Genomic DNA, 72,089 nt, shown 5'->3' with positions numbered 1-72,089 from the left:
GGGACCTCAGTCCCTTCTGCTGCTTCCCCAGAGCAAACTGGGCCCCTCTGGTGCCTGTTCCCATGTGGGTGGGCTTGTGCATGCCATGGGACCCTCCAAGGACCTCTACTGTGAGGCTGGGTGTCTCTCCGTGCACCTCAGCTCCCACAGGTGTCCTCAATCAGTGTCCCGAGGCTCTATTTCCCAGCGCTGGGATCCTGGGTTGTGCACAATGCCTTGCTTCACAATCGTCGCCTCACTGGGTCTACTGGTTGCCACCCCTCCCCCAGAGTCTGCCAGCTGCTGCTTGCTCACTCAGGGTCCACCTGCTGCGGTCTTGCACGCCCGGGATGCCTTACTCGCCCGGACCCAATGCTCTCTGCTCTCTGAGTACCTTGACCCGTGCCCAGGTGCCCGACTCCACCCCTCCTACCGGTCTGGATGAACAAGTCTATTTCAACTTCTTGGTTGTTCGACTTCCATTCAGATCAGTTTTCTATCAGTTCTGGTTGTTATTCTGTTTCTAAATTATTGTTGTCCCTATCTTGGTTGTGCGAGGAAGTGCAGTGCGTCCACCTATGCCTCCATTTTGGCTGGAAGTCCTGTATGTTGTAATTTTGTTTCTAGAATTTTAATTTCTTTGTACTAGTTTTCTAGTTTTGTCCAAATCTCATATTCTTAATTTTTTTATTCCATTGAATATATTTACCTTAGTTATTTTAAAAGTCTATGTCTGATATTGTCATTATCTTTATCTTTTATGTTCCTTTTGTTTTTTATCATTATTGTCTTATCTCTTTGTCTGTGTGTACTCATTTTTTTATTCAGTGCTGGAATATTGTACATAAAAATTACAGAATGAATTGAATCCCTAATATGACAGTATCTTCCTAAAGAAAGGTTTTCCCCTTTTCACATTATGTCTGACAAACAGATGGCTATGGGAATTTACAGTCCCAGATCATCTTAATCTAATTTGAGTGACTATAAAACATAGTCTCTGAGCAAGCTGTTCTATTTCCAGTTCATCCTTATTCCTAGGACATAAACCCCCGTGGCTTCAACCTACAGCATTTACCAGTGTGCACCTATTCCTCCCCAGGACTCTGGACTTCAATGTTTCTACCCTAACCTGATCAGATTTTCAAATTCATTGTTTAGTTTTTCAGCCTCTCAGCTACCTATTCCAGAGTGAAAGGTCTTGCTCACCCTTCTTTTTTTTTCTCCTTTTGTGCCTTTGCTCTATAAGTTTTGGCCACCTTATTAGTTCCCCAGTGCCTTCATGGAGATTGTAAAAATATTTTTGCAAGGTTTTCTAGATGTTCCATGGGGAAAGTTACTCAGTTCACCTTTACATAAAGTAGAAATCTGCTATTGTTTTTAAAATGGCTCTATTTGGCCAAATAAAAAATTTGCAACCTCTTATCAGATCCCCAGGGCCTTTCTGTGGAGATTTTACTTATGCATAATTTTCATAAGTTTAGAAGCCATTCATATAGGGGATACAAAATAAGTAAAAACTTTCATTCTTGTGGTCAAAGAGCTTTGTATATAATTAATAAATCATATGTATCATACATGAAGTAATTAGTGATTTATAGAATACTGTATTTGTGCAAGGCTTTCACTGAGTGGCATGACCTCCAAATAGCAGTTTGGAATTCACATTGAAGATAGGGCTGGACCTAAGGTTTGAAAGATGGAGATCACCGGGGGAGGGGGGCAGAAAGGCATAAAATAACATAAGCTAAGGCTCAGTAGCATTGAACTGATTTAGTTTATACTATGATGGCTGAATAATTTCTCCCTTAATCCTTTTTTCCCCTAGGTTTGTTGTTAATACTAATCAGGCTGTTCTGAAAGCTTGGGAATTCATTGGTGTACACTGTGATATGTTTGTTAATTTGATTACCTGTGATTTCTGTAGCTGACCCAGGAGTGCAGCAAACACACGGGTGATTGTATAAAGTCTGCATAGTTCCCAAGCTGGGTGTTTTACAAGTAGCTCCACCTCAGGAGTATATCAACTAACCTAGCTATTTTCCTCTAATGCTTATTTGGGGGAATCCCCTGCACTTACTCCCTTTAGTGAGACATTTGTTACTATGAGCCCAAAGCATAAAAGTAAAGATTAAGAAGCACCCACATTTCATCAGCCTATTCAGGATGCTGATTTCAACCAGCTGAAGTGACTCCCTTTTTGGAGCTCAGTAGTTTTTCTTATGAATCTCCTAAAGATGCATGGATCATCTTAGGCAACTTCTGAGGACCCTCTATCTTTTAGATACTCAGTTGGTCTGAATCTCCAGCAGGGGTGGAGGAAGTAGACAATGTAGTATAGTGAGCACAACTTTAACTTCATAGGTATACAAGAATTATTTTGTATGTTTTTTCTAAATTAAATTAAATTTATTCTGAGCCCCTAATTTATCAAGCTGGTTGGAGGTTTAGTCTTGGTTACTATTGGACTTTTCTCCTATCCTTCTGCCTCATACATTGGGCAATGGTCCTGGGGGTTCTATCTAGCACAAAAAACAGGGCTTGCAGTAAGGCCTCTTTTCTGGTTACTACTGGTCACTACTGGTCACTACTGCCATATTCTTCATCCAAGCCTGCACAACCCCTTGAAGGTAAGTTCCATCATGGCTTCCATGGATTTTTGCTATTTTAGAGTCCCAGTGCCCAGGATGTAGCCTCTTTGTATACTATTATGTATCCATTTTCCTCTGAGGTCCTGCCACTATCACAGGGTACTGTGAGAAAGAGAACATCCAAACATGCTTTCCTCCAGAGTCTTTTAGCTCTGAAGTTAGCTTGAAATTATGCTGGTAGTGGGCGTTCATTTTTTTCCACTGGATGGAAGGGGTTTCTGGGAGCCTGACAATTATGAGAAACAAGGGGAGAAAAGTTGGATTTTACAATTATCAGTTGCTTTACTGATTACCTATTTGGTGTCAGGTTCTATGCAATGAATAGGGTCTGGTCTGTGTCCTCAGGGAGATTCTGTTCTAGTGGAGGATGAACAATATAGGAGGGAAAGGGACCCCTATTGTTACTGATCTCAACTTCTGAGGGGAACATCTTAACTGATTGGTCTCAAATTACCTTTTTCAGTTTCACTGGTGATAATGAGTTAGTCATTCATTATGGATGTTTGGCTTGTAACTATGGGAATGGGTGAGTGTGTATTTTTGTTCAAGGTGCTCTTGGGCTGTAGCTGCAAAGAATGGAACTGTGTGGCTCAGGCACTTTTCTGAAATCTATGGCTTTACAAGACTTCCTGCTGCAGATAAGGACACTGACTTCTCCTATCTACTTGTTCCTAGGCGCCTCTCTCTGGTGAAATACTGATTTTACCTGCAGAGCTGGATTGTTTTTATCCTTGAACTATACATTGTAAACACTTGAGAATAGTGCCAGGAGAAGAAAAAGAGTAATTCTTGCTGGGGAAAAGAATTGTGTAGGTGGTAGTTGTTTTAAAAACTAGGGGCTGGAGTGGTGTTTAGTCAAACATGGCTACCACGCAGCAATGAAAGAGCCTTTTGGCATCTTTTTTCAAAGAGCTCTACACTGATATGCTTTGTACTCTGACAGATATTCTAGGGAAAAATGTTTAAAATGTCTCAGCCTTTTAAAAGAAATCCCTCACCTGTTTTAGTTGTGTATCACGTTTTCCTTGAGGCTTCTGGAGTACTAATATATCAGGTTTTTATTAATTCAGTGATGCTGCATTGTAAATCATATGGTTTTACACTCTTGGCCCATACCATTTTACCTTTCCAACCATCTGAGCAAATTGCAACTATTACTTGATAAGTATCTGAATACTCTTCTGTCAAGTATATATTTATCCTAAAAAACTTGGTGCTGGAGAGAGCTTTTTATGTGCAATTTTGACATTACATTTTGTAAACCTGTATTGATTTTTTTCTTCTCCACTTAAGCTGGATTTCTTTTCAGAGTTTTATACCCTTTAAAAAATGTAAGTAAATGTAAATGGAACTTCTAGAGAGAGCCCTTAAAATTGTTCTAATGACTTAGGTGTATCAAGGTTTTAGGCATACTTTTATATTTAGGCAGAAGGGAATTAATTGTGAGGAAAAAGTATGTTACACTACATTCTCCCTGCAGGATAAGTTAGTTTCTTAAATATCTGTCTTCCTATCACTTGGGCTCTATGTGAGAAGAAGGGTAGCATAACTGAGGAGTAGATACAGTACCTCACCTAATTTCTATGATGTTCCCCAGAGATTGGTCCCTCTCCTTAGCTTATTTGGAGAGCTCATATACTTTAAAAAATTTAAGTATATTTTATTGATTATGCCATTGCAGTTTTCCCAATTTTTCTCTCCACTTTACCCCCTGCCCTGCACCCCCCAACCCTCCAGTATTCCCCCCCAACTTAGTTCATATCCATGGCTTGTACATATAAGTTCTTTGACTTCTCTGTTTCCTTTACTATTCTTAACCTCCCCCTGTCTATTTTATGCCTACCAATTATGCTTCATATTCCCTGTACCTTTTCTTATTATATGAAATGTTAAAGGGATTTAGCCAAGAGATAGAAGATCAAAAACTATGAACAGTAAAATGATAACAAGCTCATAAGTATCAACCACTGAACCTAAAAAAAAAACAAAAAACCAAAAACCTAAGCAAACAACCAGTACAGGAACAGAACCAGAGAAATGGATATCACATGGAGGGTTTTCAGTATTGAAGGGGAGGGGAAACCTCATATGCTTTTTATACCCTGACAAAACTTGGTCTTATGAAGGAATTGGAAACATACCCATAGTAAAGTCTAAATAACTTAATGGCTTAACATGTCACTATCCTAATGCATTTGCATTTTAATAAGCTGACAAAGCCCCAAAGAAAGCCTTTCTTAGAAGATTATCAGGCTTCAGTCCTTCAGTGGAAAGGGCATATTGGCTGGTCATATCTCTCTGAATTTCCTTTCCCCACCAACTCCCAAAATAGTCATTTGAGGTTTCCCTAGTCTCTTTCTGTTAACTTATGCTACCTAGTATCCATGCTGAGTGGTAGTTGAGCTGTAGCTGACCAAGTCTCTGACATGATCTCTGACACTGTGTGGGATGGAGGAGAATAGAGACATAAAGAAGAAGAGTATAATAAGAGAGGAAACAAGTCAGCATCACATGTACATCCACTGTGGGCTGAATGGGGCTATATATGGTATGAGTAGATAGAAAAGCAATCATGATTCCTGGTTCTTATAATAAGAAACTTATGACTCAGATGATTAAGAAAGATATAGGTGTTATAATTTTGTAAAACCACATTTGGAGTCAGGCCTGTCTGGGCTTGCATATCATCCTAACTTCTTTTTAACTATATATTCTTGGATGAATCCTTTACTCTCTCTAGACTTTAATTCCTCAAATGTAAAATGAGGCTTATGCCTACTTACTGTTCAAGGATGCCACAGAGAACAAATAAGATAATAGATATAAAAGCACTTTGCAAACCCCAAAGCTATTAAAGGGCTGTATAGAGAGCTATGTTTGTAACTCAGGAGAATAGCTTAATAATATTCAGATGGTGTTTTTAAGCTCCATTCCCCCTCACCCCTACTTTCTCCTGAAATTGCATTGCCTTTCACTTCCTTGACTGAGAAAGGCCCCACCAGTATAAAACTGGGGGCACAGAACACTTAGGAGTAATTTAGGGCTTCTGGACAGTCACACAGTGCTCTGTGCTCAGAAGAGCCCTGCACTGGCTTAATGCTCTGCTTTCATTATCTTGAAATTCTTAATTTTTGAATAGGGAGTCCTACAGTTTATATTGTATTTATTCTCCCAAATTATGTAGCTGGCCTGCTCCTGGGCTGCTTTCTCTCTGTTCCTTTGTGGAGCTGGAACCAGAAGTTTCTTTATGACCCCACTGGGAAGAATATGAAAGTTAGTTGACAGTCTGCCTAGGGAGTTTGCCAGAAGGAGTTCAGTGGCTAGAGTTAAGTAGCTTTCTAGATGGGTATTGTGAGGTGGTTAGCCTGGGCTGAGGACCAAATGTTAAATCAGAGCCAAACATCTGGGTGTCCATTGTGCTAACAAGTGTGATGGTAGAACCTAATCAGCAGCAAGGACCATTAGGCCCTGACCATGCTAAAAGAAAACAACTTAAAGTTCACTGATCTCTGTCTTCAGCAGTGAATGCCAACAGAATGAGCAATTACCAGGAAGATGAGGCACATTGCACGGAGACCCAAGGAATCGAAGAGATAGAGGGCAGTTACAGGAATCTGTACACAGTTGTGAACTTACCTAACATTTCCTTCTGCTGCAAGGTTATGTAATGTTTACACTGAAAAACTGGAACTCCATAAAGTAAATTCATAAAGCAATTATATTCTTCCTATTTCCCTCACTTCCTGCTCAAACTTGTGTAGTTGTTTGGTATTTTCCTTGCTACTGGATGAAATCTTAGCAGGTCCTAAAACTTTGGGATAATTAAAGGTCCCCTGGTCACATTTGCCACAAGAATTGTCTCTTTTCAGTAATTATAATGTCAAGTCCTGTGTAATAGTCAATATTCTGAACTTTATTTAAAGTTTCGCATCTTCCTGAGAATGGTCTGTTTCAGACTTAACTATAGTGGAAAAGGGGGCATAGTTTTGCCTTTTTTTCTCATCTTTATTGTGCTTCACATTTCCCTCTTCATCTCAATTTGTTAGCCGCTCTTTGTGAATTCTTTGCATCATAGTGGGCAGAAGGATAAGAACTAAGGAATAAGAGAAATCTTTCTTAAAAGGTCTTATTGTGGTTTGACTTTGATGTACCTGTTTGGCAGTTATTTAATCCTTACTCTTGAGTTGGTTCTTTAGGTATTTGGTGATCTCTTAACTTTACATTCTTTAACAAACTCAGAGTCTCTTCTAGATGGCTATTAAGGTACTCTCTCCTACTCATAATTCTGATGATATATCTCTAGTTTCTTTCTGCTGACATCCCATTGCTTTAGGCTTAAAGCCCTCTTAGAATGGAGGATTTAAGAAAGCCTACTTCTGGTCTACAGTAGGCTTAATAATAGTCTCCCAAAGATGTCAATGTCTGCATTTCTGGAACCTGTGAATTTGTTAGTTTACATGATAAAAGGGACTTTGATGATGTGATTAAGGATTGTAGTGCAGGAGCTCCAAACTGGGGAGCTGCTTAAGTGTTCATGATATTCCTAAAAAGCCATTCAGAGGACTAGTAGATGTAGGCATGCTGTTTACTACTCATATTACAAGAGAGTGCACCAACAGCAGCAGGTCAGTGTGAGAGAGACGGCACCTCTTCCAATCAGAGGCTTATTATAAGGAGTCCCTGACAAAGGTGGCAGGGGTCCAGGTTGCACAAACCTACATGTGGCTCAGACCTATATTACATCAGTGTGCACATGCAGAAGAAAAAGTCAAGAAGCAGTCACAGGACAATAAACTGTTCCCAAAAGTAGATAAGGAGGGAGTTACAATCCATTCCCAAAACAATACACATTCTTTCTGGCCATCGGCAGCCTGGCCAGCTCTCATCACAGGTGCTGGGAAAGCCATCTATTGAGGTGAGGAGATTATCCTAGATTATCTGGGAGAGTCTATATAATCACAGTTGTCTTTCTAAAAGGGAAACTAGAGACAAGAGGAAGAGAAGACACTGTAACAATAAAAATAGAGATTAGAGTGATGTGGCCATAAGCCAAGGGATGCCAGCAGTCCGTAGAAGCAGGAAGGTATAAGAAAGGGATCCTTTTAAGCATCCCTCAGAAGGATCTAGTCCTGTCAATACCTTGTTTAGCCCTGTAAGACTCATGTTGGACTTTTGACCCCCAAAACTGTAAGATAATAAACTTGTGTTGTTTTGAGGCACTAAATTTGTGGTGATTTGTTACAGTAGCAATAGGAAAGAAATACAAGGTGCAAAAGGGATACTATCAAATCATTTATGTGGACAGATTATGAGACTGTAGGGGACTGTCAGTGTACTATCCTCTCTTCACTCTACTCTCAGAGCAGCTATCTAGCCAGTTACAACCTCTTGTTCTTTAGATTTCCCAGTATACACTAGGATCCTGTGACCCCTAAATGGCAGAGGACAAAAAGTAAGTTCTCTGAACATTCTTCTTGAGATCCCTCTCACTTGACTTGGGGTAAAAGAAAAACACCAATCTCTTCTTCTATGGGGAGAAGGAAGAGTAATATTACAAATCAACAACTGTTTCTGAAAGTTATTGCTTCTGTCCATTTTTCAATCTCTCTTCAACCTTAACTCACTTATACCAGAGGTAGATATTACACTAAGTGTTGCAAAACAGGGTTTGGACACATCCTTCAACATTCTTGCATTAGTGGTTTAAGAGCTTCCATTTGAAATGTAAGCATACTTGTGAACAATGATTTTTTATTCTTAACCTTTTGATATGTCAGGTTAAACAGATTCAGAGGGACCCATTTTAATATCTTCTTACATTTATAAAAGCCCTCCCATAGAGCTCAGGTGACATCTTGGGGATGAGGAGGAGGATGGAGAGCACATTATAAAGACAGAATTTGTGTAAAGAGACATGTAATTTAAAGAGTTTAAGTTATTAGATTGAGCTAAAATGAACAAATTGAGCTAGATAAATTTTTTCTCTTCTATCAAATGGGTGAGGGTTTATGGGAAATATCAGATTGGTTATAGAATAAATGTATAAGCTATACTTTCCTCATGCATCTGAGAGTGCTGTGTGAGTGGTTTTTTGGTTTTCTACATGTCTGATTTATGAGTACCTAATCATTGGCAAAGTCAGCAATGTTTCCTCCATGTCAGGACCATTTAAAAAAGTATACCACAGTGATAGCTATAGAGACTGGTCGCATAAACTTAATTAAAGACTATACTGAGTCCTATAAGTAGAGAATTCTTAAGGTAGTACCTAATCCCAGGTGGAGAAAGAAAGAAGACCTATCTATATCTGGTCTGTTCAGAAGAAGTCCAGCCATTGTTAATATAATGAGAACAGTTTGTGCAACATTGATGTAACTTGCCAACCAAGGACAGTGGACTGGAATGTGCATTCGGGAACAGAGACAACTTCACTGTACTGGTCAGTGGAGGCAGTAGACACCACTGAGCAGGCATGTGTATTGTGTGGGCATCACATTAAAAATGACTGAGCAAGTGTAGCAATGAATTTGCAACATATTTTTTGTTAAGCATCAACATTCCTCCACAGAAACTATTTGGATGACTCAGAAGGCTGCAGCTATGGGCAACTGGTGATTGGCAGCTTCATTACCACAACACGCCCATTCATGCATCACAACTAATGCAGAGTTTTTTGGTGAAATATCAAATCATGCAGATGACTTAGTCCCCCTACAGCTCAGATTTGGCATCCTGCAACTTCTGCCTTTCCCAAAACTAAAACCACCCTTTTTAAAGTAGATTTAAAGAATTCCTGAACCATCAGTGAGATTCAGGAAAATATTATGGGGCAGCTGATGGCAATTGGGAAAACTGCATGAGGTTTCAAAGTGCCTACTTTGAAGGGGACTGAGGCATCATTGTCCTATGTACAATGTTTCTTGTATCTTGTATCTTCTTCAATAAATGTCTCTATTTTTCATATTACATGGCTGTATACTTTCTGGACAGACCTCATATATTTTCAATATTCTTAGGATATAGGCAGCGATTTTGGTGTAAGGCAACTCCAAAGAATGGAAGAATATATTAAGAATATATCTTGGGGAGAATCACATGGCTTTGGCACAGTGGAGACTCCCGCGGCCCTGTGAGGGAGAACCATGTAGCTTTAGCAGAGAACCGCCACTCAGCTTTGGCACAGTGGCAACCCCCACTCCTTGCAGCCATTGAGGGGAGAACTATGCGGCTTTGCCAGAGTGGGGATTCCCGTGGCTTTAGAAGGGGAAACCACCACCCGGCTTTAGCAGAAATCCTGGCGACACAGCTGATGGTACCGGGAACCGAGGGAGGCCTACCAGCTGAGACTGATTACTGGGAAGAACCAGGGGCTGTTTGAGCTACGGACTTCTATTTCTTTTCCTGAGATACGGTGGATTGATTAATGACCTAAACATTGAAAATAGTGAGGAAAATGTGGACAAGAGTTTCACAACTTTTGAGAAAGGGGAGAGAAACTTCTGAGCAAGCCATTAAAATTTAAAGCCATTGAGAGAGTGGAACAGAGAAAGGAAGGGAGAGAGAGAAATATCGATGTGAGACAGAAACATCAGTCGGTTGCTTCCCATATGCACCTAGACCAGGAATCAACCTGCAACCTAGGTATGTGCCCTGATCAAGAATCAAACCTACAACTCTGAGACTTCCAGCCAAGATGGAGACACAGGTAGACACACTGTGCCTCCTCACACAACCAAAATAAGGACAACAATTTCAAAATTTAAAAAAACCAATACCAACAGAAAATTGAACTGTATGGAAGTCCAATAACCAAGGAGTTGAAGTGGACACATTCATCCAGACTGGTGGGAGAAGTGGAGTCAGGGAGCTGGGACAGATAGGGCTTGTAGCAGGTCAGTTGGGGGACCCTGGGCACGCAACATGGCAGCGGGCAGAAACAGCAAGGCAGTGGATTGGGAAGGGGTGCAGTGCACAAGGTGTCTGCCAGGCTGGGTGGTCCCGCATTCATGCACAGATAAACCAAGTGGAACTGCGGAACGAGACAGACCACACAACCCAGGGTTCCAGTTTGGGGAAATAAAGCCTCAAACACTGATTGAAAACACCTGTGGGGGTTGAAATGCTGGGAGAAACTCCCAGCCTCACAGGAGAGTTTGTTGGAGAGAGACCCACAGGGTCCCAGAATGTACAGAAACCCACCCACCTGGGAATCAGCACCAGAAGGGCCCAATTTGCTTGCTTGCTTGCAAGTAGGGGAAGTGACTGAAATCCAGCAGAGAGCAAAACAAGTGTCTTTGTTCTCTCTTGGACCCCTGCCCCACATACAGCCTCACAACCCAGCAACATGGGTTGCCCCACCCAGGTGAACACCTAAGACTGAACCCCTCACTACATAACAAATGTATGAAGACAAAAAAAATGGCCCAAATGAAAGAACAGTTCAAAGCTCCAGACAAAATACAACTAAGCGATGAAGAGATAGCCAACCTATCAGATGCACAGTTCAAAACACTGGTAATCAGGATGCTCACAGAATTGGTTGAATTTGGTCACAAATTAGATGAAAAAATGAAGGCTATGGTAAGTGAAATAAAGGAAAATGTAGAGGGAACCAATAGTGATCAGAAGGAAACTGGGACTCAAATTCATGGAGTGAACCAGAAGGAAGAAGGAAACATCTAATCAGAAAAGAATGAAGAAACAAGAATTCAAAAAAATGAGGAGAGGCTTAGGAACCTCCAGGACATCTTTAAATGTTCCAACATCCAAATCATAGGGATACCAGAAGGGGAAGAGGAAGAGCAACAAGTGGAAAAGTTATTTGGACAAATAATGAAGGAGAATGCCCCCATTCTGGCAAAGGAAATGGACTTCCAGGAAGTCCAGGAAGCTCAGAGAGTCCCAAAGAATTTGGACCCAAGGAAGAACACACCAAGGTACATCATAATTACATTACCCAAGATTAAAATGAAGGAGAGAATCCTAGAAGCAGCAAGAGAAAAGGAGACAGTTATCTACAAAGGGTTACCCATCAGACTGTCAGCTGATTTCTCAAAAGAGACTTTACAGGCAAGAAGGGCCTGGAAAGAAGTATTCCAACTCATGAAAGGCAAGGACCTACATCCCAGATTGCTCTATCCAGCAAAGCTTTCATTTAGAATGGAAGGGCAGATAAAGTGCTTCTCAGATGAGGTCAAGTTGAAGAAGTTCATCATCACCAAGCCATTATTATATGAAATGTTAAAGGGACTTATCTAAGAAAAAGAAGATAAAAAACATGTATGGTAAAATGACAGCAAGCTGACAATGATTAACAACCACACCTAAAACAAAAATAAAAACAAACTAAGCAAACAACTAGAGCAGGAACAGAATCACAGAAATGGAGATCACATGGAGGATTAGCAACAGGGGAATGGGAGAAGAGTGAGGGGAAAGGTACAGAGAATAAGTAGCATAGAAGGTAGGTAGAAAATAGACAGGGAGAGGGTAAGAATAGTATGGGAAATGTAGAAGCCAAGAACTTACAAGTATGACACATGGACATGAAGTAAAGCAGGGGAATGTGGGTGGGAGGGGGTGTGCAGGGTATAGGGGAGTGAAGAGGGAAAATGGGAAAACTGCAATAGTGTAATCAATAAAACACATTAAAAACATTAAAAAAGCATAAATAATAGGTACAAAATAGAGGGAGGGCATAAAAAACCCCCCTGCAACCATTTGGTTAAAGGGCAACACTCCCACCAACTGAGTTACACCAACTAGGGCTAACTGAAAAATTTGCTGAGAGTAGATCCTAAGAATTCTCATGAATTCAAAACTGGTTACTGTGTAAGATGATGATTATGATAATTATCTTGATTACGGGAATCTTTTCACAATGTATATATTGAGTGATCACATTGTAGACTTTAAATATGTTATAATTATATTTTTCAATTATGTATTATTTCAGTAAGCCTGGATAAAGAAAGAAAAATATGTTATATATGTACAATGGAAGATTATTCAGTTTTACAAAGGGAAATCAATTCTGCCACTTACAACACATGGATGGAGCTGGAGGACATTATGCTAAATTAAATAAGCCAGACACAGAAGGGCAAATACTTCCTGATACCACTTTTATGTTGAATCTGTAATAGTCAAATGAATAAAATCAAAGAGTAGATAGTTGTTTCTGGAACTGGGTAGAGGAGGAAATGTGGAGGTAATAGTTAAAGGGTTCAAAGTTTCAGTTAGGCAAGATAGGTAAGTTCTGAAGGTCTGTTGTGCAACATAAGGCCTATAGGTATCAATATCCTATCTTACAGTTAAAAATTTTCTTAGAAGGTAAATCTTACGTTAAGTGCTCTTATCATAAATACATAGAAAGAAAAAAAATAAAGGGCAGGAGGAAACTTCCAAAGATGATGGATAAGTTTACAGCCTTGATGGTTTCACAGGTGTAAACCATGCCTATTCCAAGTTCATCAAGTTGTATATTAAATATGTACAGCTTTTTGTATATTAATCAAAAGCTAATAAAACAGTTTAAACACACACACACACAGAAAGAATATATCTTAAGAATATAAGAATATATTAAGTATAAAGGAATATTAAGAATTATATGTATCAACTTTAGAGAGCCCCAGCTTGGAAGATTATAGGTTCTAGTCTTCATGTCCTGCTATGAGAGACTTGTCTGTCAGTATATGTAGTTCCTATTTACTCCATGTAATTCTCAAGTGAGAAAAAAATTATAAAAATTAACAACCAGAAACATCTTTATGGTTTGAAAAATCACAGTGCTAATTTACATCCAGAACCATCATCAGCTGAGAAATGAATTAATGGGATGGCATGTTTAATGCATAGCATACAGCATGTTAGTTGTAAGTGCTCAGATGGTAATTAAGCATACAGACCTTACTCTTAGATCATGAGTGATTCCAGGAAGCTAACAGTATCATTTCAGTTCTGGAAGAATGGTTTCTATGAAGTAAGTGACTCACTTGTTTTATAGAAATGCATGTAATATCCAAAAAGGATGGACAAAAAAGGGATTAAAAGACAGGTTCTAATCTCAGCTTTTTCATGGGTTAGCTACTTAATTTTAGGCAATTTACAACTTACCTGGGCCTATTATTTTTATCAATTAAATTTAGATAAAATTCTCTTCCCTGTCTGTCTCATAGGATAGTTGTGAGGCCAAATGAGGAAATACATAGGAAAGAGGTTCATGTAATTTAACGTGCTATACAGATGAGGATTATTGTCTTTAGCTTAACGACATGTACATGTCGTTATTGAATTCTCTTTCCCTCTCATTTTTTCTTTAAGGAATTCCCATCACTGTCTCAAGGATAGTCTATTTTTAGCAAGCCATCTTAGTGTGGCCTGCTATTTTAGTTTCTGAAGACATTTCCCTTTGCATTTAATGGATTTTCACTACAGGAAAAGGTGGCGGGAGTTTGTTCCTGCTACCTGAAATTGTTTCAAAATTTATCTCTTTACTTTTTATGTTGGAATTACTGTATTTGCTGGCATATATCCCCCCTTTGTTCTTTTTTCTGTATGCCTTATTTCAATGATTGAATGCAATATTGCTTTTCTCTATATTATTTCATCCTTGGATGGTTAATTGCTAGCAACATCAATTAGATTCTGATCTTTGAAGAATGGGTCAGAACAATTTAACAGATGTAAACTACATTGATTATAGTGAACCAATTGTATTCGTCAGGACAGGCTAGATTATGCTGAAGGAACAAAAAACCCTGAAATCTTAGTGGCTTCAAACATAAAAGTTCTATTTATTGTCTGTTCAAGCTCACATTCATCATAGGACCTTGGGGGCTTTGCTCTGTATTGCCATCACCCTCTAACTCAGGCTGATGGAGAAGCTACTGTAGGGAAAATAGCCAGTGATTTTTTAAATTTAAAATTCATTTTTCAATTACAGCTTACATTCAATCTTATTTTATATTAGTTTCAAATGTATAGCATAGGGCTTAGACAATCGCATCCTTTACAAAATGATCCCCTGATATTTCCAGTACCCACCTGGTACTACACATAGTTATTACAATATTAGTGACTATATTCCCTATGTCATACTTTACCTCCCCACGGCTGTTCTGTAACTACCAATTTGTACTTCTCAAACCCTTCACCTTTTCAGCCAGTGCCCCAACCCCTCCTCTCTGGCAACCATCAGTCTCTTCTCTGTACCAATGGGTCTTTTTTGTTCATTTATTTTGTTCCTTAGATTCCACATTTAAGTGAGATCATATGGTATTTGTCTTTCTCTGACTTATTTCACTGAGCATAATAGCTTCTAGGTTCATTTATGCTGTCACAAATGATGAAGTTCTATTCTTCTTAATAGCTGAGTAGTACCCTAGTGTTTATATGTACCATATCTTTATCCATTTGTCTATTGATGGGTACTTGGGTTGGTTCCATATCTCGGCTACTGTAAATAATGCTGCAATGAACATAGGGGTGTATATATTCTTTTTATATTAAGTATATTTTGATTTTGCCATCATAGTTATCCCATTTTTCTCCTTTGCCCTCCTCTGGCTGCTACCCCCCTTCCCTCTAGCAATATCCCCCTTAGTTCATGTCCATGGGTAGTACATATGAGTCATTTGACTTCTCCATTTCCTATACTATTTTTACCATCCCACTGTGTTTTTTGTACCTACCAGTTATGCTTCTTATTCCCTGTATCTTTCCCTCAATTCAATACTTTTCCCCTTAATTCTCCACTTTTCCCCTCCCTGCTGACAACCCTCCATGTGATCTCCATGTCTATGATTCTGTTCCTATTCTAGCTGTTTGCTGAGTTTGTTTTTTTTTTCAATCCCATTGTTGATAGTTGTGTGTTTATTGTCATTTTACTGTTTGTAGTCTTGATCTCCTTATTCTTAGATAAGTTCCTTTAACATTTTATGTAATAAGGGCTTGGTGATGTTCAATGCCTTTATTTTCACCTTGTCTTGGAAACACTTTATCTGCCCTTCCATTCTAAATGACAGCTTTGCTGGATAGAGTAATTTGGATGTAGGTCCTGGCTTTTCATCTCTTTGAATACTTCTTGTCAGTCCCTTCTTTCCTGCAAAGTTTCTTTTGGGAAATCAGCTGACATTCTTATGGGAACTCCTTTGTAGGTAACGCTCTTCTCTTGCTGCTCTTAAGATTCTCTGTTAATCTTTAACCTTTGTCATTTTAATTATGATATGTCCTTGGTGTGGCCCTCTTAGGGTCCAACTTGTCTGAAACTCTGTGTGCTTCCTGGACTTGTATGTCTATTTCCTTGGACAAATTGGGGAAGTTTTTTTTTTTCATTACATTTTCAAATAAGTTTTCAATTTTTTGCTTTTCCTCTTCTCCTGGCACCCCTATGATTCAGATGTTGGAACATTTTAAGTTGTTCCAGAAGTTCCTAAGCCTCTCATTTTCTTGAATTCTTGTTTTTTCTTTCTGTTCCAAGTGAATGTTTATTCCTTCTTTTTGTTTCAAATCTTTGATTTGGATCCTTGTTTCCTTCCCTTCACTGTTGATTCCCTGTATATTTTTCTTTCTTAAAAAATATATTTTATTGATTATGTGATTACAGTTGTCCCATTTTCACTGCCCTCTGCCCTGCACACACCCTCTCACCCACATTCCCCCTTTTAGTTCATGTCCATGTGTCATACATATAAGTTCTTTGGTTTCTACATTTCCTATACTATTCTTAACATGCCCCTGTCTATTTTGTACCTACCATTTATGTTACTTATTCTCTGTACCTTTTCCCCCTCTCTCCTCCTCCCACTCCCCTGTTGATAAGCCTCCATGTGATCTTCATTTCTGTGGTTCTATTGCTGTTTTAGTTGTTTGCTTAGTTTGCTTTTGTTTTTGTTTTAGGTTCAGTTTTTAATAACTGTGAATTTGCTGTCATTTTACTGTTCATATTTTTATCTTATTTTTCTTAGATAAATCCTTTTAACATTTCATAAAATAAGGGCTTGGTGATGATGAACTCCTTTAACTTGACTTATCTGAGAAGCACTTTATCTGCCCTTCCATTCTAAATGAAAGCTTTGCTGGATAGAGCAATCTTGGATGTAGGTCCTTGCCTTTCATGAATTGGAATACTTCTTTCCAGCCCCTTCTTGCCTGCAAGGTCTTTTTTGAGAAATCAGCTGACAGTCCTATGGGCACTCCTTTGTGGGTAACTGTCTCTTTTTCTCTTGCTGCTTTTAAGATTCTCTCTTTATCTTTAATCTTGGGTAATGTAATTATGATGTACCTTGGTGTGTTCCTCCTTGGGTCCAACTTCTTTGGGACTCTCTGAGCTTCCTGGACTTCCTGGAAGTCTGTTTCCTTTGCCAGAATGGGGGCATTCTCCTTTATTATTTGTCCAAATAACTTTTCCCCTTGTTGCTCTTCCTCTTCCCCTTCTGGCACCCCTATGATTTGGATGTTGGAACATTTAAAGATGTCCTGAAGGTTCCTAAGCCTCTCTTCACTTTTTTGAATTCATGTTTCTTCATTCTGTTCTGGTTGAATGTTTATTTCTTCCTTCTGCTCCAAACCGTTGATTTGAGTTCCAGTTTCCTTCCCTTCAGTGTTGGTTCTCTGTTCATTTTCTTTTATTTCACTTAGCATAGCCTTCATTTCTTCATCTAATTTGTGACAAAGTTCAACCAATTCTGTGAGCATCTTGATTACCAGTGTTTTGTACTGTGCATCTGATAGGTTGGCTATCTCTTCATTGCTTAGTTGTATTTTGTCTGGAGCTTTGAACTGTTCTTTCATTTGGGCCATTTTTTTTCCTTGATGCACCCATTATGTAGTAAGGGTCAGAGCCTTAGGTATTCACAGGGGTGGGGCAACCCACTTTGTTGGGTTGTGATGCTGTATGTGGGGAAGGGGTCTGAGAGGGGTCAGCAGTGCTTGCTCTGCTCTCTGCCGGATTTCAGTCACTTTTCCCACTACCCACAAGCAAATTGGGCCCATCTGGTGCTGATTCCCATGTGAGTGGGTTTGTGTACATTGTAGAACCCTGTGGGTCTCTCCTACAAACTCTCCTGTGAGGCTGAGAGTTTCTCCCAGCACGTCAACTCCCACAGGTGTTTTCATGCAGGGTTTTGAGGCTTTATTTCCCCATGCTGGGGACCTGGGTTATGCAGTCTGTTTCCCCAATTATTTCTCCTGGTGGATCTGCACAGGAATGTGAGACTTCCAGCTCCACCAGCCACCACCTCACCAGGTCTGCTAGCTGCTGCCTTGCTGGCCAGCTGCAACCTTTTCCACCCCACTCCACAATCCACTGCTTTGCTGGATCCACCAGCTGCCATTTTGCCTAGAGTCTTCTGCACCTGGCTGCTCGTCTCCACCCCTCCTACTTGTCTGGATGGATGTTTCTTTAACTTCTTGGTTGTCGGACTTCCATACAGTTTGGTTTTCTGTCAGTTCTGGTTGTTTTTTATTTTAATTGTCGTTGTCCTTCTTTTGATTGTGCAAAGAGGCACAGTGTGTCTACTTATGCCTCTATCTTATATATTTTCTTATTTCACTTTGTATAGCCTTTACTTTTTCCTTTGTTTTGTGGCCATACTCAATCATTTCTGTAAGCATCCTAATCACCAGTGTTTTGAACTCTGCATCTTATAAGTTAGCTATCTGGGTGTCACTTAGTTTTTTTTCTGGAGTTTTGGTCTCTTCTTTCATTTGGGCCATATTTCTTTGTCTCCTCAATTTGTCAGCTCCCTGCATTTCTGTGTATTAGGTAGAGCTGCTTGGACTCCCCATGATCGTGTACCTGTTATGGTATAAGGGGCAGAGCCTTAGGTATTTGCCGGGGCAGTGCAAACCTCTTTACTGCTTTGTGGTGCTGTATATGGGGGTGGGGTCAGAGAGGGAATGATGCCACTTGCTCAGCTCATCCCCATTTTCAGTCACTTCCCCCATTCCCCATAGCATCTGGCACCCTTCTAGCTGCTGCACTGGTGCTGTTTTCCAGAGTTGGTGGGTTTGCATATATTCTAGGACTCTGTGGGCCCATTAGATGGACTCTCCTGAGAGACCGACAGTTTCTCCTACTGTCCCAATACCCATTGGTTTTTATAGCCATTGGTTATGAGGCTTTATTTGACAGGTGCTAGAACCCTGGGCTGTGTGGTCTGGCCTAGGGCTGGGACCACTTGCTCCCCAGTTTTCCCTCCCAGTTTTTATCTACCTCAAGTGAATGTGGGACTGCCTATTCCTTTGACTGCCTCCCACTGTCTTGTTGCTGCCACTGCTGCTGCTGCCTTGCTGCACCACACCATTTCCTTTCCAGCACTCCTAACTATCTGGATAAATGTTTGTTCTTTAAATATTTGGTTGTAGGACTTCCATACAGTTCAATTTTCCAGCAATTATGATTGTTTTTTGTTTTTAGATTGGTTGATATCCTTCTTTTAGTTGTGTGAGGAGGGGAAGCGAGTCTACCTATGCCTCCATTTGGGGCAGAAGTAGCATATATTCTTTTTAATTAGTGTTTTGGGTCTCTTTGGATATGCGAGGTCTGTTCAGAAAGTAACAAGCCATGTAATATGAAAAATAGAGACATTTATTGAAGAAAATACAAGATACAAGAATCATTGTACATAGGACAGTGATGCCTTAGTCCCCTTCAAAGTAGGCAGCTTGGGACCTCACACAGTTCTCCCAATCACCATCACATGCCTTGTCATATTTTCCTGAATCTCTTTGATGGACTGAAATCTCTCCCCTTTCAAAGGTGATTTTCATTTTAGAAAAAGCCAGAGGTCACATGGCACCAAATCTAGGATGTAGGGGGGCTCAGTCACCTGGGTTCTTTGATGTTTCACCAAGAAAAAAAAAACTCTGCATGAGTCATGGTGCATGAGCAGGAACATTGTTGTGATGAAACTGCTAATCACCAGTTGCCCATAGTTGTGGCCTTCTGAATCATCCAAATAGTTTCCATGGAGGAATATTTAAGCTTAATACAAAATTTGATGAAGATCAGTTGCTGTACTTGCTCAGTCATTTTGAATGCAATGACCACATAGTACACATGTTCACTCAATGGCATCTAGTTTCCCCACTGACTAGTACAGTGAAGTTGTCATTGTTCATGGAAGCCCATTCCAGTCCACTCTCCTTGACTTCCAGATTATCTCGATGTTGCACAAACCATTCTCATTATATTAACAATGGCTGGGCTTTTCCTGGACAGACCTTGTATGCCTGGAAGAGGAATTGCTAGGTTATAAGGTAGTTCCATTTTTCCTTTTTTTTACACATTTTATTTTATTTTATTATTTTATTTTATTTCATTCATTTTATTTTAGTATTTTAAGTATATCTTATTGATTATGATATTACAGTTTTCTTAATATTTCCCCCTTTATCCCCCCTCCTCCCTACACCCCCCAACCTTCCAGCATTCCCCCTCTTAGTTCATGTCTATGGGTTGTACATATAAGTTCCTTGAATTCTCTGTTTCTTATACCAATTTTTACCTCTCCCAATCTACTTTATGCCTACTAATTATACTTCTTCCTAGTAATTTTTCCCCACTATCCCTCCCCTCCCCCTCTCCACTGAAAACCCTCCATGTGATGTCCATTTCTCTGATTCTGTTGCTGTTCTAGTTGTTTGCTTAGTTTTAGTTTTTGTTGTTTTTCTTTTTTTTAGGTTCATTTGTTATTAGTTGTAAGTTTGTTGTCCTTTTACTGTTCATAGTTTTTTTATCTTCTTCAACTTCTTAGATAAGTCCCTTTAACATTTCATATAATAAGAGCTTGATAATGATGAACTCCTTTAACTTGACCTTATCTGGGAAGCACTTTATCTGTTCTTCCATTCTAAATGATAGCTTTGCTGGATAGAGTAATCTTGGATGCAGGTCCTTGCCTTTCATGACTTGGGATACTTCTTTCCAGCCCCTTCCTGCTTGTAAAGTTTCTTTTGAGAAATCAGCTGATAGTCTTATGAGTACTCCTTTGTAGGTAACTCTCTCCTTTCTTCTTTTTGCTTTTAAGATTCTCTCTTTATCTTTAATCTTGGGTAACAATGATGTTGTGCCTTGGTGTGTTCCTCTTTGGGTCCAGCTTGTTTGGGACCAACTTCTTTGGGACTCTCTGGGCTTCCTGGACTTCCTGGAATTCTATTTACTTCGCCAGATTGGGGAAGTTTTCCTTCATTATTTGTTCAAATAACTTTTCAATTTCTTGCTGTTGTTCTTCTGGCAGCCCTATAATTTGGATACTGGAACATTTCAAGTTGTCCCAGAGGTTCCTAAGCTTCTTTTCATTTTTTTGAATTCTCGTTTCTTCATTCTGTTCCAGCTAGATGTTTGTTTCTTCCTTTTGTTCCAAATCATTGATTTGAGTCCTGGTTTCCTTCTTGTCACTGTTGGTTCCCTAAATATTTTGCTTTATTTCATTTTGGGTATCTTTCATTTGTTCTTTCATTTTTCAACCAAACTCAATCAGTTCTGTGAGCATTTTGATTACAAGAGCTTTACATTCTCCATCTGACAGGTTGGCTATCTCCTCATTGCTTAGCTCTCTTTCTGCAGTTTTGCTGTGTTCTTTCTTTTGGACCCTATTTCTTTGTCTTGGTGCACCTGTTATGTTGTAAGGGGGTGGAGCCTTAGGTAGTCATTGGGGCAGGGCAATCCTCCTTGCTGCGCTGCAGTGCTGTCTTTGGGGGAGGTGCCAGAGAGAGAACAATGCAGCTCGCCTGCTCAGCTAGCTCTAGCCCCACTTTCCAATGAACTCTTGTGTGAGACTGGGAGTTTCTGCCACCTTGGCAACCACCACCATAGTCCACAGTCAGCTCTGAGTCTCAGTTTCCTGTTCAGTCAGCTCCACCCACAAAGTCCTCCGCTTTGCTGGGGGTTCTCTCATCCAGCCCTGCCTGCACTGTCAAACATCTTGCCATGGGTTCTCTCTGTCCACCCATCTTACTGGTCTGGTTGGTCTGGTTGACTGTTTCTTTAATTCCTTGGTTGTCAGAGTTCCATGCAGTTTGATTTTCTGGTGCTTCTGGTTGTTTACTGATATTAGATTGGTTGTTATCCTCCTGTTGGTTGTGCAAGGAAGTGAAGAGTTTCTCCCTATGCCTCCATCTTGGCTGGAACTCTCCCATTTTTACTTTTTTGAAGTAACTCCATACTGTTTTCCATAGTGACTGCACTGGTCTTCAGTCCTTTCAACAGTGCCCTAGGGTTCCCTTCTCTCCACACCTTCTCCAACACTTGTTGATTTATTGATGAAAGCCATTTTGATAGGTGTGAGGTAGTAATATGACCAGTCTTTGTGGCGCAGGAAAAAGAGGCTTCTGAAGTTTCTTACAATGACAATTCTCTATTTCATAATCAGCATATATCACTTTCAATAACATCTTATTGACCAGATCTGTTTACCTAGAACCACCAATAACCATAAGGAGGCCAAGAAAAGCAATCCTACTTGTATGCCTAGTGAGGAGAAAAGCAAACATTTTGACAAGTTTAGCTAAATTACTCATACTTTTTTGAGGCCTCTGATATACTTTTATCAATTTTGCTTTGGACTGTCTTTTTGGTGTCTGGGCCATTGTAAATTTGCTTCTGAGACTTTGTTTATAGAGTTAAATTCCTTGATAAAGTCAATATAAGTGTTCTTTGTGAAGTCTTCTGGTTTCAGTGATGCCAATTGTTATTTGATTGTAGGATGTGGTAATCTCCAACAGTCTACATTTCCTTTTCTAAATCTTATTAGTGAAAAATGGCATGTCTTAGCAGTAGTAAGAAAACAGAAGGATTATAGTTTGACTGCTTTTGTTGATACTTTGTTTCCTATCACTCATTTATTCATATCCATGCATCCATCCATCCATCCATCCATCCAAAATACTTTTATTGAACATCTCCCGTGTTCCAGTTTCTTGGTAAGTGCCAGAGATGGGAAGTTGAATTTTTCCAAAGAAGTCCAACTAATTCTTATTTTATAGTCCATGCTCTTTTTGATTAACATGAAAATGTCATGCCTTATTGTATTTTTAATTTCAAAAAAGTTAGTGTGACAAAATACACATCAAGGAAATTATTATTTTAGGATTTCTTTTTAAAAACTATCTACCTATCTTTCCCCCCAGAAGATTTTATGCACCCTGGGAAGTTTTCTTTTTTTTTTTTTTCTGTTTAGCACTCTTTCACCATCCCTGGTTGAGAATCACTGTTCTAATTATATCATATACACTTATATCAATTATTAGAATTGGGGATTGGGTAGCTTTTGAGAATGTGTGTATAAGTCTATGATGTCCTTGAAGGATGAAAGGCTTTTTGTGGTCAAATTTATAAGGGAAGCGATTTTTAATAATTATAACATATTACATTATCATTCTTATTCCCATTCTATTCCTATTCTTAGTTTCCTTTATATTTCTTCACAGTACTATGAACATTGTAGATGTTTCATCTATACTTGCTTGTTCTGTGGATACTGAGTTTACCTGCCCTAAACTTCTTGTTTGGCAACCCAGATATTGACAGGCAGGTACCTTTAAAATTAATTAACTATAGCAGAAGCAAATTCTCAAATATTAAAGCCTTTTCTAACCTTTAATTAGGTATATTCTAAAAGACTATAATAGTCTGGATATGGAAAGAGGCTTTGGGGAAAAGAATCTCAAATTCATTAATAGGCTGATTTAGAGACAGAGATATATAGTCTGGGACTGCAGAATCTCCCACTGCTCCCCAGAAACAACCAGTTCCTTGGCTATAGTATGAGAACCTTATATTATGTTAATTTACTCTTAGTGCTTTAGGCCCTTATTACCTGGTTTGAAATCCCCACCAGTGATGTAAGTTTGCAAATAAAGATCAGAACATTGTCTCTGCAAGTGTATGTTCTTTTTAATTTGCCAGATTTTTTAAGGTGCCATCTCAGGCATCACAAAGTTTATGTCCCAGAAACATTAAAGGGAAGTAAGAAGGGGCAAAGGAATGGTGACTTCATGAGAATAACTAGGAAACTCCACCTATCACATTAATTCTGCTGATACCCCTCACCAGTTTGGACTTGTCTCCATTTCCCTTTATTCTCTTTGCTATGACCTTGTCTTTCCCGCAGTCTACTTGACTTTGATGTTATCTTGGCTTCCTCCCAAACCCTGTAGCCCTGCTGGGTGGTCTAAGGAATGGCCTTCCTCACCTACTTTACAGTTTCTCTTTGATTGTTACCAAAAGATAGCCTATCACCAGCCATTCTTGTCTTCACCTATAGATTTCACTTTGGGTAATTGTCCAAGTGAATTCTGGGAGGGTAATTGGTATGGAATATTGGTGGTTTTTTTGTTTGTTTATGGCAAAGAATGCTTTTGTAGATCTAATAATTGCTTCAAATGATCTTTTTTGTAAAGAAAAAAATATCAGGTTTCTTTAAAGCTAGATCTTCCAGTCAGCACAGACTTTCCTATTGTTCCTTTCTTTGCAAAACAATTCTTATGCTATTGCTATGGGACATTTCAGTGGGTTGTCTTTGGAAAATGAAAAAGGAGAACAACCTAATATCCTCAAAGCATAATGCCTTCTCTGGGACATGGCCACTTTCCTTTTGTAGTTCAGACACAGTCAGCAGCTCTGTGCTCTATAGAATAAGATATGTATAATCTGAAAATCATTTGCTGCCTCTTAACATCAGATTTTACCAGGAAAACAAAGTCCTATTTTTCTACTTTCTCCATTCTTTTGCTTCTCAAAGACAATATTCTTTTAGGTTAAATTAACCCAGACTTTTAATTTTTGCCCCCTTTCTCACCTCTCTCAGTTCTCCTGGGGGATCAGGATTAAGTGGATTATGTTACTGTTTAATTTTCTGCATTGTGTATTTCCATCCCCTGAATGAAAGGCTTCTCAGCCTGATCAGGTCATTACCTGATGATTCATTTCCCTGATCAGTCTTTGGCATTTAATAATTTCTAGTTTTGCCTTATGTATAAAAAAACTATGAAACTCAGAAAAATGTGGATTAAAGTCAGGCCCACATTCTATTTATGAAGTTTTCCTTCCTAGTGTGTTTTCTAGGTATTAGGAAGGTACCTTAATAAAACATTGTAAGATTGTAATTTGAGTTACTAAACTGCCCAGGAAGAGCCCTGTAGGGTGGAGTTGAGAAGGGAAGGCAAGTTTTATACTGACCATACTGAGAAAGTTCTAGAAATATTAGCTTGGAGAGGATTTTCATTCTGTAACTATATGGTAATCAATAGCCAGGCCAAACTTCTTTAGATAAATTTTCTGGTAAGTATTAGTAGTTTAGATTATCACAATTTTGTTCTAATTGCTTTGTTACTAACCTATGGCTAAAAATCCCAATTAAGGTTCATATCCTCGGGGAAGTATTCCTTGAGCACGCTAGACCAAATAAATTGTTCTCTTTGCTGAACTATTAAGCAGTTATCTGATACTTATTACTTACCTATATACTCACCTTAATACTTACCTATTACTCTGTGACAACTATTGTCTAAAGTTGCTAATTTACTCTGGTGTTATGATGTAAATGTTTGTAAATACATGTATTAATATATCCCTTATTCCTTCCTTGAGGAATGTCCTGTACACTTTATGGTATCTCCTAAAACAGTGTCATCCTTTGTAGACCCGAGGTAGATGCTTTTGAATAAATGAATGTCCTGAGGGATAATTCCATTGTAAATTACCAGTGAACCATAAATTATTCCAGGTAGATAACATATCCTTTTTAAAACCAGTCTAACCTTAGCTTGGGCTTCTCTGTTATGATTAATTTAAATTTATTTCATTGCACTCTAGTGTAATTATCTTTACAGAGAGGTATTGCTTATTCTCTCCCCCTATTTCTTAAGCTTTTTCTATATTTCTACTTAATTCCATAATTATGGTTGTTCCTCCAGGTTCTGTTATTCACCTTCTGTTCTCTTTCTGATATATTTATCCTCTTGGCAAGTTTATCTACTGTCTGGCTTCAATTATGATTTCCTTGTAGTTACTTCCCAAATCTACCTTTCTAGTCCTGTCCTGTGGACCTTAGTACAATGTTGTCAAAGTGGGTGGAATATTATCACTTGGGTATATTTCAATTACCTCAAAATAAATATTTTACAAAAGAAATTCATTATCATTTTATCATCCAAACAACTTCCTCTTTCTAGTTTCCTTCTCCATTCTTGCTGTTTGTGTATACTTGGATCTTCCAAGTGTCCTAGGTTTTAGAATCTTCTTTCTCACTCCTTTCTTCTTTACTGTTCATGTGCAGTCTATTCCCAAATCCTCCTTGGAATGTCTTTGGGAGACAATTTCTCCTCTTTATGATCTCAGGAAATAACCTAGTTTGGGGCTTTATCTAGGCCTAAATACTAGATTACTTTCAGATTACTGCCACAGCCTTCTAATTACTTTCCCTGGTATTGTTGTTGTTGCTGGTAATGATGATAATAACAACAAATATTAGCACTAATAGCTCCTATTTATTATCTAGTGTACGCTAGGCATTATACTAATGTACTTTATGAAGATTAACTTAATTGATTCTCATAACAACCAGATGAAGTATATATTTCTACCCACATTTTAGAGATTTAAAAACCTGTGGCTCAAAGAGGTTATATAACTTGCCTATGGCCTCATAGGTAATAAGTTGATTAAAGCTTGGGTTTTGCCCTGGCTGGTGTAGCTCAGTGGATTGAGCACAGGCTGCGAACCAAAGGGTCACCAGTTCCATTCCCAGTCAGGGCACATGCCTGGGTTGTGTGGTGGGTCCCTAATGGACCTGTGAGAGGCAACCACACATTGATGTTTCTCTCCCTCTCTTTGTACCCCACTTCCCCTCTCTCTAAAAACTAAATAAATAAAATCTTAAAAAAAAAGCTTGGGTTTTAACTTTGAAGGCCATGCATTAATAACAGTCTGTTTATTTCATTTTTCATTATGCCACCACCTGTATAGGTAAATGTGGAAATTCCCAGTACCTACAAAAAGAGTGGACTCTTTTATCTAGTTTCAAGGCCTCCTATGATCTTGTACTACCATATATCTCCAATCTCGTTTCTCATAGCTGTAAATACTTACCAACAGACTTAATCATTGTTTTCTATTCTCTCCACAATGTTCACTTCTGCTTAATGATTTTTTATAGACCTGGGATACCCTTCCCCCACGTCTTTAAATCCTGCCTACACTTTCAGGTCCAGTTCATACTTTACTTCTCTATGAAGTATTCTCAAAATAGTCAAAATAGAGAAATCTTGTTTCCCTTCTTGACTTCTCTGCCAGTTGGTTTATGTATCCTAACACTTGGCACTCCATGATGTACTCATGCAGTTTTAGTAAAATTTGCCTTTGATACCCTTTCTTTTCCCCTTACCTCCTCATCTATTCTCCTGTATCCATCGTCTTCATGATGTTATGAATTTCCAAGCTTCTATCCAACTGCTAGGATACCATGCCTAAACTCCTTTTAGTTCTCCTCAACTAGAAATAAACTGTCATTCATCCAGCTTTCATAATACCTTTTCTCCAAACTCAGCTAGGTAGGTATAAAGAACCTATGTAAAGTTACATGTGATTGTCCACCTTGATGAGTGGGTTGCATTTGTGCTGTGACTGCTTGTGAAACTGTGTCTGCTCTGGGTTTTGGAATTACAGAAAGTTGAAAGTACGGAGTATGGCAAAGGGATGTAAAATATCTCAAGGAGTGGGGAAGGGAATATACTGGGGCAGGTAGATATTCCTGGAACCCACTAAAACATGTTATGTAGGTCACCTCCAATTCTGTCAGAGCATAAAGTTGGATTTGGCTGCAGTGTCTTGAGGTTTTCCTCTACAGCAGTAGTTCCCTGCTTGTGGCCTGCAGCAACAAGGTATTGCATATGCACTTATGAAGAACTTTCTGGAGATTAAATAAATGCTTTCTCAAACATGACTATGTACCATTTCTTTTTCAGATTCATGTGCAGGCATTATTTAAATACAAATGTATTTAAGAGTGTGACTGAATTTTTTGCAGCTTTTGGTCATTACCAATTTTCGTGATCACTGAACACTAAAAGTGTAATTACTATCATGGGCAGATCCACAAAATATTGTGATGTTTTACAAGGATCCTTTTAAAAGGATCTACAACTAGAGCTCTACCAGAAACTCTTGGAAGGCAAATAGTGTGTCTTCCAATTTGTTTACCCATGTTTTTTGGAATATAAGATGCACTCCCCCCACCCAAATTTGGGAGGAAAAGGGGGGTTCATCTTAGAGTCTGAATGTAGCCTACTTGGCTCATTGTGGTAGTGGGGGGGGGTGGCAGTGGAGCAGGGTCACAGGTTATTAAATATTTTACCACATTTTTTGCTTCAAAATATTTTTTTCCTATTTTCCTTCTATAAAACCTAGGTGCATTTTATGGTTCAGTGTGTCCTATAGTCCTAAAAGTACAGTACATTTCCAGAACATACTATAACACTAGTACAATAGGGCTTTGAAACTCTTGAATACATGATAGAAGGGAAAAGTTCGATGAGGAATATTTTTTTTCTGTTCCAGTCCCTTCATTTGTCAAATAATGGTATTAGACTGGGTGACGTCTGAGTTCCTTCCTAGCTGTAGCATCCTAGGTTGGTGTGTACTTGAATATAATCAAAACGCTTAACTGGTTCCTTGGTACTAGGGCACTAGGGAAAGTTTGAGAGAAGCCAGCTCTTCCTAATATGATTCTTGATATCCACTTGAACTTGGATTATCCATTTCCCAAAATATAATGAATCATGAAAAATTCATGAAAGTTTTTAATAAGTTTTCTTAGTTTTACCACACAGCGCTAGTGTTTGGATGACAAGTTAAAGGTATAGCACAGATTCATTTGGATTATCCATTTATGTGGCATAAAACCTCAACCCCACTCCTGAAGCACAGATTCTCCAGAGTTGAAAGTATTATAATATTTCTGATAATGGAAAGTATTCATTTGGAGGAGTAGAAGAAAATGGCTCCTCACAGGTATGGTTTTGTCTTGCCTAGACACATCAATACCGCTTACACATCCAGCAAAATTGATTCTATTTTAATTGGCCAACCTGTCTGCCTAATTTTGGTATGGAAAATAGCTTCTTGTTCTTGTAATAATAGGAAGCCATGTCAACCAAGTTATTTCTTTCCTTTTTTCCCTTACTTTCTAATAGTTACAATGTACATTCTGTATCTCATTATCTATATGATCTTGGGCAAGTACTTTTAGTGTCTTGAATCTGTTTCCTCTTCTGTAAAACTAGTCATAGAGGATTAGAAATAGTGACATGTTAAAATGCCTAGAGAGTTATCAAGCACATAATATACATTCATTATGAGGTGTTGTCACTGTTACTCCCTCCTTTTTTCCTCCTTTCCTTTTATTCCTCCCCTTGTCTCTTGTCTCTGTCTTGAGAAGAGAAATTATCTTTTCTGACTAGAAAATACTTACCTAGAAAGTGAAAATATCAACCCTATAGCCTGGTTATCCAGCTTTCCCCTGAACTCTTTCTGCCTATAATTTTGGATGTCAGGCTTGAAACTGGGGCACTAACTGTGGGTGCTTGATGGCAAGTAACAGTTTGGGAAGCAGTTAATCCAAGGCCCACTGCTGCTTTTCAGTGGCCTCCATCCAGGGAATCTGGGCTAGGAATTGGATCTCATGTGGGTTGTTGCTGCAAAGTTATTTCTGAATCTTTTAGATTTACAAATCATTTGGTACCCAGCTGTCATGCTGTGTGATTCACGGTTAAAGGTGCCTTGCTTCAAATGCTTGTCAGCAGTTTCTTCCCTGTAGTTGCCTGGTGATTCAGTTGTTTTTGGTGTGACATGCATCTCCTCATATTCATTTGGATTCTGCCTCCCCCAACTTCTGTCATGGAACAGATGAGTCAGTGTCTACTGGTGCCAGTTTGTGATCCAATTTCTTCAAGTTTCCTCTGGTAAGTGGGCACCAAAGAAGATGGTGCTCTTGGCTGACAGAGGGGGCTGTCTGTCCTATTGTCAAACTGCCCTGAGAATATGGAAAATTATGGCCACATTTCCCAGAATGAATATTTAGGGAGCATTCAGGATAGACAAGGCCAAGAAAAAGGGTGTTCTTGTTCAGTAGGTGGCAGTGTGGTCTGACTTGAAGAAGCACTGGAAATTCATGCAAGAATTTACAATGCTTTATTCTGATGCCTTTGACAGCTTTGACTTGAGATTTTATTATGAGTATTTTAGTGCCTTTTGTCAAGTGATTTTTTTTAAAAAAATTAAAAATTAAAAACCCACTTCATTTATTTAGAAACTCCTCTTGGTAATGGGTGGCATATGTTTGTGGCAAGTACTGTGATCTGAAGCTTTCAGGAACTCAGTGGCTAATTGCTTTTAGTTGGATATTATGCCAGGTAGGGTGGACTTCTGTTTCCCAGATATGGGCTGTGTGGGAGGTTCTTTCCTAATGGATGTGGTGGTTGTTTCACTGACTTTATCAGTGGGGAGCACTTCTGCGGCCCCTAAATTTGACTAGTTTCTCTGTTGGAGAGGAAGCCTCCCAAGTTCCACTGTGTCACCTCTATCAGGACCCATTCAGTCTTCAGGGAATAGCATACTTTGTCTGACCAAGTTGGGACTGTAATAGCATAATATCCTCTGTTAAGCTGAATAGAGGAACAAACCCTACACTCTGTCTCCATATCTTGCCTCTCACAACAAAGCCCTTTACCATAATGGCTTATTTCTCAATACAAGTAGAAATCTTTGAAAACCATTACTTTTTACTAAGAAGCCTACTTTCCAGCATGAGGCCTGGGCAGGAAGAAGAAAGTATGCCTACCTAGGCCACAGGCATTGTCATCCTTGAGAAGATTGGTGACTGTTTGGCTGCAATTAATAAGCTTGAGCAAGGGATTGGATTTGCTGGTCTCCTTATTTCAGAAGCTTTTCAAAATTATAGACACTACATCTTGAGACTGAGTTCGAGACTTTGGAGTCTCTGTTTATATGGCTTCATTTCTTGTCATCTATGTTGTTGTCCAGATCCTTGTAGAAGGATCTGGAATATGTAGAAGTGTGAATATGAGCTCCAGGAAGCCAGGGTGAGATGGTAGGTATTAGCAAAAATCCCTTTCACCTCAGGCAAAAATAGGAGATTATTCAAGTATACATAGTTGATTCTTGTTATTCATGGTAGTTGTGTTCTATAAAGATGCCACAAACACTGAATTAGGTTTGATTAGGTTCCTGTGAGCCTATTTGTCAATTGATCAGTACATAACCTTGTTTTATATGCATTTATGTTTAATGACACCTTATGTAATGTACATTGTTGATTCATTAACATTGAACTCACAGCCAATGGCCCTATGTAAATAACTCATGCCTGAATGAAGCTTATCTAACATGTATTTTCTCCATAAGGCACATTGCAGTTTCTTGCTCTTCACACTACCCAACACTTCAGCACTATTTTTGGGGGGTCAATTTAAATAGGAAAATCACCAAGAAAAAAAGCAAAAATGTGGCACCAAATAGACTGTGGAAAGGACATTTGTTTATGGTATTTGAACTGAAACAAGAAGGCAGAGGATTTCCTTGTTCCATTTTAACTAAAAATATACGCATTGGGGAGACTCAGATTTTTCTCCACTCTGTACATGTGCATGCCTATGAATTACCATAAAACACAGGAGTATTGATCTAGGGGTTACAAATAAATTTCAGGAAGTAGGTAATTTTGAAAATATGGAATATATGTGTGTTGAGGATCAACTGTATCTGCCTGATGATGGGTCTATAACATTATTTTTTAGCTATTAGAATTCTTAGTCTTATCTGCATTCCTTAATTATGGTAAACCACAGGCTGATATGAATTGGAAAGTGATCAGTTAATCAGATCATAAGGGTTGGGTTCCACAGAACTGACTAGGGTAAGCAGACTTCCTCAAATAGCATTGCATTGATCTGTTGGTTTTTCATATGTATTAGTTAGCAATTTATTGATCAGCAATTTTATGGACTAGTTATGTAGGCTTAAAGATAGAGTTGGAGTAGAAAAATACAAATCACATTCAGAAACTCAAAGAAACTACCACTTTGCATACATACATGTGAGTTTCAGTATTTAAGTTCAAGGTTGTAGTTTCAATTCAAGATGTAAGGCAGTTATGTCACAGGAATGGTGCCATGAAAGGTCCACTTGGTGTTTCCCCTGGAAGATTCAACAATTTGAACAACTATAACTCACTTTCAGGTGTGCACAAACATACTTGAAATATCTGTGCATTGAAACATCTAAAGGTTCACAAGTGGGGTCAAACTGGGGAAGTGAGAAAGGAGAAAAGCTGAGACAAGCCATGGGTACAGCCCTGCAACCTGGAGCTCATGGAAGGGCTCAACATTGAGAGGGGAGGAATCAGACTGTGGCTTGTATTCCCTGTAGCTGAGAGGAGCAGAGATTCAGTGGGCATTGTTGCAGGAGTGAGTAGTGCAAGCTGCAGCTAAGCCCAGTGACCTGGGTAGGGACACAGAACAGAGTTGTGGCCATGGATGTCAGGTGGTCAGCATTTGAGACAGGAAACAAACTCACAAAGCCTGGCTGCCCTGTAATCTCCCAGAGCTTGCCTCCCTTTGCTCTTGGTGTCTGGTTGCAGGCTACATTATCTGCAAACCTGAGAACTGGTATCAGATTTTTTCCCCCTGAGCAAAGGGTGCACTCTGTGACTGGTTCTAAGGTCAGGGTGCAGGGAGGACCCTGTGGTGGCCCAAGGTCATAATTACCAGGAGGGCAAAACAACTCAGAAGCCTGCAGGTTCCCCAAACCTAACCCACCCCCATGAATTGTGGCTACACTGACAGCAGCATCTGGCTGCAGAGGACAGCACTGAGACTTCACAGACATAAAGCACCATTGCCCACCTCATTCCCCTGAGGGATTGGTCCTCTGGTACAGAGCTGACCAGACTATAGCGGAGGCACACACCTACCAGGGAAACTTGCAATTTAGTGCCACCTACTGGAAATAATAGGAAGACCTCTTCATATCAATCTTCTGGAGAAGTACTACCCATACATTGATGCCTAGACAGAGAAGGGATCCAAAAAATACCATAAATAACCAAGGTAGCACAACTCAGAAATAAAATAAAAAATCTTCGTAAAACAAATTTAAACACATAGAAATATGTGATATAAGTGACAGACAATTCAACATTGCAGTTGTGAAAAAACGAGATGCAAGAACATACAGACAGGCAGTTTAATGAGCTAAGAAAACAAATCAATGAACAGAATGAGTACTTTACCAGAGAGACTGAAACTAAAAAGGAACCAAACAGAAATTCTTGAGATGAAAGACTCAATAAAAGAGATTATCCAAGGACTTCTGGCCAAGATGGAGGCATAGGTAGGCACACTGTGCCTCCTCATACAACCAAAATGAGAACAACAATATTTTAGAAACAAAAAACAACCAGTACCAACAGAAAATTGAACTATATGGAAGTCCAACAACAAAGGAGATAAAGTAGACATATTCATTGAGACCAGTAGGAGTGGCAGAGTCAGGCCACCAGGCAGAGGGGTCGAAGCAAAGCAGTGGCTGGCAGACCCTGGGCAAGCAAGGCAGCAGCTAGTGGACCCAGTGAGGCAGCAGATTGTGGAAGGGTGTGGCACACAAGGTGGCTGGAAGACTGGGAGGTCCCACAGTCATGCACAGATAAGCCAGGCAAAAATGGGGAGCAAGACAGACCACACAATCCAGGGTCTCAGCGTGGGGAAATAAATCCTCAAAACCCTGATTGAAAACACCTGTGGGGGTTGAGGTGCTGGGAGAAACTCTCAGACTCACAGGAGAGTACGTTAGAGAGATCCACAGGGTCCTAGAATGTACACAAACCCACCCATGCAGGAATCAGCACCAGAAGGGCCCAATTTGCTTGTGGGAAGTGGAGGAAGTGATTGAAATCCGGCAGAGAGCAGAGCAAACACCACTGTTCCCTCTCAGACCCCTTCCCCACATAGAGTATCACAACCCAGCAACATGGGTTCCTCACCCTAGAGAACACCGAAGGCTCTGCCCCTCACTATGTAACAGGTGCATCAAGACAAAAAAAAATGACCCAAATGAAAGAACAGATCAAGCTTCCAGGAAAAATACAACTAAGTGATGAAGAGATAGCCAGCCTATCAGGCACACAATTCAAAACACTGGTGATCAGGATGCTCATAGAATTGGTTGAATTTGGTCACAAATTAGATGAAAAAATGAAGGCTATGCTAAGCAAAATAAAAGAAAATGTACAGGGAACCAATAGTGATGGGAAGGAAACGGGGATTCAAATCAACGGTGTGGACCAGAAGGAAGAAAGAAACATCCAACCAGAAAAGAATGAAGAAATAAGAATTCAAAAAAACGAGGAGAGGCGTAGGAACCTCCAGGACATCTTTAAATGTTCCAACATCCAAATCATAGGGATACCAGAAAGGGAAGAGGAAGAGCAACAAGTGGAAAAGTTATTTGGACAAATAATGAAGGAGAACTTCCCCATTTTGACAAAGGAAATAGACTTCCAGGAAGTCCAGGAAGCTCAGAGAGTCCCAAAGAAGTTGGACCCAAGGAGGAACATACAAAGGCACATCATAATTATATTACCCAAGATTAAAATGAAGGAGAGAATTCTAGAATCAGCAAGAGATAAGGGGATAGTCACCTACAAAGGAGTTCCCATCAGATTGTCAACTGATTTCTCAAAAGAAACCTTACAGGAAAGAAGGGCCTGGAAAGGAGTATTCCACCTCATGAAAGGCAAGGGCCTACATCCCAGATTGCTCTATCCAGCAAAGCTTTCATTTAGAATGGAAGGGCAGATAAAGCACTTCTCAGATAAGGTCAAGTTAAAGGAGTTCATCATCACCAAGCTGTTATTATATGAAATGTTAAAGGAACTTATCTAAGAAAAGAAGATAAAACATATGAACAGTAAAAAGACAGCGAACTCACAATTATTGACAACCACATCTAAAGCAAAAACAAACTAAGCAAACAAATAGAATAGGAACAGAATCACAGAAATGGGGATCACATGGAGGGATAGCAACAGGGGAGTGGGAGGAGGAGAGAGGGGGAAAAGGTACAGAGAATGGGTAGCATAGACAGTAGGGAGAAAATAGGGGGAGGGCAAGAATAGTATGAGAAATGTAGAAGCTAAAGAACTTATGACACATGGACATGAACTAAAAGGGTGGAATGTGGGTGGGAGGGGGTGCAGGGTGGAGAGGAATGAAGGGGGGACATGCGACAACTGTAATTAGCATAATCAATAAAATATATTTTAAAAAAGAACTAGTGATATTGAAGAGAGAAATCTAGAAATAATGCAGAGGGAAGAAGAGAGAGACTTGAGGTTTTAAAAATGAAAGAACTCTGTGAGAACTATCTCAAAGAACTATCTAACTCCATCTATGATAGGCATACTAGAAGAGAGGAAGAAGGGAACAGAGAGCCCATTCAAACAAACAGTGGATGAGAACTTTCAAACAATGGAAAGAGCTAGATCCTTGAATCTCAGAAGCAAACACACCTAATTAACTCAATACATAAAGGCTTTTCAAAGGCACATTTATTAAAACTGTCAAAAATTAATGACAAAGAATTCTCAAGGCAGCCAGGGAAAAGAAGAAACATATACTGGAAAGCCCATTAGATTATCATTGAACTTCTCAGGGGAAACTCTACAAGCTAGAAGAGTGGAATCAAAGATTCAAAGTACTGAAAAAGAGAAATTATCAGCCAAGGATAGTATATCTAGCAAAGGTATATTTTAGATATGAAGGAAAAATAAAAACTTTTTCAGATATAAGAAAGTGAGCAAATTTATCATCGGAGGACCTCCAATGCAGGAAATATGTAATGGGATTATTCTACCTGAAACAAAGAAGAAAAGGTCACAACACTATGAAAGATCACCAACAAACTTACAGCATAAACAGGAATAATTTGTGACAACATAAACCTTAAAGTGGTGGGGGCAAAGTGCTGAATTTGCAAAGGAGGATGGAAATCAGATGCATTCAAAAGAAAAAGGACTACTGTATATATGAAATTTTCTTTTTTATAAACCCAAAGGTAATCGCACACAAGAAAACTGAAACTGAGACACATAACTTAAAAAAGAGGAAACAGAGGAAAGAAGTATAGACTACCACCAAACAAAAAGAACAGACAGAAACACAAAGGAAAAAAAATATTGGAGGTACAGAGCAACCAGAAAACAAAAGACAAAATGACTAGCAAATAGTTATCCTAAATGTGAATGGACTGAATTCACCAATAAAGAGGCACAGAGTAGCAGGTTAGATAAAAAAACAAAACCCAACCATATGCTGCCTTCAGGAAACACATCTAAGCTGCAAAGACAAAGTTAGAGTCAAATTAAAAGGGTAGAAAATGATTCTCCAAGCAAAGAGCACCCATAGAATAGCAGGTATACCCTTACTTATATCTGACTAAATAAATTTCAAGATCACAAAGGTAACAAGAGACAAAAGTGGACATTTTATCATGATAAAGGGTATGCTACATCAAGAAGACATAACACTTCTTAAAATATATGTACCCAATCAGGGAGCACTGAAATATATAAAGAAACTACTAACAGAACTAAAGGGAGTATTAGACAAAAACACAATTATAGTTGGGGACCTTAATACTCCATTGGCAGCTCTGGACAGATGACTCAAACAGAAAATCAATAAGGAAATATTGGCCTTTTGTGACACAGTAGACAAAATGGACATAACTGACATTTATAGACTCTTTCATTCCAGAACATCAGATTATATATACTTTTCCTGTGAACATAAAATATTCTCAAGGATCAACCATTTGTTAGGTCACAAAACTAGCCTCAACAAAATCAAGACTATTGTAATCATACCAAGCATATTCTCTGACCAGAATGCTAAGATTAGAAATTAGAAATCAACTGAAAAAAGGAAGTAAAGAAACCCCAAAATATGTGGAATGAAACAACATACTACTAAAAAATGACTGTCAAAGAAGAAATAAAAGGTGAGATCAAAAGATATATAGAGACAAATGAGAATGACGATATGACATATCAAAACTTCTGGGATGAAGCAAAATCAGTAATAAGAGAGAAGTTTATATCATCATAGGCCTATCTCAGGAAACAAGAAATTTCAAGTAAACAGGCTAACATTTCATCTTAAACAACTAGGAAAAGAAGAACAAAAGCAACCCAAAGTAAGCAGAAAAAAATAAAATAAAAATTACAGCACAACTGAATGAAATAAAGAACAAAATGACTATACAATAATTAATACAACAAAGAGTTGGTTCTTTGAAAAGACTAATAAAGTCAATGAACCCCTGACTAGACTCACTAAAGAAAAAAGAGAAAAGACTCATACAAACAAAATCAGAAATGAAAGAGAAGTTGCCACAGATATTACAGATATATGAAGGAATATACTATAGTACTATGAAAGACTATATGCCACCAAATTCAGTAATCTGGAAGAAATGGGTAAGTTCCTAGAAATATATAACCTTCCTAGACTAAATCATAAAGAATTGGGAAATCTAAATAGACTGAAAAACTGTGAGGAAATTGAAACACTACTAAAAATTCCGGGACTGGATGGCTTCACTAGTGAATTCTCCCAAAACCTCTAAGATTTGATAGCTATCCTTCTCTAACTTTTCCAAAAAAATTGAAGAAGAGGCTATGCTTCTTGACACATTTTAACACATAACCCTGATACCAAAACTTGATGAGGATAACACACACACAAAAAGAAAACTACAGGCCAATATCTCTGATAAATACATATGCAAAGACCCTAAACAAAATGCTAGCAAATCAAATACAACAGTACATTTAAAAAATCGTACATCACGATCAATTGGGGTTCACTGCAGGGGCACAAGGATGGGTCAACATACACAAATTAATTAATATACTATACAACATTAACAAAAGAAAGGATAGAAATAGTATGATCTTATCAATAGATGCAGAAAAAGCATTTGATAAGATACCACATGCATTTATGATTAAAACACTAAATAAAATGGGTATAGAAGGAATATACCTTAACATAATAAAGGCCATATAGGACAAACCCTCAGCCAATATCATACTTAATGGTGAAAAGCCATTTAGAGAAAAGCTTTTCCTGTAAAATCAGGAATAAGACAAGAGTGCACATTCTCATCACTCTTATTCAACATACTTCTAGAAGTCCTAGCAGGAGCAATCAGGCAAGAGAAAGAAATAAAAGGCATCTAAATTGGGAAGGAAGAAGTAAAAGTGTTACTTTTTGCAGATGACATGATTCCATATTTGGAAAACCCTAAAGACTCCACCAAAATACTATTAGAAACAATAAACAAAGTTTCAGGATACAAAATTAATGTAAAAAAATCCACTGTTTTCCTGTATGCTAACAGTGAAACTTCAGAAAAAGAAATGAAAAAAAATTCATTTTACAATTGCAACCAAAAGAATAAAATACCTAAGAAAAAACTTAACAAAGAATGTGAAGGGCCTATATACTGAAAATTACAAAGCATTATTAAAAGAGATTAAAAAGACAAAATGAAATGGAAAGATAATCTGTGTTCATGGATTAGATGAATCAACAGAGTTAAAATGGCCACATTACTCAAAGCAATATACAGATTTAATGCAATCCCCATCAAAATCTCAATGTCATCTTTAAATAAATAGAACAAAAATTTCCAGGGGTTAATAACCAAAATATATAAAGAACTCATACAAGTTCACAACAAACAAACAAACAAACAAACAAAAAATCTAGTTAAAAATAGACACAGGACCTGAACAGATGCCTCTCCATACAGAAGACATACAAATGGCCAACAGATACATGAAAATATGTTAAACTTCACTAGCTTTAGAAAAATGCAAATTAAAATTACTATGAGATACTGCCTCCCACCTGTTATAATGGCTCAACAAGACAAGTAATAACAAGTGTTGGAGAGATTGTAGAGCAGGGGTGTCAAACTCATTTTCACTGGGGGCCACATCAGCCTCACAGTTGCCTTCAAAGGGACAAGTGTAATTTTAGACCTGTATAAATGTAACTACTCCTTAACAGTTAAGTGAGAGCTCGGTGATGCCGCTGAGTAGAAACAAGGTGTTGGACTGGATAAAAAAAGGTGGAGGGCTGGATTCCCTCCATGGGCACTGTTTGCCACCTGTGTTGTAGAGAAAAGGAACCTTTATTCACTGCTGGAGGGAATGTAAACTGGTACAGTCACTATGAAAAACAGTATGGCAGTTGCTCAAAAAATTAAGAATAAAGACACTTCTGGCCAAGATGGAGATTAGGTAGATACACTGTGCCTCCTCACACAATAAAAAGGAGAACAACAACAAATTTAAAAACAAAAACAAACAAAAAAACAACCAAAACTGCCAGAAAATCGAACTCTATGGAAGTCCAACAACCAAGGAGTTAAAGAAGAAACATTCATGCAGACCCATAGGAGGGATGAAGACAGGTAGCTGGGGTGGAAAAGACTTGTGGCAAGACAGCAGCTGGAGGGGACCGGGGTGAGCAAGGCAGCAGCTGGTGGAACAGGTGGTCCAAAATTGGCATATGAATAAATGAGGAGGAACAACTGGGGAGTCAGATAGACCACTCAACCCATGGTTCCAGTGCCAGAAATAAAGCCTCAAAACTTCTGACTGAAAAAAACCTGTGGGGGTTGAGGCAGTGGGAGAAACTCCCAGCCTCATAGGAGAGTTCATTGTGGAGACCCACAGGGTCCTAGAATGTACACAAACCCACCCATGCAGGAATCAATATCAGAAGGGCCCAATTTGCTTGTGGGTAGCAGAGGAAGTAACTGAAAATTGGCAGAGAGCTGATCAAGTGTCATTGTTCCCTCTCAGACCCCTCTCCCACATACAGCACCACACTGCAGCAAAGTAGGTTGCTCCACCCTGGGGAGTACCTAAGACTCTGCCCCTTACTATGTAACAGGTGCATCAGGACAAAAAAATATGGCCCAAATGAAAGAACAGTTCAAAACTCCAGGAAAAAAAATACAACTAAGTGATGAAGAGATAGCCAACCTATCAGATGTAGACTTCAACACACTGGTAATCAGGATACTCACAAAATTGGTTGAGCATGGTCAAAAAATAGAGGAAAAAGTGAAGGCTATGAAAAGTGAAATAAAGAAAAATATACAGGGAACCAACAGTGAAAGGATGGAAAGTGGGACTCAGATCAATGGTTTGGAGCAGAAGGAAAAAAATGAACACTCAAACAGAACAGAATGAAGAAATAAGAATTCAAACAAATTGAGGAGAGGCTTAGGAACCTCCAGGACAACTTAAATGTTCCAACATCTGAATCCTAGGGGGTGCCAGAAGGATAAAAAGAAGAGCAAGGAATTGAAAACTTACTTGAAAACATAATGGAGAACTCCCCCAATATGGCAAAGGAAATAGACTTCCAGGAAGTCCAGGAAGCCCAGAGAGTCCCAAAGAAGTTGGACCCAATGAGGAACACACCAAGGCACATCATAATTACATTACCCAAGATGAAAGATAAAGACAGAATCTTAAAAACAGCAAGAGAAAAGGAAACAGTTACCTACAAAGGAGTGCCCATAAGACTATCAACTGATTTCTGAAAAGAAACTTTTCAGGCAAGAAGGTGCTGGAAATAAGTATTCCAAGTCATGAAAGTCAAGGACCTACATCCAGCATTATTCTATCTAGCAAAGCTATCATTTAGAATGGAAGGGCAGATAAAGTGCTTTCCAGATAAGGTCAAGTTAGAGGAGTTCATCATCACCAAGCTCTTCTTATATGAAATGTTAAAGGGACTTATATAAAAAATGAAAATAAAAAATACAAACAGGAAAAGGACAACAAAATCACAACTATCAACAACCAAACCTCAAAAAACAAAACCAAAAACAAACTAAGTAAACCATTAGGATAGGAACAGATTCACAGAAATAGAGATCACATGGAGGGTTATCAGTGGGGAGGGCAAGGGGGGAGAATGGGGGAAAAGGTATAGGGAATAAGAAGCATAAATGGCAGGTACAAAATAGACAGGGGGTGGTTAAGAATAGTATAGGAAATGGAGAAGCCAAAGAACTCATATGTATGAGTCATGGACATGAGCTAAGGTGGGGGAATGATGGTGGGAGGTGGAGTACAGGGTGGAGGGGAATAAAGGGGAGAAAAAATGGGACAACTGTAATAGCATAATCAATAAAATATATTTAAAAAAGTAAGAATAGAGTTACAATATGACCCAGCAATTCCTTCTCTGGGTATCTATGTGAAAAACTCAAAAACATGTATTCACAAAGATGTATACACCCCTATGTTCATTGCAGCATTATTCACAGTGGCTAATACATGCAGACATCCAAAGTATCCTTCAACAGAGTATTGGATAGAGAAGATGTGGGACATATACATAATGAAATACTACTTAGCCATAAGTAAAGATGAAATACTGCCTTTTGCAACAACATTGGTGGACCTTTAGAATATTATGCTAAGCATAATAAGTCAGTCAGAAAAAGCTAAGAGCCATATGATTTCACTCCTATATAGGATATAAACTGAAACTCATAGACACAGACTATGGTCATAGTATGGTGGTTATCAGAGGGAAGGGAGTGGGAGTAATAAAGGGTAAGAGGGGCCAAATATATGGTGACACAAGATAATTTGCCTTTGGGTGGTGGGCACACAATGCAGTATACAGATCATGTATTATAGAAATGTACATGTGAAACCTATATGATCTTATTAACCAATGTCACACCAATAAATTCAATAATAACAGAAGGTAAGAATGATGGCCTGAACCTAAATGGTTAACCTGATGTCTTTTAGTAAGTCAGCAAGCCTTTCTGGTTTTTTTTTTTTTCGTCCTTTGTCTGTACAAGGAAAACAATAATACAATACTGTTTTATCTGTTGATTTTCAATAAAAGAAAATGTTTCATCTTGCAAGAGTTCAAAATATCTCCAGTATCCTGCTGGACTACCTTTTAATTTCTGCCCCTAGTACCAAATAGAGTATTAGAATAATATCTCATCTATGTGATTACCCTTTATATATATTAAAGTCATTCATTCATCTTTTCATCCATTAATTCATTCATCCATTTATTCAACAGATATTTATTGAGAAGCTACTATATTGCTAGGCATTGTGGTAGAAATTTGGGATATATTAGTGATTGAAAGACACATAATCCTTGACTTTATAGATCTCGTGTCTACCTGAGTCTTTCTTTTTCTTTTTTTTAATCCTTACCTGAGGACATTTTTTTTTCATTGCTTCTGTAGAGAGACTGGGGGAGAGAGGAAGAAAGAAAATGAGAGAAACATCAATGTATGAAAGAAGCATTGATTGGCTGCCTCCTGTAGGCACCTAGAGTGGGGATTGGACCTGTAACCTAGGTATGTTCCCTGACCAGGAATTGAAATTGCCATTCTTCAGTTATGGGATGATGCTCCTACCAAGTGACCCACATGAACCAGGATCTGAGTCTTTTTTTCTTCATGCTGAATATATTTAGTTCTTCACACTTTTCCACAGATGGCATGGTTTGTAGTCCCCTCACAACCTTGGTCATTTTCTTCTGGACATGTCATCAGTTTCCCTCTAAGGAGTGTGGGTCTCAAATCAGAAGTGATCTGACAAGTGGTTGACATAACTGGGTTCAAATAATAGCTTTGTGTCTTACTAATTGTGTTACATTGAGCAAGGTATTTAATCTCTGGGACTCAAATTCCTCTTCTGTAAAGTGGGAAGAATAATAGATTTGCTGGTCTGTTGTGAGGGTTAAAAAAGATAATATACATAAAAACAAGAGGGGATCCCTGGCTGGTGTGGCTCAGTTGGTTGGAGCCTCATCCTGTAAACCACCGTGGATTCAATTCTTGGGCAGGGCACAAGCCTGGGTTGCAGGTTCAGTCCCCTGTTAGGGTGCGTATGAGAGGCAACTGATTAATGTTTCTCTCTTGCATTGATGTTTTTCTCCCTCTCTGTCTCCCTCCCTTCTCTGTCTAAAATCAACGATCATGTCCTTAGGTGAGGATAAAAATAAAAAAGAAGGATATTTGAGTTCCGACTTATATATATTAAACAAATCAATATGAAAATATTGTATTAAATATTTAAAAAAGATAATATGAATAAAAAGCACTTAGCACAGTACCTGACATGTAAGTACCTAATAAAGGATAAAACATTATTTTCTTCATATTTGTTAAACAGCCTAACATGATACTATCATTTTTGGCAGATACATTCTTCTATTATTGTCTCCTGAGTTTTCAATTATTCTAAACCCCCAAGTCATTTTCTGTCTTCCTGGGAAATTACTTTTCTCTTCCAGAGCTGCAATCAGATGTCAAGCCTCTATCAACCTCTTTGAGACACATTTTGACCAACTCCATCTATTTCACTGGCTTCTATGTCAACTTCCTGAGAGATGGATGTAATTTCAGCGCCAGGATCGATGTCCTTGACTTGACTTTTCTTTATCTCTGGGTTTGCTATGAATATGGAAATGTGGCTTGTGGCCTTCCTCAGGTTTAGATTTTTTCTATAGGTGAGTACAGCATATATTACATTTCAAGCAATTGGGGGGAAATGTTGCCCATTCTATTTGTGCCTTGCTTCATTACATTTAGTCTTTGATAAATATGCCTTTACAAGATGATTGTTGAACCAAATTAATTCCATTGCTTAATGTGATACATTTAATGACAGCTTGGCTGTCTTTGCCTACTCCATCATTTTGTTTTAGGACTTTGCCTGGATTGTAATTTCTGGTTTTATTTTTTAGATGCACACACAAGTACACATATAATTTTTGGCTTCTACTTACTGCTGTCCAGAAATTTTTGGCAACAATTCAGAGGGCGATGAATCATGAGTGGGAATGGGGGTAGAGAAGAAGAGGGGAGATTTGAGCTCTGATTTATATACATTACACAAATAAATATAATCTTATGGACAAGGCTTTTGTCAGTGTTTCTGGGCCAAACTTAAATCAGGAGAATAGGAGCTAGGGAACTGGAAAGTTAGAAGCTGTTTGAAGGCCCTGGTGAGAGAAAGCAATACAGAAGAAGGGAAAAGTGGAGACTAGAAAGGAGACCCAAAATCAAAACTCATTTAATCACTTAGGGAGTGTCTAATTTTAGAATTGAACAAAGGATGCATCTGCCCTGGGCTCCATGCTCTAAAAGTGCCCTACTTTGGCTACTTCTCTCCACAGAGAGAAGACTTAGTGCTGCCAGTGTGTGCACTCTTAGGCCTGGGTGAAATTCTGTATGGAATAGAGTACAGTCTAGGGTTGCTCCAGATATAATGTATGATACTCTGTATTTTTATGTACTGAATCTGGCAAAGCATGTGTGCTAAGCCCTTCACTCTGTAGGATAGAGCCTAGAGTTGGAAGGGAAGAGGGCACACTAGGGACATAGGGTTGCCTGTCTCTATACTGACATATTCTGGGGCAGAACTCTGAGGAATCTAAGGATGCAAAACTGAACCTGGCCTTCAAAATTGTTATAAAGTTTGTTTTTCAAGGAAGGAAAAGCAAATATTTTATTTAACTATTTTAAAATTTTGTTTTTTAAATATATTTTATTGATTATGCTATTGCAGTTGTCACATTTCCCTCATTTATTCCCCTCCTCCCTGCACACTTCCCCCCCCACCCCGCACGCCACCCTTTAGTTCATGTCCATGGGTCATATATATGTTCTTTGGATTCTACATTTCCTATATTATTATTAACCTCCCCCTGTCTATCTTTACCTACTATTTATGCCACTTATTTTCTGTACCTTTTTTCTCTCTCTCCCTACCCACTCCACTGCTGATAACCCTCCATGTGATCTCCATTTCTGTGATTCTGTTCCTGTTCTAGTTGTTTGCTTTATTTGTTTTTGTTTTTGTTTTAGGTTTGGTTGTTAATAACTGTGAGTTTGTTGTCATTTTACTGTTGATATTTTTTATTTTCTTTTCCTTAGATAACTCCCTTTAACATCTCATATAAGAAGGGCTTGGTGATGATGAACTCCTTTAACTTGACCTTATCTGAGAAGCACTTTATCTGCCCTTCCATTCTAAATGATAGATTTGCTGGATAGAGTAATCTTGGGTGTAGGTCCTTGCCTTTCATGACTTGGAATACTTCTTTCCAGCCCCTTCTTGCCTGCAAGATCTCTTTTGAGAAATCAGCTGATAGTCTTATGGGAACTCCTTTGTAGGTAATTCTGCCCTTTTCTCTTGCTGCTTTTAAGATTATCTCCTTATCTTTAATCTTGGGTAATATAATCATGATGTGCCTTGGTGTGTGCTTCCTTGGGTCTAAATTCTTTGGGACTCTCTGAGCTTCCTGAAAATTTTGTAAACATCTGGTGTATGCATCTTCATTTGTGCTCTCCTCCCAGGCTCCACAAATACTAATGGAGAGACTTTAATAATGGCAAAAGGTTACCAACTGTGGTTCTGTTCCATGTGCTTTAGATCCAAAATTTTATTTAATGCTCATGACAACTGTCTATAAGTGCCCCCATTTAACAGATAAGGAAACTGATGTTCAACAAATTGAGATAACTTACCCAAGGTCAAAGAAAGAGTTAGTGGCAGAAATGAGATTGAAATTCAAAACTTAGTCAATTTGAGTGTATGTGATAGGCTTTGGGTTCACACTACTTGAGTCAGAATCCTGCCTCTGCTTCTTGCAGGCTCTTTGATTTGTATAAGTTATTAACCTCTCAGTTTTAGTGCCTGAGTTTCTTAAACTGAAATATGTAGGACTGTATGTGATAATAACAATACCTACCTCATATGATTTCTGGAAGGGTTCATAAAGGTCTTATGTGTAAATTGCTTAGCAAAGTGTCTGGAAAATTCAAGGACTACCAAATGTTATCAATTATTAATAGTAGAACTAGTAATAGTGGTAGCAACAGTAGCATTAAATTGAGATATAGGTATGGTATGGGTATAATATTATATTAATTATCTATTGTTGCATAACAAATCATCTCTAAACTTAGTGGCTTAAAGCAATACACATTAATATTCTCACTTTTACTATGGATAGAGAATCTGGGCATAGTTTAACTGGATCTTGCAGCCCAGAGTCTCTAACAGGCTGTAGTCAGGCTCTACTGGGGGCAAAGATCTGCTTCCAAGATCACTCAAGTGGCTGTTAACAGGTCTGAGCTCCTTGCTGACTATTGGCTGGAGGTGTCTGTCCATTCCCTGACTTATGGGCCTCACCACAGGACAATCACAACATGGCTAGCAAAGTTACAATTCTCAGTCTTCTGTAGCCTAATTATGGAAGTGACATCCCTTCACTTTTGCTACATTCTGTTCATCAGAAGATAGGTTTTTAGGGGAGGAGATAATAAAAGGGTAGAAATACTGGGAAGCAGGGATTATGGGGGCATCTTTGAAAGTTGCCTGCCATAAGTAGGTGGCATTGTGTTGAGATGTATGAAAAGGTTCCATGGGATAAACATCATACATCTTGAAGAGGCAATTTCACTATACACCAAATGTAATCTCAAGTCAAAATGGAGCCATATAACAATAGAAGGCAAAATTAACACAGATTGGAAAAAATAAAAGCATGAAATTCTAAAGATGTCTTATGTTTGTGGCTGCTTCTTTGAGTGTACTGCCTCTCAAAATTCTGTTGACTTTACTGCAAATCAAAGTGATTTGCAAATCAAAGACAGAAAGATTCATTTTGAAAAGACTTGTTAAGGTGTATGCATTTTCTCTGTGTTCCCCAGCATTCTGCTCCTTCTGGAATAAGCCAAACTGGTCATCTCTCTTGTCTTACCTCTCTATATCTTCATTCAAGTTATTGATTACTGTGTTGCACAGGATTAGGCAAAGGGCAAGAGTCCTGGGTATTACTGTAGACCTTCTACCACTGACATTAAGCCATTAGTCAACATCAATCAGTTAAGATTGTACCTCACTGTATTGTTATTTAGACATTCTATATTTCTTCATGTTTCCCAAAAGGATATCATGAAATTCTTTTCTCAAAATGCCTTGGTATTGACCTATATGTCTCTTGTTAATACAGTACCACATTGTTTTAATTACTGTAACTTTTGTAATAAGTTTTGAAATTAAAAAGTCTAAGTCACTTTTAATTGGGTTCTCATTTTATTACTGAGTTGTAATAACTCTTTATATCTTGGATATAATTTCCTTCTAATATATATAATACTTTCAAAAATAAAGTAAAATGCTTTGATACAATCAGGAATCACTCTGGCAACAGATTTTCTCTGATCTACTACTTCAAAATACTTTGCATATAACTATCAATTATAAGGATTGTTATTTTATAGACTAGTTCTATTTGTGGGTAGAAATTATATGGAAATAAGAATTTTAATAATTGGCTTAGGGTTTAGCAATTTTATTGCTTCCAACTTTCATGAGTAATATCAAGATGAACCTTACATGCCATGTCTGTACTAGAAATCAGTCATAGTATTGGATGGTGTCATTGACTTCAAGTCACCTGAGAGAGATTGTAATCTGCCTTACCCCACACACATTGATCACTAAATCCAGAAATCCCTTCAATAGAGATGACAAAGCCTGTCATTCTACAAGGAGAGCTAGGCCTTGAAATTCCCCTACCACCGGGAAAATACCCTAATGGAGGTATTAATGACATTGCAGATTCTTTTATAAAAGCAGGTTTTGATAAAAGGAAGTGAGAGAGAATAAAGACATTGGTTCCCTCTTCAGAGACAAAATTGATTTTAGAGGGTAGGTAAGTAGGAAGAACAAAAGTACAGAAAATGGACACCAAGACCATAGAACATTTCTCTATTTGTCAGTCAGGCTTTGGATCAACTCTGTCCTCTATGAATGTGTACAGAGCCTGAAATTTCTACTTATTAGATCTACTTTTTGAAGGTGATTTTAAAATAAGTGAATTTTCAGTGGTTAGGGATGTCTGTTTATCTGATTCTGACGTACAATCACCTAGCAGCAAGTAGGTGTTGAAGCTAGAGGGCTCCTTGGGAAGTCAGGACATGGACAGCAGAAGGACAGTATACTTGGGGAGTGTCTGTTGCTGGGTGGGAGCCTAAAGGGGCTACAGGGATCCACAAAAAGGAGAAACTGGGTTGCTGAAGGCCTGCATTATCTAATTAGCAATTTCAGGCTTTTGTCCAGAGCACGACTGTCTGTATGGCTAGAACCTATACCCCCTTTGCCCATTTTGACATAGGTTTTGTTCTGGAAGTATCCCCACACTCCCGTACCCAGGGGTGGCTCTGCTTCTCCAGTTTTTCTCTAGTTTGCATTTCTGCTTTTACAGGCTTCTGTACAATGCTTTATTGGCAATGTGAGTTTTTTTCATACTTCTCTCTAAAGGCTGGATGTTGAGAAATTTGGCTGCACTTCTTGTGGTACATGTAGCATTAAATAATCTGCCTGTGTGTCTACATGTTTTCTTTTCCATTTGAAGTTTGAAATTGAAGTTGGTCAGTTGGCAGTATGGCAGAGAGTTCTGTTCATGAACAACACTTGAAGGAATATGATATGACCCCCATCACTTTAGCCTTCCTCTTCCTTGCTTTTGTATTTGGCTTTCTCCACTTCCCTGCCTGTTGGGACTGAGTCATGGATTCTAGCTAAAGGTGCTACAAATGAGTCTGAGAGAGGTGAAATGAAATTAGTGCTGAACCTGGTTTGGAGCCCAGGTTTCTTGACCCCAGTTTATGGCTCTTTCTGTGGCACCATTCTGCTGGCAACATTCATTGAAATTTTCTGATGGTGCTATTGTTGTCTTGTGTATCTTTTGGCTATTGGTGCTTCCAACCCCAGCACTTAGCAGGAAATCAAGAGAAATGGCAGCAGAGATGAAGGCAGGAATGATTTATTGACTGGATAGCCATAATCCCTTGACACCTTTTTCTATTGTGGGGTATGCTTGATGCAAAGGAAGTTAAGCTCAATTTCAGTTCTCTATCATTTTCTCCCATTTCATTTGACTTCACCATAACTGCCTTCATTTTATGCTATATGTAATTACCTCAGGCTCTCCCTGGGCTGACCAAGGTCCCCCAATTGTTATTCTCCTACCCCAGAAGAACTCCAAGTTCCAGTCTCTGTCCTCCCTCCATTATAAGTAGAATGGTTCATGAGAGTCAACTTATCTAGTAAGTCCACCTTTGTTAAAAAGCTAGTAGGAGCTCATGGGTAAATATGAGGTGGGGAAGCCAACAAACCTGGAATTTGTTTATAAAGATTTGTGTATTTATTCTTTCATGTTTAAACCTCAGTCATCCTCCAAGTACTCTCCATTTGATGCGATATACCTATCAAGATGTTTTTCCCATTGCTCAAAAGTTTTTGACATTGTTGATTTTGATGCCTTTTGGTGCTTCTGCTGTGTTTGTTTGTTTGTTTGTTTGTTTGTTTCACTTCTACTATGTCAGCAAAACAGTTCTCTTTGAGGATTTTTTTTCATCCAGGGAAACAAACAAACAAACAAAAAATATTCCTGAGGGGTGAGATTGGGTGAATATAGAGGGTGGGGCATGAGGGTGATGCCATTTTTGGTAAAAAAAAAAATGCTGAACACTCAGCACAGTTTGGGCAGGTGTGCTTGTGAATCACCCATCATGAAATGGGCTAAAATATTGAAAGAGTGTTCCAAAAAAATTCACTGAAGCTGGATGCAACCTCTCACAACACCACCAGCTGGTACACTGATACAGATAGGTTCCTAGAACACTCACCTAGCAGGGGAAGCCTGTACTATAAGGGGCCTGCCCTCCAGAAGATAATTCTGGGTTGTTGTTTTTTTGGATCCTCCCTCATATATTCATAGGATGTGATTCTAACAATGGTCAATAGTGAAAGCATCCACACTATTCAGAGTGCTTGATAAAAATATGTGCATTACTAGGACCTACCACAGATTTTCTAAATTAGAAACTCAAGAAGTTTGGACCCTAGAATCTGCATTTTAATGAAATTCTTAGGTGATTCCAAAATATGCTAACAGTCAAGAATTACTACCTTATGTTGTGTTTAGAGTTAAATCATTTGCTGCAGATGTGGAAACATGTTAGTTAGTGATGATCATTATTGGATGGGTGATGATATTTTGCCTTTTAAAATCACATTTAATGTGTCATTGTTACCTACTTCTCACCCCATCCATATCCCAAATACATATAGTGAACTGTTTGAGTCTGGATTTGTCTTCCCAAGAATCTTGGACTTCTTCTCTTATATGCTGAAGGTATATGCATAACCTTTGACCTCTCTATTGCCTTTTTCTGCAAAAACATTCTAATTTTCATGTCTAGCTACACTTGATACCATACACTATGTTTGATAACTATCTATTGAACATGCAAATGTGTTTTCCATTTGGCAAAAGGCACTCTCTTTCACCATAACAAGTGAACCCAACTTATCTTTTATGACTTGAAAGCAGCTACAACATGGAAGAGGAAAGTTGGTAGGTAAATAGGGAAGTCTTCAAAACATGACTGTATTTTATTTCCCATCTTTCAGTCTTGTTCTCCTCTCTGGGGAGATTCATGCTTTATGGGTGCCCTGGAAAGTGAGATAAGAAAAAGAAGAAAATAAGAATAGATTATAAAGCTAGTTCTCCCTTGGGCTTCAGTGTAATCTTTTCACATGGGCAGATGTTTTAAAACTGAGGTATCTGGATTCACTGAAGAGATACATAATAAATAAAAATATGATTCAAATGCCACCTTGATGCCAGGGGGCTATTTCCTGCCTGTTCTTAGAGTTGGTGCCAAAGCTTACCTATTGACTTTCATGTTCATGCAGTGGATGGATAGACTGTCTGATTGCGGAGAAACCAGGCTCACATAAGTGAGGAATCTGTACTCTGAATATAAACTGTAGAGCTGCTCTGCAGCCATGTTGTTGCTTGTGCAAGGGTCCGTTCCATGTCATTTATAGGACATGTTTTTCACCCTTCTAGTCATTATATTTCAAATAAGATAATTGATTTTGAATTTGTGAGAAATATTTCTCTAAACCCCTTGTTCCAAAAAAATCTGTGCTTGAAAGATTTACTGGGATCCTAGATTTGCTCACACCATATTGCTGATTTTAAACAAGGGAATAAAACTGGTGATTGTTCTGGCTGATGTAGAAAAGGAGGTGGTAATATGTGCTTATCAGACCTCAGCTGGAGAGATGGACACATTTTTTGATAAGGGGCCTGAAACCATCTTTTATTGTGAATTTTAACCAGCAAGAGACCAGGGAGTGGTGTGGTGGGCAACCCCCTAGGCATAGTACTGCAAGTTGACTTTCTTTTTGGCTTGCACCTCCAGGATGCTGTTCATTTAGTCTTTGTGGGTCAGTTCCATGGCATCATTGTATAGTGTGATCATGCCCATCTCCACACACGTGGCCTTGCACTGGGCCCTGTTGAAAGTCATCTATATAGTGGGCCAACTCCTGAGTTCACATCAGGGCTACTATTCATCATTTGGGACTGCATCAGCCTGATTTTGGCCCAGGCCTCCTTGTTGGGCATTGGAAACTCATTTTTTTTCTGTCCAGCCAGCCTGAACACAGCAGGGCAGGGTCCAGGATGTCCAGTCTGTTGCTGGCTGTGATTAACTTTACTTAGGTGTTGGGCAAGAACTCATCCAACTTATTCAGAACCTTCATCATCGTCCTCTGCACCTCTTGGTGCCCAGCCTTCTCACTGTCAAAGCACTTGGTGCTGATGGCATCCAGCTCATTAATGAAGATGATGGATGGAGCTTTCTCCTTGACTAGGTCAAAGGCATTGCAGACCAGTTTGGAATCATCCCTGATGAAGATCTGCACCAGTTTGGGACCAGCCAGTTTCAGGAAAGTTGCTTTGGTCTGTGCAGCACATGCCTGGGCCAGCAGGGTCTACACTGTACCCAGGGGCCTAAACATCAGCACCCCCTTTGGAAGTTGGATCCCCAAGTTCTCAGACTTCTCCTTGTGGTTCATTGGCAGAATAATGGCCTGCACCAGCTCCTGAATCTGTTTGTCCAAGCCCCCAATGTCACTGTATTGTTCTGTGAAGCTCTCGTCCACCTCAACTCAACTCACCACTACAACTCACAGGTGTAGTCCATGGATAGAGTCTCCAGCATTAGCTAAGAGTCTTTGTTCACACCCACCAACTCTCTGGGCTTCAGTTTTTCAGCATCCACTAACCCAATCACAGGCACAAAATATGTCTGTCATGTAGAGGTTTTGATCACTGCATGCTTTCTCTAGGAGTCCAGGTCAATATCATCACCACCCTCCTCTTGGTCATTGGGATCAACATCCAAAAGCTCAAAGACATTGGAGACAAGATATAGCATGGTCTTGTTCACTTTGATTTTCTCATTGTTCTCTTTGATCTTGTCCTTCATGGTTTGGAGCTTGTGGGTAACTCAACAATTCACTCTTCATAATGTTTATTTCACTGTCCAGCAGTCATATGCACTGGATAATCTCTTCTGTGGACATCTTGAGCACCTCCTCCCTGATTCCATGTTGCTTAGCCTCATCCCACAAGGTCACCATCTTCTTTTGCTGAGTGCAACACTGACCCATTTTCAAACAGATCAGTCCTTTAGCAAATTTAGTAACCTACTTATACATAAAACATCTTCATTTAAGGCTTAAAAATGTCACCAATCACCTACTTATACATAGAAAATCTTCATTTAAGGCTTAAAAATGTCACATTAAAAATCAAGTTAAAATATTTTATTCACTTAACTCATTGATTTAAAAAAATGTAAATTCTCAATTATTTTTCAAACATCTGAAAGCATCATCTTTCATAACTTTATCAGTTTTTTAGTGGCCAGTGGTGACAGGTAAGGTAAATGGATCATAGAGGATTAAAAAAATTCTGAATCATGCAACCCAGAGAAATATAAAGATATTAATAATCAAATTTTTCCCTGTAGCACTAGTTATAGATAAGGAACGATGCCTGTCCTCTCCTTGTAATGCAGAGGCTTCTCTCTGCTTGTTACAAGTAGATATCCTCATCTGAGCTTTTGGGAAGAGTAATATTCTGTTTTTAATGAGACTCTAATGAGGTGGTAGGTTATTTATGTAATTTTATGCTCATCCCACTTCTGTACTAAGGTGCCAACCATTTTCTTCATAATCACAATCACCATCTGAGTGAATCTGATTTGTTCACATCTGTGAAGGAGCATCCTTCCCTGCTTTCATGAGGTCCTGCCCTCTGCGTTATGGCTGATGATATTTGGATGAACATCAGATTTTTAAGGAACTATGGAGTTGGGATTACAAGGTTTGAGTCAGTTAGACTGTTGAGTTATGAACATGCAGAAATTGGTAAACAGGAAAATAATAAGACAAATATAGAGAGCAATGGAGATGAGACCACATATCTGAGAGACAGAGAAAGAGAAAGAGAGGGAGAAGCTGCCTTTTGACTTTCTAGTACCTATGAGTTCCAATACTTCTTACAATGGGATTTTATAAGAATGTCCTGTATTTATAACATCTGTAAAATAAATTTTCTTTTCTTTCTTTCTAAAATAAATCTGCTTTCAGCCAGTTTCTGATCCTTACAACTTACAATCTATGAGTAGGAAGAATTTGAATTTACTATGTGTAGCATGTTTATAGTGGATTTTCAAAGGGCTTTCATAGCTATTATGTACTTTGTTCCCTATAACAATCTCATGTCAGAAATAAGGGTGGGTGGTGGTGATAATTACTTTGAAAGCTAAAGAAACCAAGCTCTCACTTGGAAAAGGGGCTTGTCTTAAGCTGCACAGCTAGGTAGAGGTAGAGTCGCCTAAAATGCAGGTCTTCCAGCTCCTATGCTAGTATTTGGCTTTTACTAGGCACCCAACAACTATTTGTAGGTTGATAGGTCTATCCAAAGGGGATTGGGTAATTCCAGTCAGAAACAATGAAAAAGGAGCTGATCTGAGACATGAACACTCTGAGGGAACCCAACAAAAGAAAGCCCTAGCAAGGGTGTCCAACCTGTGGTCTGTGGGCTGTATGCAGCTCAGGATGGCTATGAATGTGGCCCAATATGACATTGTAAATTTACTTAAAACATTATGAGATTATTTGTGATTAGGTGTTATGGTGTATTTAATGTGTGGCCCAAGATAACTGTTCTTCCAGTGTGGTGCAGAGATGCCAAAAGGTTGGACACCCCTGCCTAGAGTCTGCAGCAAATCTCATTTGAACCTCTTCACTTAAGGAATGGCAGTGTATTGTTCCCTTTATTGTCCCCTTGTTCCTCTACAATAGAGTGCAAATCAGATTTTGTGTTTGAGAATGCTTACCCTATCTCACCTCTCTGCAGCTACTGCCAGTGGACGTGTCAATTATGTGGCTCAGTTTGCTGATTTCTACCTCAACTTTTAAAAAATAAAATCACCTCTGGGATAAAACCTTGAATGACAACTCATCTGGAAACAAAATTCCCAGGCAAATTAGAAGGCTCTGAAGATCATCTTTAAGAACCTGTCAGGATTTAGTTTCTAATGGAATATTTAGAGCTGCAAACTGGTGATTTTTGACTTATAACTGTTAAGCAGTTGCTATCTCTTCAAGCAATCTCTGATAGGACCTGGTGTTAAAGTCTTACATATGTTTCAGTGCCATTGTCCTATTTTATTTTCTAAGTAATGACTGATTTAATTTGTCTTTTGAAAACAAATAATGACATGTGCATGTGGGAGAGTTGTGGAGGATGGTTTTCAGTGCTATTTTATGATACATTAAATAGGTGTTAAACAGACCAGAAAATACATCCTGTTTTAAGAGCACACTGTTTCATGCAGTATTTCACGTGGTCTCTGAAAGTTTATGTTGCCCAATTAAATAAAAGAAAGCCAATCAGAGCATGGAACATAAGGTTGTTATTCTGTATCTTTTATTTATAAACAAAGTGCAACTGAAAAGTGATGCTAAGGAAAGAACCATTTTAGAAACATGGTCCAGTGAAAAAAAATCTGGATTATAAAGCAGTGGTTGACAAATAGAGTTATTAAAAGATTCTGAGGAACCCTGAAGTAAAAAAGCCTGTTTTAACTTTTTTTCAATCAGTGTTTCTAAACTTGTTTCACCATGGGTCCGCTTTCTTCTTATAACACCTATGAATACACCATTTCCATTTGGGGAGTACTGTGTTAGGCTATGGCTTGCATGAGGAGGTAGGGTGGACAGATTAGAGTAGGAATAAAGATTGAGAACATATTATGGGCAGTCTTGAATAGTATGCTCAGAAGATTCCACTTCATTATATAAGCAATTGAGTAATTATTCAGTTTTTTTCTTTAATAGCTTCCTTACCTGTCTCTATGCTTCCATTCATACTCCTTTTCAGCCCATCCTGAATAGCACTGCTAGACTAATTTTCATAAAACTGTTTCCATAATTTTTCTACTGACTTAAGGACTCACATGTTGCTTTTTAGAAACCTATATCCTGGTATCTTTTTATCTTCAAACAGATGTTTCTATTAACTGTCTTGCATTACTCTTCACTCTTACTCATGTATGTGCTGTTCCATCAAATAGGTTTTATTCATTTCTTGAAAAAGTCTCTTATAAAGTGTTTTTCAATCTTGGATGTACATTAGACTGACCTAAGGAGCTTCTAATATCCCTGTGCATAGGCCATACCATGACTAATTACATCAGAATCTCTAGGGGTAGGGCTCAGGCATCACGCATGTTTAAAACTTCCTAGGTGATTCCAATGTGCAGCCATATTTTGAGAACCAGTGCCCTGAAATCTGGCCTGATGTGAGTTCATAGCATACTACAGATTTCCTGCAGTCACACTGATACCATATTGATCAATTTCTATGGAGATGATACTTACTTATCAAGAGGAGTCTCTAACTTGCCTGTGAAAAATCAAAGTTGTCAGTTTTGTTTGCAAAGAGGAAATGACTTTATAATGGATATTCTCATTTTTAAATCAAATCAGAAGTACAAAAGGAACTCCCAAGACCAAAGGACTATTGAAGTTTTTCCCTGATAAACTGATTGCAAATATCTTTTTCAGTCAATTTGATTGATTACAGCATACACACATTGAAGTACACCTCAAGCAGCCAGTTTGTCTGAAGCCTTGCTGTTAAATCTCTTGTGAAATAATTTAAGATTTAACCCTCAGAGAATTCTGAACTTCTCTTTTAAAGCAGCAAGATCTAGTAAATATGCCATCATCACATACTATTGGAGAAATCAGATAAGCATTCACTTATGGCATTTAACAATAATAACAGCGGTAATATGTTTACAAAGCTTGCCCTTTCCCATTCTCTAAGCTTGCTTTTTATTTGGAAAATAGGATGCCAGTAGGACTGCACAACACAGGCTATTTGGGTATATGGTACTGACAACTTATGGGGAGGAAGGGTTAAGTCCCAGTGTATTTGCACAAGTACATAAAGAGGGTTTAATCTAAGCTTTCTTTGAACAGGATTTTTATTATTGTACCCTGGCAAGGTACGCTATTTGACTGCTCCCTTATCCATCTTTGTCCATGTGCAGAACAGGAATAGTACCCTTTTACCTTATAAGCATGGGAAGAGACTTTAGGTAAATTGGTTCTAGATTAATTCTACTTTTCTTCCCAAGAGTGTCTTAATTCTGATCTTTCATGGGACCCATCTTACCTTGTTTCTTACCCTGAATAATAATTCCTCCATCTGACAGATGATCATACTAAAAGCTGTAAAACCTGGGCATCATTTTGACTACCTATAACTCACTTCCTAACCCCACCAATAAACCCACAATTCCTACATTTCCTATATGTCAATGTTCTGAAACTTTAGAAAGCACCAGAATCACCTGCAGGTTTAATTAAAACACAAAATGCTGGTACCTAGTTCCAGATTTTCTAATTCAGTAGGTCTGGAGCTGGGCCTAAGAATTTGAATTTTTGACAAGCTCTCAGGTGATGCTGATAATCTGGGGACCACACGTTGATTTTAACCAGAATCTTCGGTCTAGTGCAGTGGCTGTTCTCAGTCTTAGCTGTACATTGGAATCATCTGAAAAGGTTTCAGTCTTATTACCTAAATGTTCTGATTTATTTGACATGGGGTAGGACCCAGGTATGGTTGTAATTAAAAAAAAAATCTAGTGTGTAGTCAGGATTGTAAGTCATTGTTATTAATTTTGTCTCCCAAATACTTTTTGATTCATTTTTCCTCTTTTATGCCCATCATCTTTAAAAATTTTTACTTGCCTACAGAATATAGGCCATACTCCTTAGCATGGCTTATGAGGTCCTTTACAATCTTGTTATATTCATTCATTCTTTCCAAAAAAGTTGTTGGTGATGATGTTTGTACAACAATGTGAATGTACATAACACTATTGAAGTGTCCAGTTGAACATGATTTAAATGATAAATGCAATGTTTTTCATATTTACCACAATAAAAAAATTATTGAGCACTTTTTAAGTGTTAGACATCCTCCCAAATAATGAAACTTCTTGCTTTTTTTTCTGTGCACACCAGGGAAATTCATATTCAGCCCCAATGGTTTGGAATGTCCTTCTCTTCCCTGACTGGCAAAATCCCTTTTGGCATTGAAGATCCAATAAGTGTCTTTTCCTACATAAGGCTTCTGAAATTGCCAGCTACAATGGAACTTATTACATTAAGATAATAATTAAGCACATTCTAAGCTTCTGGATAAAACAGAGGAATAGGTAGACACAGTTCACTTCCTTGCACAACCAAAAGAAGAATAATAACCAATTTAAAAACACAAACAACCAGAACTACCAGAAAATTGAACTGTATGGAAGTCTGACAACCAAGGAGTTAAAGAAGAAACATGCATCCAGACTTGTAGGAGGAGCATAGATGGGAAGTGAGGGTGGCAAGAAGGTGGCTGGCAGAACAGATGGTCTCACATTCACATACAGATAAACTGGGAGGAATGGATGAGGAGCAAGACAGACTGCACAACCCAAGGTTCCAGTGCCAGAAATAAAGCCTTAAAAAACTCTGGCTATAAAAACCTGTGGGGATTGTGGTGATGGGAGAAACTACCAGTCTCAAAGGACAGTACATTGGAGGAGCCCACAGGATCCTAGAATGTACACAAGCTGACCCACCCAAGAATCAGGACCAGAGCAACATCTCAAAGGGCACAATGGGTAGTGTGGGAAGTGGCTGAGAGTGGGACAAGGGTTGAGCAAGTGGTATTGTTCCCTGTTTGACCTCTCCCCCACATAGAGTGAAGTGGATTGCTCTGCCCTGGAGAATACATAAAGCTCTGCCCCTTACAATGTAATAAGTGTGCCAAGACAAAGAAATATGGCCTAAATGAAAGAACAGTTCAAAGCTCCATAAAAAGTACATTTAAACAATGAAGAGATAGCCAACCTATCAGATGCAGAGTTCAAACACTGGTAATCAGGATACTCACAGAAATGACTGAGTAATGACTCAAAATAGAGGAAGAAGTGAAATCTGTACAAAGTGAAATAAAAGTATACAGGGAACCAACAGTGAAGGGAAGGAAGCCAGGATTCAAATCAAAATTTGGAGCAGAAGGAAGAAATAAACATTTAACCAGAACAAAATGAAGAAACAAGAATTCAAACAAATGAGAAGAGGCTTAGAAACCTCCAGGACAACTATAAATGTTCCAACATCTGAATCATAGGGGTGCCAGAAGGACAAGAGGAAGAGCAAGAAATTGAAAACTTATTTGAAAACATAATGAAGGAGAATTTCTCCAGTCTGGGGGGGGGGGCGGGGGGGAAATAGATATGCAAGTCCAAAAGATCAGAGAATCCCAAAGAGGTTGGACCCAAAAAGGAACACACCAACACACATCATAAGTAAATTACTCAAAATTAAAGATAAGGAGAGAATCTTAAAAGTAGCAAGAGAAAAGCAGACAGTTACCTATAAAGGAGTTCCCATAAAACTATCAGCTGATTTCTCCAAAGAAACCTTACAGGCCAGAAGGGGCTGGACAGAAGTAGTTCAGTCATGAAAGGCAAGGACCTACATCCAAGATTACTCTATCCAGCTAAGCTATCACTTAGAATGGAAGGGCAGATAAAGTGCTTCCCAGATAAGGTGAAGTTAAAGGAGTTCATCATCACCAAGCCCTTATTATATGAAATGTTAAAGGGATTTATCTAATAAAAATAAGATAAAATATATGAACAATAAAAGGACAACAAACTTACAACTATCAACAAGTAAACCTAAAACAAAACCAAACTAAACAAACAACTAGAACAGGAACAGAATCACAGAAATAGAGATCACATGGAGGGTTATCCATGGGAAAGGGGAGTGGGGAGAATGGGGGAAAAGGTACAAGGAATAAGAAGCATAAATGGTAGGTACAAAATTGACGGGGAGAGGTTAAGAATAGTATAGGAAATGGAGAAGCCAAACAACTTATATGTATGACCATGGACATGAACTAAGCAGGGGGCAATGCTGGAGGCAATGTGGGGGGTTCAGGATGGAAGGAAATAAAGGGAAGAAGAATGGGACAAATGTAATAGCATAACCAATAAAATATACTTAAAATAACTTATATTGCATGTAATAAAAAGATTATAATTAAGAGTATATCTATTCCCCTCCTCTCAACCTATTTTCCTCAGAAAGTAATCTTTTTCTTCTCTCTATTAGCTTTTTGTTTCTGTCTTGTTCCCACATTGAGGTGGGTGAGGTAGGCAGACTTCATCTAGTGCTGTGTGTGGAGTGTGAATTCTAAGGGGCTAGTGTTGGGGCAGGCACCAGGAAATAATTAGGTATGAGAGGAATAGGTCAAACTAAAGTCTGTAGGAGAAAACTAGGGCCAAGTTACAAGGGGTAGAGAGTTCAGAGTTGGGTACAGATATGATCCAAAATCTTTCTCCCACTGACCTGCTCAAGCAGCTAAAATCCTATTATTAGAGGTCATTAGTTCTCAAGGTACAGTGCCTACTGGAAATAAACTCTTGTGAAAAATATCAGTAACCATAGGATATGTATCACAGTGACTCTCCTTTGACACCTCAGCACAAATGAGTTATTTCGGTTTTCAGTTATCAGTTTGGAAAGAACCTGAACATTTCAGTAAGGAAAGTGAAGATTTTTTCATATTTTAGTAGCATTAGTAGCAGGTCTAGGTGGCTGGGGCAGCAGGAAAGCAGTGGGATCCTAGAATGGTTGTTGACAGAATAGAGATACACTTTATGTTTGTCTAGGTGCTGTTCAGAACTGAGTCTGTATTCAAAGGAAGTGTGGACTAGTCTCTGGTCACTGGGAATTTGATAGCTATGTACATGAAATGTGGATATTTTAAAGGAAGTGAGAACCATAGAAAAGTTTGAATCTGAATGTTTTCTCACAGCAGCAAAAACTGGAAGAAGAGAAGGATGACTGGGATGGATTTAGTGTTTTGCATTAAGTAGTTGGTGAAGTGAGGAGAGAAGCTGCATACTTTTCTCCCGAGCTGATATCTTCTCTTGAGTGTCCTGAGAACCTAATTTTTCAGTTGCTTGTGTGCTTGTATATAGTAGGTTCATTGTATTTATCTTCCCAACTTTCAATTGATTGTTGGTATTAATTTTAGTAATTGCAGGTGTCTGTGGGAGGAGATGCTTCTGTGGCTTGCTGCAATTTTAGATGCCCCCTTGTTTCCTGTTATATGGACATTCTTAAATTAGCTTGTTTAGACTCATTTTCAGTGAGGATACTATCAACAAAGATGATCTAAGATGTATGAGTTGAAATCAAATATATGGTTGCAATATACTAAGTTGCTATAGTTTGTGTGTGTGTGCATGTGCATGTTGGGGTAGGGGGAATGGCTTATGCAAATGTCTCTCTGTACATTTAAATAAACTAATAACCAAATCTGTAAATCCTGCTTTCAATGCTTGGTAGCAAATGTATATGCATGTCAAAGTTTTGTGAAAACTCTGGCTGGCATAGCTCAGTGGATTGAGCTCGGGCTGGGAACCAAAGTGTTGCAGGTTCGATTCCCAGTCAGGCCACATACCTGGTTTGCAGGCCATGGCCCCCAGCAACCGCACATTGATGTTTCTCTCTCTCTCTCTTTCTCCCTCCCTTCCCTCTATAAAAATAAATAAATAAAATCTTTAAAAAAAGTTTTGTGAAAACTGTAAACAACTTTATAAATTGAAAGCATGCCAACAAATACCTAAACACATTGGGTAACCTCTGAAAATTCCTTGGGGCCTGGTGCAGAGATAAGAGTAAATTTCTTATTATCTTTACCCACTGGAGGAAAACATTGACACAGTTAATTCAAGAACATCAAATAATCTAGACATCCTTGATACTTATAGAGGGGTATCATATTACAGATTTACTGTTGTGTTTTATTGAAACAATATAAATACCAGTTGTCTATGAGCACAAGTACATAGGATAGGGAGAATTGATAGTTTAGGAATTAAACATCGCCCTAACTCACAGAGTGGTTATTTCTCATCAAATAACCAATTTTGAGACTTGAAATAATTCCACAAGATACCTGAGTCTATATCACCTTATAATGTTCTCCATTTATTTTCAGTTCATTTAGTTTATTGCTCTAACTAGACTATATGACTTAAAAACAAATCTTTTTTATGAAATGAAACTGTCATTTATTCAGAAGAAGTTTGTGATGATTATTTTGCTGGGTTCTTTCACATACATTACCTCATTGGCTTATCAGAACATTCATGTGAAATGGAATTTTTATCTCTTTTTATAGATGAAATGCTGGGAGCTTAAGTAAACCTGTGCAAGGTCAATGATGAGCTCAATGATGAGCTCAATGATGAGCTGGGATTCAAAGCCAGGTACTTCCATACCACATTTCTGTTTTTTCATTTTTGGTGCCCCTTAGTCTATTTTATCTACCCCTATGATTTCTCAAAATATTTGGTAAAATATGTCCATTCCCTGTATCTCAGTTGACAGAGAAGTGACCCAGAATATGTTAGTTTGCACTGTTAGAGGGAATCACAATTCTTTAATGGAAACAAGAAGAGCCTAAAACACATTTGACAAATGTAGAAACATGGACATTCTGATGGTGCTTTCATTGTTCTGTGGTATAAACTTGAGAAAGTTTTGGGAGGCATACAATGAGTCTCTTACCTCATCTGTGAATTTCAAAATGTGTGTGGAAAGTGGTATGAATGTCCAGGAAACAAGAGGTAGCTATTTTTCCATGGGCACTAAACCAACTTACCATTTTTCACCACTCATTTTCTAAAAACGAGTCTGCCATGTTAATACACACACAACATGGAATGGAAACTCATTTATGTTAACTTTTCAGCTATAAATTCCACTTTTAATTTTCACTGGAGTACTAGTATCTTGGCCAGGAGAAAAAAGATCTCATTAAAAACAAAAATGATAAATAGTGCCTATTAATCAATTGGATGAAATTACTTTATGTCCTGAATGCAAAATGTTGAAATGTATCTCTTAAAGATCAATATTGTTTCTAAGTAACTAAAGGTAAATCAATATCAGCTCCATACTTCACTTTGGTAACAGATCATTAGATTCTAGTGTTTCTGAATATTTAGCTACAAATACAGACTGCCCAGGAATAGTTTTCAGAGTAAATTTTTCTACATTTGTCTTTTTAGATGTTGATTTATTTGTGTTTTCTCTGTATAGTGAAACCCTTTTTATAATATTACTGTTGAGGTAAGACAAATTCTCTTACAGGAATTGTATTAGACTTTTATTGTATAAGATTTTTAAGTCTCAAAGAACTTAATTTGACCTATGTATGTCCTTATTTAATAATAGGGTTCAAATATATTATGTATTATTGGTTTCTGCTCACTTATTTCTGTTTCAGTACACACTGGACTTAGGGAATTAATGGATTATCTGTTAAATATTTAAAGACAAAATGGCAAGTTATAAACTATAGCATTATTGAATTTCAGGATTGAAAAAAAACCCTAAAGATATATGGTTCAACCTCTTATGTGAGACTTGGATCAGTCTCCCTGTACAGGATCCCAGGCAAGCTAATTCAAATTTAGTTTGGATTAAATCAAGCATACTATTTAGGAGGAAGGAGGTTGAATCATTCATATACCCTTTAGAAAACAGATGACATCTTTTGAAGACAAATTTAAGAAGAGTTTAATTAAGGGGTATTTATAGAGGTATGGGGAAGGATATAGATACCAAGAAGAGATGGTGAAGCCCTCAGAGGCTAGCAATAATATGATAATATGGAACTGTGGAAGAGGAAACACAATTTTTCCTCTACCCTTCTAGGTTCTTGGCTTCTGTAATTAAAAGACAGATTAAGAGGAGAAAAACAAACAGAAATTTAACAATATGTATACCTCTTCTATACATGTGTTGAACAAACTCAAAACAACTCTGGAGGCTTTGGCTAAAAATAAATGATAAAGATTGACTCAAGGGTCTTTAGGGTTTGTGCATGGAAACACAACTAACTGTGCAATACCCAGAGTGTTGCAAAAGAGAAAGAAAATGCATGAGTTCTCATAGTAAGTATGAATAAATTGTTGAGAAGAATCAGTCCTTCACTCTTAGCCTCCAGATTGATCCTAGATGGTAATCCTCTAGATGACCAGTGGTATAAATAATGGATGTCAGGTGGTCTCAATATGTGACCATTATTTCCTTAGTCAATTGGGGCAATTGGCTGGTTATCTGGAAGTTTAGTGTATATTCAGGCATTGACTCAAGACTGCAAAGTTCAAAAGTTTAAGTTCCCAGGCTAGTTAAAACAAGAATAGAATTGTTTTCTCATGCTCTACCCTACTCGATTTTAGTAATTTAGCAGCTTGACTGTAGTGACCTTGTTTTATTTCTTCACTTTATTTTTCACATGGAAGAGACCCAAGAAAACTAAATAACTCCCTTACATGGCTCAAGTTGCCACCTTACATACTATCTCCAGCTAAAGACAAAAACATATATGGGGTAGGGTGCAGTTAAGGGAGGTTACCTGGTAAAACACATTAAACAAGTATAAGGTTGTTATGCATATTTAAGTCCTTGCCATCTCCATTGATAAGAGTTTGTAGAGACTTAGACTCTTTCTCTTCCTGGAAGGAGGGAGGAAAAGAGGGAGGGATGGAGGGAAGGAGAGAGAAAGAGACAGAGAGAGACCACATAAAAATGAATATTTCCCTTATTAATATAAAGGTCTCTTACAAAAGGGTAACTTTTACTCAGTTTTTAGAGCTTTTTCTGTATCTACTGTTTCTTAAAAATAATCAGCCTAAAGTAATCCTTATCCTAAAAAGAATATTTTTGGGTGGTATACTATGTTCCCCTTTAGAACCATACTTTTCTTAGATATGAAGGAGGAAGGGAGAGAGGAGTGCTTGAAACTCCCAGAGGGTAGCTTAGAGAGAGGATCTACTGATAGGAACTGTGGCTTTGGGTACAGCAACTCAACTACAGCCAATCTGAGACCTAGCAGGGGTGAATACTAGGGAAGTAAAATAACCTCCTCCTCACCTCCATGTTCCCTCCATTCTCTCTCCAATGATTTCCATAGGCCCAAACCAGTTAGAAGCCATAGGGCAAAGAAGCTCAGTTAATGCATTATATAGAGGTCAGCTTTGTAGGCACAGAGCAGGGTAGAAGTGGATTGAGACAGGTAAACAGATGATATTCATTCAGCATGTAGACTCCTTTCTACCCATACTTCATCAGAGCATGTTTAGAGTGCAGTAATTATTTTTGAATAAAAGGGCTATAACCAAGGAAATGTGTTCAAAGGAAGAAAACCCACACAGTGAGAGAATTCAAAAGCATTCCATATAAAAACATTTAGAGGAAGTAGGACTGTTATTTCTAGAAAAGACAATAGAGATCGTTGATATAACATAGTTAAAAGCACAGACCCTGGATCCAGCTCTAAAATTATTGGCTGCGTGACATTGGGCAAGCCACTTATTTTTGCTTCAGTTCTCTCATTTGTAAAATTTGGCATAATAATACTTACCTCAGGGTTTTTACAAGAATTAAATGAGTTGATATTCAAAGCACTTAAAACAGTGCTTGACATATAGTAAATATATAAGTGGTATAATTGAGGAGAAGTATGGTAGAGAAATTTTAGTGTGTCCATGTGTTTTGAAAGCAGTTAAATCAAGTCTAGTGGGTGAAAACTCTAAGATGACAGATTTTCATTCAGTGTAAAGATAAATAGTCTCAGAGACATAATAAAAATGATCTTCTATGGTAGTGAATTCTCTATCCTCGAGGTGTTCAAATTTAGACTAAATGACACATTATATTGTAGGGATGGAAAAGTTTTCTGTCTTACCACTAGGTTTTTTTGGCTTGTTTAATAATTAAATTGACATAGGACAGATTAGCAAGAAAAAACACAAAAGTTTAATAACTTGTACACCTCCCAAACTCATGGGAGAGACTCAGGAAAACTGAGCAACTCTCTGGAGTGGTGGAGCCCATGATGTTAAATATCATCTTCAGCTAAAGACAAAAGAAGATGTTAAGGGTGAGGAGTCAGTTATAGGAGGTTACCTGGAAAAGCACAGTAAACAGGGTGGGGTTGTTATATAGATCTAAGTCCTTGCCTTCTCCATTGATAAGTTTCTAGAGATTTAGAGTCTACTCCCTCTTCCTGGTACAGCCAAGGAGACACTTACAAATACAGATTTCCCTTATAAATGTAAATGTCTCTTACAAGGGGTAACTTCTACTTGGTTTTCAGAATGTCTTCCATGTCTATTGTTTCATAAAAAAAATAACCAGGCTAATATAATCCTTATGCCAAAGAGACATATTTTGGGGTAGCAAATTCTGCTCCACTGCAATACTATACAGAGATTCAAGCATGGAAGGGGTTTAGAACAGGCCTCTGCAAGATATGCCACTTTGGCATGTCAATTACTTTGACCTGAAGGCAACCAAGACTCTGTGAGCTCACAAAAATGTTTAAATTTAAATTAGGGAGTGTGGGAGTTTAGAACAGGTCACCCCAAGATGTACCCCTGAAGTATACAGATTATTTTGAGCTAAAGGCAACTTAATCCACAGCTTCAGGAGAAATTTCTATCCCCTGCCTTAACTATCTACAATTTGAGTTAGGGGCCTTACCCATCATAAGTTATTATCAAAGATAACCTATTTTGACCTATCTATACGGCAGAACAAACTTCTATTTACTAAGCATCTACTCTTTTTATCATCCTGCAATGACCTTTTGAAGCCTCTAAGGTACCTTACCTCATCCCTAGCTCAGGGTGTCTTAATATCTCCTATGTTCCTTTTCTATCCCTGAACCTCTCCTGCATGTAGGATCTCTGACTGTCTTATGTGTGCAGAGTTCCCATACAAATGTATATATTAAATTTTGTCATTTTCTCTTCTCAATCTAATTTGTCTCATGTAGATTTATTAGACCTTCTGAAAGAACCTATGGGAGTAGAGGAAAGTTTTTTCCTCCCCCCATAGCATAAATTGGAAGGTTGGATTAGAAGACCTTCAGAAGTTGTTCCAGTCCTGCCATATCTCTGATTCTTCAGCAACATCATGTGCAAAGCCACTGGAAATATAACCTTGTTACCTAAACTTCTGCCAAAAAATCCAATGACTGTCTTGTAGGCTACAGATTGCCCAGATATCATTCTCGACCTTTAAGTAGTACATGAAAGCGCACATTCTGAAGCCTTTGTGATTATATTATGTTTCCCATCCTCCATCATGCTGCCACAGTTACTGAGCAAGGGCTCACTGCCAGAGGTGCATTGAAGCCAATGCTATTGCACTGGCTTTTGAGAAAAAAAAAAAAAACTTTATCGCAAGGTCGACTGGCAAGGAGATATGCAGAGCTCAAAGATCTCTCCCCAATCCTGGGTTTAGAATGAAATTTAAGGGATTGAGGGCAACAGGCTAGTACGTGGAAGTGGATGTGGGGACAGGTTTCAATGGAAAGGCTTGAAATTTAGTCATTTATGGTAAAACATGGTAAGGGGCTTCAATACCCAATCTTCTGGGCAACAGACCCTTTGTCTCTGAGAGAGTTCCAGCATTCAGGTTCAGGTCATGTCTGGATCCTTTGGTTCCATGGGCAGGGAGTAGCTTTGGTTCCAGGTGTTACTAGAGGTCAAAATTATCTTCTCTGTGCATGCTTCAGTTGCATGACTTTTGGTCCTAATTCTTTTGTCTCTGAAAAACAATTCAGTATGTTATTAGAAAAAGGATAATACCAGTTTGAGCTGGTTTTGTGGTTACACAGCTGTCTCTCCTTCCAATTTCATTTTCTTCATTGAAAATAAATGGAGTAATTGTCATAGTTTGGTGTTTAATATAGGCTCTACAGTTATATAATTTAGATTTAAGGTCAGCCTCCTACTAAATGTGTGATTTTGGAAAGATTACTTCTTGGAGCCTGGATTTTCTTCACTGTAAAATATGGATAATAACAGTACTCTCTTTACCTCATAGGCTCATTGAAAAGATTAAATGAGATATTGTTTGCAAAGTTCCTGACATATAGTAAACTTTGAATAAGTATTAGCACTTGTAATAAAATATTTTTATCATATATCTGTCAGCAGTGATGTTGGCTCTCAGTTCTTGACTTCATGCAGGGAAGATTTCACAACAGAAGTCCAGGTGATTTTGAGAGTACATTTATTAAAGCTGGTGACAGTGAAACAAAGGAAGGGCTTAAAATAGAAGAGGCAAGATCCTAGCAACAGGAGTGAGCCTAGGAGGAGCTGCCTTGGTCCTTTGAAAGGAAAGTCACAGCAGGTGGAAGAAGTGAACCAGCTGGGCTGCATGAACTCAGGAAACAAGTTACAGAGGCAAAACAAGGGCCTTTGGAGACAGGTTTAAGGGGTTATCCTGGGACTAACTGCTTCCCTGGTTGTAAGTCTCCTGATAATCTTTAGAGCTTAAGAGAAAGAAAAGCAAAGATATGCACCTGAGGAAAGAAGGGGAGGGTAATGATTGGGCATGCTCCAGAGAGAGGGAGAGAGGGAGGGAGAAAAAGAGAGAAAAAGAGATAGAAAGCGGGGCAGAGGGGGAGAAAATGAGACCACAGTGGGCCCTTTGCCTTAGGCTTTTTATCTGTTCTTTAAAAGAGTGAATTTCAGGGGAGGTCCCATAGGAGGATCTCAATAGAATATTCATCACCTTTCCAGGTGTGTTCTTTCAGGGTCATGGTTTCTAGGGGGTCTTTAGTCATTGCATCTGGTTCTGATGTCAGCCATGGCATCACGTTGTCTGGTTTTGCTGCTTTTCTGTGTCTGGAGCTGAAACACAGCTGAGGTCTAGATGTAGCCTGTAGTTTGACCAAAACTCAAATTCTGTTGTCAAAAGACCTGAAGCTTTGTTCCTAAAACTATTTGATGGTGATCATAACCTCATTGTCCTGAGGGCTTAATGCTTAAGAGAGTGGTTGTGCGAAGGAGAAGGAGGCAGGTGAGTCAGAGTGTTGGATGGGGCCAGTGTGAATCAGCCATCTGTCTCAGTGTCCTTATTCCACTTGCCAAGGAATTTTCCTAGATACCTACTATCCTGCCTCATATCAATGATATATTACATAATAAGTTGTTATTACTGTAAAACTCATTCCTGAGATGTCTGGTTACCTTGGGTGCAGCAGGTTTTTACAATTCCCTTGACTAGAGCTTACACTCTTCATTAGTTCTGGAGCACTTCTGCAGGGATTGTAAAGCTGCTGGGGAAAAGGAAGAGAGCTTACCTCTTTTTCAATGACAGACATCTTCCTCTGAGGCCATCCCCATTGAAAAGCAAGTCCTGAGAAACTATATACAGCAGAAAAGCAGTCCTAGGCAGTTCCTCCAGCTGTGTGGAGGAAACCTTGTCAAAAACAGGGATTCTCATCACTCAGTAGCCAAGCCTGAAACTTATGTATATTTGGATTTTCATATATTTGGATTTTCATATGAATAAAACTTCAGAAGATAAAATGGCCAGCTGCAAAAAGCATGGTTACTCTTTGATCTGTGGAACAAGAGCTCATAATAAAGAAAAATAAAAGAGAAATACCATCTTTCCAGGCTTTGTCTATATAATGAAAGGAGTTTTCAAACTTCCTTTAGTTGCAAATAATTTCAATTAGCATTTTCAAGGGAGCTGAATGTAAATATCAATTTTTCTATAGGCTGAAGTTAGTTGATTAAACATTGTGTGAAGTGCTAACTACTTCTATTTGCAGGAGGAGGAAAAACAGACACTCTTGTTTGGCCTTCTGGTCTAGTCCCCACCAGAAGCATTGAGTCTTATCTTCTCTCCTCTCTTATTCATCCTACCCACCTCCAAATGCAAATCGATTTTTTATGGGTGGCATTTCAATGTTAGGCTGACAAGAAAAAGAAACTTAAATGTAGGTTAACAAATTCATCCCAATCACAATTTGCCTATCACAATTTTAACACTGAAAGTCTTGGGCAACTCATCAGTCCTTCACAAACACAGATAGTCACTCTAAATGGTTCTATCAGGAAGCATTATTTAGGAAAGCATGGGTTAAGTTCCTTGTGAAAAACCTTGGCAGGCTGAAGGGCAGTGTCTAGATATGAAAATATCTCCTAGACCACAGTGAAACAAAATTCTTGAGACTCAGTGAATAAGCTGAAACACACCAATTGGAGGACAAATGATAGAACAAGAGGAGGAGGAGAAGGAATCACAGCTAGTATTGGTTAATGCTTTCTACATGCCAGTGCCCATGTTGTTGTTTTATAGATATCACCTAATTCAATCCACTATTATTATTGTTATTTTATGGATGACAAAACTGAGGTTTAGTGAGTTTCTGTGACTTGTGAGGTTAAGTGGAACCAGGATTCAAATCCATTTCTGCCTAACTCCAAATTGCACACTCTTAACCACCATATGATATTGCCTTGTTTATTGAGAACTTCCTATATCTTCCTATATTTCCACCACTGTGCAATACCTTTGGAATAGAGCAGTGAACAAAATACATATGATCACCACCCTCGTAAAGTTTCAATGCATGTTAGAAAATAATACAAAATTTGATTTTTTTTGTTTAAAAATCCTTATGATTGCATGAATGTCACTATATCATGTAAACCAGAATTCCACAGAAAAAGGGGTATACTATTTCTTGATGTTCATGCCTAAGCAATTATAAGAAGTGACTAAACCAGCTATTGACTAGTCCTAGGAAGATGAGGCCATTATTTTAGGAAGCTAAATTAATTGTCCCAAGATGAGCAGCTGCTAATGAAATAAGAAAGTGAAGGTGATTGTTCTCTGTGAGTTTCCTACTATATATAAAAAAGCTAATGATTGAAAAACATTTATTCATGGTATTTCTTTGGAATGAAAAATATCTATCAATATGGATCAACTCCAATTGCAAATCTATTTTTTTCCTGCTATCAGTAACTGTCAAACTTAAGATCTCATATTTATAGCTATTGTGGTAGGGGCTGTGTCTCCCTAAACCTGAGCCTTGAAGTATTATGAGACATAATGCATTACCTTTCTACAATCAATTTCTGATTCTACAGGACAAATAGCAAAGTCAAAATACCTATCATCAACACTTAGGGTCTGCATGGTTCATACCTAGGTTAGGAGTTGGCAACTATGGTCTAAAGGCCAAATCCAGTCTGCTACCTATTTTTGCATAGCCTTTGAGCTAAGAATAGTTTACTTTTTAAATTTTTTTTCTAATCAAAGAAGAAGAATATTTTTGTGACATGGGAGCATTATATAAAATTAAAATTTCAGTGTCCTTAAATAAAGTCTTATTGGAATTCAAACACATTCATTCCTCTGCATTTACTATTTGATTCTTTATGAGAGGAGTATCTGACCACTGGCCTAAAGGAAGGGACTAACCTTGTATATAGAACATGTACACGAGAAAGCTTAGAATTATAGGAAAAGTAAATCCTCAGTGCTATGTTTTGAAGAAAAAAATGACAGCAAACACAAGTTGATCTAGTGACTTCAAGTTACATGAAATCTATAAAAGTTAAGAAAAACCTTATATAATATCTCTAATCATAGTCTTCCTAGACATTTAAAAAAATTTCCCTTTAGAACTTCCAGTCAAGATGAAGGCATAGGTAGATATACTTTGCCTCCTTGCACAACCAAAAGAAGGACAATTTAAAAACAAAAAATTACCAGGACTGCCAGAAAGTCAAACTGTATGGAACTCCAACAACCAAGAAGTTAAACAAGAAACATTCATTCATACCAGTAGGAGGTGTAGAGACAGGCAGCTGGGGTGGAGAGGATGCATGGCAAGGTGGTGGCTGGAGGACCGGACAGGCAAGGCAGCCTCTGACAGACTAAGAAGTCCCACATTGAGTGGGGATAAGTTGGGAGGAACAACTAGGGAGTGAGACAGACTGCTCAACCCAGGGTTCCAGTGCCAGCAATAAAGCCTCAAAACCTCTGACTGAAAAAACCTGTGGAGGTTGAGGCAGCAGGAGAAACTCCAAGACTCTCAAGAGAGTTTGTTGGAGAGACCCATAGGGTCCTAGAATGTACACAAGCCCATCCATCACCTGGGAATCAACACCAGAAGGGCTGAGTTTGCTTCTGGGTAGCAGGGGAAGTGACTGAAAATTGGCAGAGAGCTGAGCAAGTGGCATTGTTCCCTCTCAGACCCCTCTCCCACATACAGCACCACAATGCAGCAAAGTGGGTTGCTCCACCCTGGGGAATATATAAGGCTCTGCCCCTTACATGTAACAGGTACACTGAGATACACACACACACACGTATTAACTTGTGTGTATATATGTATATATATACATATGTGTGTATATATGTATATATGTGTATATATGTGTGTATGTATATGTATATATGTATACACACATATGTATTAACTTGTGTGTGTGTGTGTGTGTGTATATATATATATCCCCCAAGTGAAAGAACAGATCAAAGCTCTAAAAATAGAACTAAACAATGAAGTGATAGCCAACCCATTAGAGGCAGAGTTCAAAACACTGGTAATCAGGAAGCTCACAGAAATGACTGAGTATGGTTGCAAAATAGTGGAAAAAGTGAAGGCTATGCAAAGTGAAATAAAGAAAAATATACAGGGAACCAACAGTGAAGGGAAGGAAACTGGGACTCAGATCAATGGTTTTGGAACATCAGGAAGAAATAAACATTCAACCAGAACAAAATAAGGAAACAAGAATGCAAAAATATAAGAATAGGCTTAGTAACCTTCAGAACAACTTTAAACATTGCAACATCTGAATCATAGAGGTGCCAGAAGGAGAAGAGGAAGAACAAAAAATTGTAAACTTATTTGAAAACACAATAAAGGAGAACT

General features: G+C 38.5%; 1 pseudogene; it reads right to left on the bottom strand.

The window, feature by feature from the left end:
• Window positions 1-51,030: 51,030 nt before the first annotated feature.
• On the bottom strand, window positions 51,031-60,667 carry LOC123827813 (annotated as a pseudogene).
• Between the last annotated feature and the right edge of the window lie 11,422 nt (window positions 60,668-72,089).

The sequence above is a fragment of the Phyllostomus hastatus genome, unplaced genomic scaffold, assembly GCF_019186645.2.
Source record: "Phyllostomus hastatus isolate PE091 unplaced genomic scaffold, TTU_PhHast_1.1 phas_contig_90, whole genome shotgun sequence".
Classification (NCBI taxonomy): Eukaryota; Metazoa; Chordata; class Mammalia; order Chiroptera; family Phyllostomidae; genus Phyllostomus; species Phyllostomus hastatus.
Note: the sequence above shows the minus strand (reverse complement) of the source record. Positions and strands in the feature narration are given on the sequence as shown.